Here is a 72,089-nt window from a genome sequence, read left to right as displayed (position 1 = left end):
TATATATAAGATTACTATACTATCCCTTATAAACTAGATTTGATTGATTTATTCGTAAATCACAATTTAGACTATGATTATAAGATCAATGCTTTTATCGGTTTTCTTAATAAACTGAGTTTTCTTACGAAGTTCCTCAAACGCGCGCGCGCGCGCGCGCGCCCACACACACACACACACACACATATATATATATATATATATATATATATATATATATATATATATATCATATTCAAGCTAAACTTGATATTGTTCATGGTAAACTGAATAAAAACAACGTTGCTGAAAGTGCTCTTTGCTCTGTTTTAGATCGACTTTTTCAAAATTGAAGATAATCAAAAAGTATCTTGCTTCAACTATGTCACAGTCAAGACTAATTAAGTGGTTTAGTAATTTTATCCATTGAAAGAGATCTAATCTAAAGTTTTCATTTCCAGACTTTAATGAATGAGTTTGCATCTAGAAATGCATATAGAGCTATTTGTAAGAAATAAATTTCGCTCTTTGATATAGAGGGGCCTATTTCATTATGTGTGCATAGGACTTTCTATTTGTAGGAGCCGGCCCGCAAGACGTCAATATAACTAGGAAAATCAGTTGCAAATTTCATTTACAAAGTAATATTTAATTATGCGCCGGTGTGTATTCATTTATATAAGTTATTTTACATACTAATAATACTCAAGATGAAAAGAAAAGTCGAGCCCAAATAAACATTGATCTTATAGAATTTGCAGATACAGACTCATTGCACTAGCATAGATATCTACATTTACATGTGTGCGCGTCCAGACAGAAAGCGCCGAGATAGTGTTGAAGGTGTTGGATTCTACACCGGCCCGTACATATAACTTCTAAGCAAGGTGGGTTTAACGCTATTGTATTGAAACATATTGGAACAGATTTTATGTTCTGTGAATTCTCTCCCAACTTGCTTAGCCGGTCACCTGTACATCGAAAATGTCATTTGATTAATTATGAAATTGATGATGCACATATATATATATATATATATATATATATATATATATATTAGTTTTGTGCACATTATATGATACATTTTACAAACGTCGGGATGAAAGAATGAAATAATTACCGTTATTTCTGTTAGCGCAAAGGGCATTTGGGAAATAAATACTATTTACCAATACTGTGAGAAGAAATAATGAAAGAAATTTGGCCATTTTAGTTTTTTTGTAAATGCAGTTGTGTGTACAAGGAACCAGGACCATCCTTGCTTTTATAATATACTCACATAGTGTTTGGTAGTTATGGGCTGGGTTGACATTAATTATATGTTAATTTGAGATTTAATTAGTGAGACTTTTGTAACTAGTTGACATTAATGATATGTTAGGTTAGGATTTAATTTTTGGGATTATTATAATTATAGGATTCCGTTAGAATTAATAGAATATAGTCAAATTCTACGAGTCCCCATTATTTTTGAATTTTTGTAATCCATTTATATTTTACCAAAAAATAAATCTGATAAAACTTGTTATCTTTCAAAACATGTTTCACATATACCATTATTTCAATAAAATCATACAAATCTCATAAATTTACAAGTATGATATATATGTAATGCAACATGAACACGTGTTCTACAAACTAAGCATATTTAATAAAATAATATATTTTACAATGTTTAGTTGATTTTATTGTATTCTAATGGCCCCGCCCGGGGCACCCATACATTAGTTGTAACTTACACTTTTCCATTGCATATGAGGTTGCATGCAACATCATATGCAACCTCATATGCAACTAAATACAACTGAAAACCGTAAGTTACAACTGATGTATGGGTGCCCCTGGCGGGGCCATTAGATTGCAATATAGAATCAACTAAATGCAACCTCATATGCAACTAAATGCAACCTCATATGCAACTGAATGCAACTGAAAACCGTAAGTTGCAACGGATGTATGGTGTGCCCCTGGCGGGGCCATTAGATTACAATAGAATTAACTGAATGCAACTATATGCAACTGAATACAACAATATACAACCATATATTTTAGAGAATGTAGTATTTTTGAAAATAAGATTGGAGAAGGTAGTATTTTTGAAAATAAGATTGAAAACTTGGTTATGAATAAAAAAAGCCCATCTTTTTATAAAATTGTTTTATGTGTTGAACCTAGTAGACATGGGAGAAAACTAATCAATGAATTATTAATAGAAGATATATTAGGATTTTAATATTATTTGATCTTTTTACGTGTTTACTGAGTGATTTTGTAAGAAAATTTTTTAAATCATTATTATCGATATAAAATAATGTAATGATTTCACACATTAGTCTTTTACAAAAAATTAATAAATCTTATCACATATATATAAAAAAGGCTTGATTATATATTTTTTTATTTTCAAACTATTGGTTTATTAGGATTCCCTTAAATATTATAATATAAATTCTACATTTTTTTTCTATTATAATTTAAATAATGTTAAATAATTTTTATTCTATAAATTTGATTTTGTATTAACATGTATTGTATTTAGCTATAATCTTAGTTTTTATTAAATTATTGTTTTTGTTGAATAAGTATAGACATCGCCCAGAACTAGTTAATAAATTACTTATAGAATAGACCGTAGGATTTTATAATTATAAATCTTATCAAATATTTATAAAAAAGCTTTATTATATGTAATTACTCTTTTGAAACTACTGTTTACTAATATTTTCATTAGTATTTTAACATAAATTCTACATATTTTTCTATAATAATTTCAAAATAACTAAATAATTTTTACCTAGAGATTTTTTTTTCATTAACATGTATTATATTATGATTCTACTCATTATTATTTATTTAACTAGAATCTTTGTTTTTATTAATTTCTTATATTTGTTGGACCAAGTAGACATCGCTGAAAACTAATCAATCAATCACTTATAGAAAATATATTAGGATTTTCAGATTATTTTATTTTCTTAAGTGTTTAGGAAGTGATTTTGTAAAGAATTTCTCTTAAATCTTTGTTATCGAAATAAATAGCTTATAGGGGAAATTTAAAATTTAAAATCTTTTGAAATTTAAAATTCAAATTTAATATACACTAAATGCTCTGACTGATTGATTCAGATATGAATTATATAAAAAAGAAAATCAATTAATCTCATATCTTATTAATTACGTTAATCAAATAATGTGTATATTTTAATATTTTAATTAGTATATGAAAGATTGATTGCTCAAGTATGGATTATGCGTGAATGATCTTTTACGAATCTTTTTGGAATAGGAAATGTATTGATTGAAAGCATTAAATATATGTACAATGCATTAAATATATATATAAGATTACTATACTATCCCTTATAAACTAGATTTGATTGATTTATTCGTAAATCACAATTTAGACTATGATTATAAGATCAATGCTTTTATCGGTTTTCTTAATAAACTGAGTTTTCTTACGAAGTTCCTCAAACACGCGCGCGCGCGCGCACACACACACACACACATATATATATATATATCATATTCAAGCTAAACTTGATTTTGTTCGTGGTAAACTGAATAAAAACAACGTTGCTGAAAGTGCTCTTTGCTCTGTTTTAGATCAACTTTTTCAAAATTGAAGATAATCAAAAAGTATCTTGCTTCAACTATGCCACAGTCAAGACTAATTAAGTGGTTTAGTAATGTTATCCATTGAAAGAGATCTAATCTAAAGTTAAGTTTTCATTTCCAAACTTTAATGAATGAGTTTGCATCTAGAAATGCATATAGAGCTATTTGTAAGAAATAAATTTCGCTCTTTGATATAGAGGGGCCTATTTCATTATGTGTGCATAGGACTTTCTATTTGTAGGAGCCGGCCCGCAAGACGTCAATATAACTAGGAAAATCAGTTGCAAATTTCATTTACTAAGTAATATTTAATTATGCGCCGGTGTGTATTCATTTATATAAGTTATTTTACATGCTAATAATACTCAAGATGAAAAGAAAAGTCGAGCCCAAATAAACATTGATCTTATAGAATTTGCAGATACAGACTCATTGCACTAGCATAGATATCTACATTTACATGTGTGCGCGTCCAGACAGAAAGCGCCGAGATAGTGTTGAAGGTGTAGGATTCTACACCGGCCCGTACATATAACTTCTAAGCAAGGTGGGTTTAACGCTATTGTATTGAAACATATTGGAACAGATTTTATGTTCTGTGAATTCTCTCCCAACTTGCTTAGCCGGTCACCTGTACATCGAAAATGTCATTTGATTAATTATGAAATTGATGATGCATATATATATATATATATATATATATATATATATATATATATATATATATATATATTAGTTTTGTGCACATTATATGATACATTTTACAAACGTCGGGATGAAAGAATGAAATAATTACCGTTATTTCTGTTAGCGCAAAGGGCATTTGGGAAATAAATACTATTTACCAATACTGTGAGAAGAAATAATGAAAGAAATTTGGCCATTTTAGTTTTTTTGTAAATGCAGTTGTGTGTACAAGGAACCAGGACCATCCTTGCTTTTATAATATACTCACATAGTGTTTGGTAGTTATGGGCTGGGTTGACATTAATTATATGTTAATTTGAGATTTAATTAGTGAGACTTTTGTAACTAGTTGACATTAATGATATGTTAGGTTAGGATTTAATTTTTGGGATTATTATAATTGTAGGATTCCGTTAGAATTAATAGAATATAGTCAAATTCTACGAGTCCCCATTATTTTTGAATTTTTGTAATCCATTTATATTTTACCAAAAAATAAATCTGATAAAACTTGTTATCTTTCAAAACATGTTTCACATATACCATTATTTCAATAAAATCATACAAATCTCATAAATTTACAAGTATGATATATATGTAATGCAACATGAACACGTGTTCTACAAACTAAGCATATTTAATAAAATAATATATTTTACAATGTTTAGTTGATTTTATTGTATTCTAATGGTCCCGCCAGAGGCACACCATACACGCGTTGTACAGTTTTCAGTTGCATTTAGTTGCATATGAGGTTGTATTGAGTTGTATAGGAGGTTGCATTCAGTTGTTTCTATTGCAATCTAATGGCCCCGTCAGGGGCACCGATACATCAGTTGTAATTTACAGTTTTCAGTTGCATATGAGGGTGCATGCAACCTCATGTGCAACGGAAAATTATAAGTTATAAGTGATGTATGGGTGCCCCTGGCGGGACCATCAGATTACAATAGAATCAACTGAATGCAACCATATATGCAACTGAATTCCTGATTTCAAGTTCCAGTTTTCAAATGTCATTTTCGACCTCATATTTGGAATCCATATATATATATATATGTATATATATATATATATATATATATATATATATATATATATGAAACTAGGAATTGAGTTGCATATATGGTTGCATATGAGGTTGTATTCAGTTGATTCTATTGTAATCTAATGGCCCCGCCCGGGCACCCATACATTAGTTGTAACTTACACTTTTCCGTTGCATATGAGGTTGCATGCAACCTCATATGCAACCTCATATGCAACTAAATACAACTGAAAACCGTAAGTTACAACTGATGTATGGGTGCCCCTGGCGGGGCCATTAGATTGCAATATAGAATCAACTAAATGCAACCTCATATGCAACTAAATGCAACCTCATATGCAACTGAATGCAACTGAAAACCGTAAGTTGCAACGGATGTATGGTGTGCCCCTGGCGGGGCCATTAGATTACAATAGAATCAACTGAATGCAACTATATGCAACTGAATACAACAATATACAACCATATATGCAACTACAAATCCTGGTTTTAGATTTCAGTTTTCAAATGTCATTTTCGACCTCATATTTGAAATCCGATTTCAAATATGAGGTCAAAAATGACATTTGAAAACTGAAATCTGAAATCAGGAATTGTAGTTGCATATATGGTTGCAGATGCAACCACGGTATTTTTGAAAATATTTTAGAGAATGTAGTATTTTTGAAAATAAGATTGGAGAAGGTAGTATTTTTGAAAATAAGATTGAAAACTTGGTTATGAATAAAAAAAGCCCATCTTTTTATAAAATTGTTTTATGTGTTGAACCTAGTAGACATGGGAGAAAACTAATCAATGAATTATTAATAGAAGATATATTAGGATTTTAATATTATTTGATCTTTTTACGTGTTTACTGAGTGATTTTGTAAGAAAATTTTTTAAATCATTATTATCGATATAAAATAATGTAATGATTTCACACATTAGTCTTTTACAAAAAATTAATAAATCTTATCACATATATATAAAAAAGGCTTGATTATATATTTTTTTTATTTTCAAACTATTGGTTTATTAGGATTCCCTTAAATATTATAATATAAATTCTACATTTTTTTTCTATTATAATTTAAATAATGTTAAATAATTTTTATTCTATAAATTTGATTTTGTATTAACATGTATTGTATTTAGCTATAATCTTAGTTTTTATTAAATTATTGTTTTTGTTGAATAAGTATAGACATCGCCCAGAACTAGTTAATAAATTACTTATAGAATAGACCGTAGGATTTTATAATTATAAATCTTATCAAATATTTATAAAAAAGCTTTATTATATGTAATTACTCTTTTGAAACTACTGTTTACTAATATTCTCATTAGTATTTTAACATAAATTCTACATATTTTTCTATTATAATTTCAAAATAACTAAATAATTTTTACCCAGAGATTTTTTTTTCATTAACATGTATTATATTATGATTCTACTCATTATTATTTATTTAACTAGAATCTTTGTTTTTATTAATTTCTTATATTTGTTGGACCAAGTAGACATCGCTGAAAACTAATCAATGAATCACTTATAGAAAATATATTAGGATTTTCAGATTATTTTATTTTCTTAAGTGTTTAGGAAGTGATTTTGTAAAGAATTTCTCTTAAATCTTTGTTATCGAAATAAATAGCTTATAGGGGAAATTTAAAATTTAAAATCTTTTGAAATTTAAAATTCAAATTTAATATACACTAAATGCTCTGACTGATTGATTCAGATATGAATTATATAAAAAAGAAAATCAATTAATCTCATATCTTATTAATTACGTTAATCAAATAATGTGTATATTTTAATATTTTAATTAGTATATGAAAGATTGATTGCTCAAGTATGGATTATGCGTGAATGATCTTTTACGAATCTTTTTGGAATAGGAAATGTATTGATTGAAAGCATTAAATATATGTACAATGCATTAAATATATATATAAGATTACTATACTATCCCTTATAAACTAGATTTGATTGATTTATTCGTAAATCACAATTTAGACTATGATTATAAGATCAATGCTTTTATCGGTTTTCTTAATAAACTGAGTTTTCTTACGAAGTTCCTCAAACACGCGCGCGCGCACACACACACACATATATATATATATATATATATATATATATATATATATATATATATATATATATATATCATATTCAAGCTAAACTTGATTTTGTTCGTGGTAAACTGAATAAAAACAACGTTGCTGAAAGTGCTCTTTGCTCTGTTTTAGATCAACTTTTTCAAAATTGAAGATAATCAAAAAGTATCTTGCTTCAACTATGTCACAGTCAAGACTAATTAAGTGGTTTAGTAATGTTATCCATTGAAAGAGATCTAATCTAAAGTTAAGTTTTCATTTCCAGACTTTAATGAATGAGTTTGCATCTAGAAATGCATATAGAGCTATTTGTAAGAAATAAATTTCGCTCTTTGATATAGAGGGGCCTATTTCATTATGTGTGCATAGTACTTTCTATTTGTAGGAGCCGACCCGCAAGACGTCAATATAACTAGGAAAATCAGTTGCGAATTTTATTTACAAAGTAATAATTAATTATGCGCCGGTGTGTATTCATTTATATAAGTTATTTTACATACTAATAATACTCAAGATGAAAATAAAAGTCGAGCCCAAATAAACATTGATCTTATAGAATTTGCAGATACGGACTCATTGCACTAGCATAGATATCTACATTTACATGTGTGCGCGTCCAGACAGAAAGCGCCGAGATAGTGTTGAAGGTGTTGGATTCTACACCGGCCCGTACATATAACTTCTAAGCAAGGTGGGTTTAACGCTATTGTATTGAAACATATTGGAACAGATTTTATGTTCTGTGAATTCTCTCCCAACTTGCTTAGCCGGTCACCTGTACATCAAAAATGTCATTTGATTAATTATAAAATTGATGATACATACATACATACATATACATATACATATATATATATATATATATATATATATATATATATATATATATATATATATATAGAGGGTTACTACAGTGAGAACTTCTTAAAATCAGAACCGTGAGAACTTCCTTAATTTGTCATATTTTGGCTAATCTAAACATCAAACTAGTGGGTACCCTATATAAAAAATGCATATAAAACTAGTCTCTTCCTAGCTAGTAAAAAAAAATTCAAAAAAAAAAGTCCACTGCCACGTCATCAGTGATTTTTTTTGATTTTTTTTAATTTTTTTTCGGGTAGCTAGGTGGAGACCTTAATGATATACATTTTTTGTGAAGGTGCCCCTGGCGGGGCCCTTCAAATGAATGAGATTTTGATAAATTAAAAAAGTTCTCACGGTTCTCATTTTAAGAAAGTTCTCATTTGAGCAAGTGCCTATATATATATATATGTTACACATTTAATGATGTCACAGGTATCTAACTTGTTTAGTGTGCAGAATCGAATATCAGAGTTTATCTGGAAATCAGAGTTTAATGACTGCCAGCTGGATCAGAGTTTAGCGAAGATCAGAGTTTGCAGGCGGCTGATTTCTAGGACATAAACACGGAAGATAAAGATCAAGGAAGATTGTGCAGATCAGGATAACAGAAGGATAGCTACTGATTAGATTATTTTAGGAAGCAGATAATTTTAAATCAATCAGTAAATATCATATAATTGTGTATATAAACACAGCTTAGGGTTTACTCTATATGAGTGAGAATATCGAGTATATTATTCTTGTAACCCAACAGCTCTTAGTGATAAGTTATAAATCACTAAGAGAGTATTTGTAACCTACTGTGTTTTGTGAATAAGAGTTTACTTGGATTATTCTCATATTTGAGTGTTCTGTTATTGAGTGTGTTTACTATATTTGTTAATATAGTGAGTTAAATCGGCCTAACAAGTGGTATCAGGATGCATAGTAATATATGAATAAATAAGTTTTTAATAAATAATTATCTCATTAAATTAAAATATATTTCCGGTATAATATATCACAGAGTATATTTTGATGTTGATAAATAAGTGACCGGTTTGTTAAATGACTTAGATTTGTGAGAAAATAATTAATATATTCAACCAACTTTAGGGTAGACCGAGATTATTGGATAATAATTAAACTAACGTTGATAATATAATATGTTATCATATTTGATTATTTGGAATTAATATACACATTAATTTTAATAATTATATCTACCAAAATTTAATAATCATCCATAACTGGTTAAGTGCCTATCTAGTGAAGTATGCTCATCTTGCTCCACTCTGTAAACCCACCTATTTTTCAAAGCTGGTTTCCCCTTAGGTCGCTTTACCAACTCAAAAGTATTATTCTCATACAAGGATTTCATCTCATCTTGCACGGTATAAACCCACTCCTTCTTGTGCTCATCTTCCATAGCTTCTGCATAAGATTCAGGTTCACCACTATCAGTCAATTAAACATACTCATTAGCAGAATACCTGTTGGAAGGATGACGATCTCTATTAGAGCGCCTGAGTTGAATGAATGGTGGAATATTTTGTACCGGTGACTCCTCATGGGACTCATCATCCATGTCACTATTGTCGGGAGTATCGGTATTAGTGTCATGTTGGTCATTATCATGAGCATCGTCTCCAACCTGCGAGTCCACATGTCTTGGAGGAACTGGATCCAAATCAACCAGATCATTGTTATTTTGAGGCACTAACTCTCCGTTCCCAACATCTTTCAAACTCAGATCTTCAATAAAGATAACATCTCGGCTTTTCACAATCTTCTTTGAAATTGAATCATAGAGCCTATAACCGAACTCATCTTGGCTATAACCACGGAATATACATTCTTTAGTCTTCACATCTAGTTTAGACCTTTCATCTTTGGGAATATGCACAAAAGCCTTGCATCCAAAGACACGCAAATGATCATAAGAAACATCTTTACTACTCCAAACTTTATGGGGAATATCAAACTGTAAAGGAACACAAGGTGTGAGATTTAATACATTTACCGCAGTATTCAGTGCCTCACCCCAGAAAAACATCGGCAACTCAGCATGTGAAAGTAAATATCTGACCCGCTCCACTAGTGTTCTGTTCATCCTCTTTGCCAAACCATTAAGCTGAGGTGTCTTTGGTGGAGTCTTTTGATTCCGAATACCCTGCAGTCTGCAATACACATCAAAGGGACCTATATACTCCCCTCCATTATCTGTCCGGATACACTTCAGTTTCTTCTCAGTCTGTCTCTCAACTAGAGCCTGGGAATGCTTAAACACATCTAATACTTGATCTTTAGTCTTCAAGGTATAAACTCGCAACTTCCTTGAATGAAAATCGATGAATGTAACTATATAATGAACCACCATTGGTTCAGGTTTTCATGGGACCACAAACATCGGAAAGCACCAAGTCATGTATATGCTCTCTACGAGAGGGAGGACGACTCTTAAAAGAAACTTTGTTTTGCTTGCCAGCAACACAGTTAGAACACCTCTTCAAATGTATATCATTCTGATCAGATAGTACCTTTTTCTTCGACAGCATATTCATTCCTTTTTCAGTCATGTGAGCAAGTCTCTTATGCCATAAATCAATCATATCAACATTCTCCACCGCGTTAAAAATGCCAGAAGAGACTTTAGGTTGTGTCATATATAATTTCGGACACCTCTTTCTTCTCGCAACAATTAAAGAACCCCGAGTGAGCTTCCATTGACCATTACCAAAAGCTGCTAACATACCCTTCATCATCAAGAAGGCCTATCGAAATTAAATTCATTCACATATTTGGAACGTGCTTCACATCATGAAGAAATAACTCCATGCCCATTTCAAACTTCAGACATACCTCACCTACGCCAAGAACTTTTGATATGTCACTGTTACCCATTTTTACATCTCCAAAATCACCAGAAGTATAAGATGTAAAGAAGTCCCTTCGTGACGTAACATGACATGAAACACCACTATCAATAGCCCAACTCATATCATCTTTGTGCATGGTTAACAATATCTCCATCACAACAGATCAGGTGCTCATCAGTAGTAGCAATCACCACAGAATTATCATTACTACTGTCAGTTTTCGTCTGATCGTTGTCTGAGCTCTTTTTATTTTCTCGCTTCAACTTTCTGCAGAACTTTTTCGTATGTCCCTTCTTACCACAATGATAACACTCAACATTAGAATACTTACCTCTAGAAATACTCCGTTGATTACCTCTATTGGTCGAACCTCTGCTTTGAGCTCTCCCCTTCCTTTCGGTGACTAGGACTTCTGACTGTGAAGAGGAACCCTATGACTTTTTTATCATCTCTTCATTCAGAATACTGCTCTTAGCTAGTTCCATACTGATAATACCATCCGGAGCTGAGTTCGACAAAGACATCCTGAATGTCTCCCAAGAATCTGGTAAAGTACCCAAAAGACACAATCCCTGTATCTCATCTTCAAACTTGATACCCATTCCAGCAAACTGATTCATAATTCCTTGGAATGCATTCAAGTGATCAGAAATTGTAGTGCCATCCTGATATCGTAGAGACATCAACTGTTTAATCAGATTCAACTTATTATTGCTCGTCTTTCGAGTATAGAGTTGCTCGAGCTTGTTCCACAAAGTAAGCGCATGTGTCTCTCCACTAATATGGTTCAAAACATTATCATCCACCCATTGTCGTATATACCCATAAACCTGTCGATGCAAAATAGTCCATTTTTGCTCGGTTTTATTTGCAGGCTTCTCCGTTGTCAACACGGGTAGATAATATTCCTTCACATAAAGAAGATCCTCCATCTTCCCTTTCCAGACATGATAATTAGAACCATTCAGATTAACCATTCTACTCGTATTCGTTTCCATCGTTCAAACAAGTTCAAAAACACAACCTGGTTCTGATGCCAATCTGATGGAAAAAAGTGACCACAACGGCAACAACTAAGTGCTGAATTAACCTTCGTTGGAAAATACTTATCTCTACTTGTATGAACCTTCGATGAAACAAACAAGTAAATTAAACAACAATAAACAATAAACAAGACACCAAGAATTATACGTGGAAAACCCACTTAATGAAAGGAGTAAAAACCACGGGACCGTAGTCCACCCAAACAATTAACTATGATAAATTATATGGGTAATACACCAAGTTCTTCTCTAGATAGAACGATAGGAATACAATCACCTTCACACTCTTGGAATTCTCTCTAAAGACCTCTCCTCTCTATTTTACCTAGAGGATCAGTAGGCAAAGCATAGTTCATGGCATACAGCATATTAACTAATTGAATATCAGAAGGCCATGTTGTAACAGTATTTTCAGGAATCTTATAACATGCATTCATGACATCATAGTTAATAGTATGAACATTATTCTTAAGAGTGAAAGAGATAGTATCATCCTCACTATTGAATTCAGTAGTTGTCCAAATCTCCTCTATCACTTCATGACAGATTATCGGAGTAGAGAGCATGGCATGAGACAACTGACTTGCCTTTATGAACTCCATCATCTTATGAAATTCCTTTTCTTCAACAAACTCTTTGTCCACAAATGATGCGAAATTGTTCTTCTCATAAATGAAGTTAATAGGAGATGTGGATTTCTTCATTGGAGCCATTGTAGTTACAGAAAAAGCTTGAAGAAAGTAAGAGCTTTTTTTTGCACAGATAGAGAAGAGGGCTTTGTGAATTCGAAAGAGTGTGATGAAAAGAAATGAAAATAAACTAAAATACTTATATACTTTCTCAGAAAATTGCTGTGATTGGCTGAGAAATTACCGTTGAGAAGAAATAACTTTTATTTAACTCTACAAAGATTACACACACGATTGTATGTATAAAGTGGAGGAGAGATAAAAGAAATTTCAACTACTCAGATCTGATGATAGTTTCAACGGATGAAATAGGCGCCTCTTTAAACTTCTTATTCAACTGATGAAGATCAGTTGAAAGCGTTTTCAGCTAATGTCATCAGTTGGAAGAAAAATAAGGCAATAGAGTATTGTTTCAAACATCAGTTGAAACAATTTCACTATTTCATCAGTTGAAATACTACACATTTTATCCAGAGTCATAACTAATTTAATTTTGAGAAATTAAATTTAGTCAAACTCTGGCTGCCAAATTACAGACAAATTCACTATAAATTAGGAGAAATTTAACATACCTAATTTACTTACTAATTTTGTGAATGTGGATTCATCAAGAGGCTTTGTGAAAATATCTGCAATTTGTTCTTCACTTGGAACAAAATGTATTCCAACTGTACCAGCCATCACATGTTCTCTTATGAAGTGATATTTGATGTCAATATGCTTGGTTCTTGAATACTGCACTGGATTTTCAGTTATAGCAATAGAAATGGTGTTGTCACAGAATATTTGGATTTTTGAAAGATTTAAACCATAATCAAGTAATTGATTTTTGAAAGATTGACATGTGCCTGTTGTACTTTTTCTATCAATTTTGCATCCTGGAAAATCAGCATCTGAATATCCAATTAGATCAAATCCAGAGTCTTTAGGGTACCAAATACCAAGGTTTGGTGTTCCCTTAAGATATCTGAATATTCTTTTGATAGCAATAAGATGTGATTCTTTAGGATCAGCTTGAAATCTAGCACAGAGGCATGTAGAAAACATAATATCTGGTCTACTAGCTGTCAAGTATAAAAGAGAACCAACCATGCCTCTATAATTAGAGATATCCACAGATTTCTCATTAGGACTTAATTCCAATTTAGTGGCAGATGGCATAGGAGTTTTAGTTTCTTTGCAATCCATTAAATCAAACTTTTTAAGTAAGTTATAGATATACTTAGTTTGATTTATGAATATACCTTCCTTTAGTTGTTTAACTTGTAAACCAAGAAAGTAGGTGAACTCTCCCATCATGCTCATTTCATACTGACTTTTCATTAGATTAACAAACTTTTTGCAAAGTTTCTCATCTGTAGAACCAAAAATTATATCATCTACATAAATTTGAACTAAAATAAAAGCACCATTTACATTTCTCTAAAATAGTGTTTTATCCACAGTTCCTCTAGAAAAATGATTATCTAATAAGAATTGAGATAAAGTGTCATACCAGGCCCTTGGTGCTTGCTTTAAACCATAAAGTGCTTTCAATAAAAAGCAAACATACTCTGGAAATTCTGGATCTTCAAAGCCAGGAGGCTGACTCACATACACCTCCTCTTCCACTTCACCATTTAAAAAAGCACTTTTGACAAGAAGATTCTTATGGCTTCCAATCTTGCAACTGGTGCAAATGTCTCATCAAAATCAATTCCTTCAGATTGAGAGTACCTTTTAGCCACAAGCCTTGCTTTGTTCCTGGTGACAACTCCATTTTCATCCATTTTGTTTCTGAATACCCACTTTGTGCCTACAATTGTTCTATTCTTAGGCTTGGGTACCAGCTTCCATACTTTGTTTCTCTCAAATTGATTTAATTCTTCTTGCATAGCAAGAACCCAATCAGCATCTTTGAGAGCATCTTCTATTACTTTTGGTTCATCCTGTGAAAGAAATGCACTGTATAAACACTCATCTTGAGTAGCTCTTCTGGTTTGTATAGATGCATTTGCATCTCCAATAATTAATTCAAAAGGATGATCCCTTGTCCACTTTCTCTGAGGTGGAAGTGATTGTCTTGATGATGTAGCTTCATTGTTATAGTTCAGTTTTCCATGTTGAAAAGTTCCCCCTAAATTTGACATCTCATTATTCCTAGATTGATTGGAATTTTGAGACATTCTTTCAACTGATGATTCTTGAAGAGTTTCAACTGATGCTTCCAAAGTAGTTTCAACTGATGCTTCAGCTAAGTTTTCAATGGTTGTTGTCTCATGTGCCAAGTTCTCATCAGTTGGAATATTAATTCCAGGATTAATTCCAGTATTCTGAACAGAATCATCACATTCATCATCACTGTCATATAGATCACCCTCACCTTCATTCTTAAATCTGAGATTGTCATGAAATCCTTCATCTGACAAACCTTGAATCTTTTTATCATCAAAAAACTACATGAATTGATTCCATAACAATGTTGGTTCTCAGATTGTATACTCTATATGATTTTCCATTAGAGTATCCAACAAAAATAGCTTTATCTGCTTTGGCTTCAAATTTTCCAACATTTTCACCTTGATTCCTTAGAACATAGCACTTGCATCCAAATACATGAAGAAAGCTAATTGTTGGCTTCTTTCCCTTGAAGAGTTGAAAAGGAGTTAGATTGTGAGGTTTGGTAATTAGAAAAATGTTTTGAGTGAAGCAAGCAGTGTTCACAGCTTCAGCACAAAAATAGGTTGGAAGTTGAGCTTCATTAATCATGGTTCTTGCAGCCTCAATGAGAGTTCTGTTTTTCCTTTCTACCACTCCATTTTGTTGTGGAGTTCTTGGTGCAGAGAACTCATGAATAATTCCCTTATCTTCACAAAATCCTTTCATCGCTGAATTCTTGAATTCAGTCCCATTATCACTTCTTATTCTTTCAACTTTGACATCTGGATTGTTGTTTAATGTCTTGATGTGATTGATAATGATTTTCCCAGCTTCATCCTTAGAATGCAGGAAGAAAGTCTAGGTAAATTTTGAAGAATCATCAACAATCACTAGACAATATTTCTTCTTTGAAATGGACATTATGTTGACTGGACCAAACAAATCCATATGCAAGAGCTGAAGAGGTTTCACAATTGATGAAAGAGGTTTGCTTTTGAAAGAGCTTCTCTTTTGCTTTCCTTGCTGACATGCTCCACATAGACCATCTTTGGAAAATTTCATCTTTGGAATTCCTCTAACTAAATCCTTCTTGACTAACTCACTTAATGTCTTGAAATTTAAATGAGACAATCTTTTGTGCCATAGCCAACTATCATCTTAGCTTGCTTTGCTGAGAAAACAAGTGATAGATTCAGACTCGACAGAGTTGAAGTCAGCTACATACACATTCCCTTTTCTTTGTCCAATTAGTACCACATTGCTGTCATCTCCTTTGGTGACAACACAGGCTGCACGAGTGAAATCGACCTTGTATCCTTTGTCACAAAGTTGACTAATGCTAAGCAAATTATGCTTAAGACCAGACACCAATGCAACTTCATCTATGATGACATTCTCTTTTGCTATCAAGCCATATCCCATAATATATCATTTGCTGTCATCTCCAAATTTTGTGAGCAGGGAAGAATCACCAGTCATGTGCCTGGAGCATCCACTATCTAAGTACCACAAATTCTTCTTATGGTTTCCCTGCACACATTTTCAAAAACAGATCAAGTTGATTTTGGTACACAAATTGCTTTGGGTCCAGATTTGTTAGTCTTAACAGCTTTTCCTTCATTCTCAACTTTTCCCTTGGATTGAAGTGGTTCAACCTTTGGTTTTTGTTGAGAAATTGGAATATCAACATTGCTTTTAAACACAGGCATTTGAGGCATGCATACATTGTTTATACCATGCAAGTTTGAATGGAATTGAGGCAAGCATTGAAATATGGATTGAACATATATGGCATGCCAGTCTGAGAATATGAATTATGAGGCAATAAACCAGGCATCATGTTTAAAGCATAAAAGTTCATGTGAGGAATATATGGCATAGAAATAGGCAAATATAAATTAGGAGCAATCACAGTTTTACAATTAAAAGATAAATGATTGACACTACCACATTTACTGCAAGTTTTCCTAGGAGCACTAGCATTGGGTGTGTAATTAGTGTGCTTATTGACTCCAATATTACCATTCCTATTCCCCTTTTTCTTTTTAGTCTCTTCTGATTTAGACTCACTAGCATCCAATTTCTTCTTAGTCTTATTACTGGAATTATGAGCGTTGTTTACACTCTCACTAGTTTCAGAAGAGTTATTCTCATCTTTGACAAAGTTATTCTTAACAGGACCATATTTCTTGTTAAGTTTCTTGAGAGCTTTCTTGTCAACTGATGATTTTTTGTTCAACTGATGACTTTCATCAGTTGAAGCTTTGGTTTTCAACTGATGATCATCATCAGTATTTTCATCACTAGAACTGACCTCTGAGATCTCAAGAGCTTTCTTGTCTCTTTTCCATTCATTCACAACAAAGGTTTCTCTACCTTGTAGGTTGATGATATTAGTAGAAACATCTCTTCCAGATTTCCATTTGGCAATTATTTCTTGTTCCTTATCAACCTGTTTTCTTATGATCTCTTCTCTTTTTAAGACAACCAAAAGATCATCTTTGGCTGTCTGACATTCAATTTTCAGTTTTTCAAACTCAATGAACTGAGTTTCCAGAGCACTGTTTCTATCACTAAGAAAGATGTTAGCTTCCTTAATTCTACAGTTTTCCTTAGTGAGAGACTTTAAAGAGACATGCAAATGATATAATTCAGTAGACATTTCATTGATAGTAGCATTGCATTCATCTTTAGTTAACTCAACTAAGTTTGTAGTAAATACCTGACTAGTGCTTCTAGTGTTTTCTTCTTGATCTGTGGAGTTAGCCATTAGAGCAAGATTGACAAACTCCTCCTCTTCATCAGAATCATCTCCAGCTGCCCAATCATCCTTTGTAATGAATGCTCTTTCTTTTTGCTTGAGAAGTTCATAATATTTCTTTTTGTAGTCCATATTTTCACTGGACCTCTTCTCAGCTTTTGGCTTTCTGCATTCATTTGCAAAGTGACCTGCATTTCCACAGTTGAAGCACTTGAATATGGATCTATCCACCATGCTTCTGTCAGACTTGGGATTGCCTTTAAATGATTTTGCAGGGTTAAAATTCTTCTTGAATTTCAGTTTGGAGAATCTTCTTGACAAAAAGGCCAAGTGCTCATCAATCCCATCACTTTCTTCACCAGAATCAGCTACATCTTTTCCTTTTCCTTTGCTTGATTTTGAGCTCTCTTCTTTGACCAATTTCTCAGTTTCTTCAACTTGAGATTTTCCCTTATCCTTGACAGTATCATCAAGAGATGCAATTAGAGCCACAGATGAATACCCTTTCTTTTGGCTTTTCTCTATCTCTTCATCTTGTTCCATCTCAAGCTCATAAGTTTTCAAAGTTCCATACAGTCTCTCAAGAGTGTAGTCTTTGAATTCTTTAGTGTTTATGAGAGAGACTGTCATGGGTTTCCATTCTTTGGGAAGAGCTCTCAAGAATTTCAAATTTGAATCCTTAACTTGATATATTTTTCCAAAAAGTTTCAGACCATTTAACAGTTTTTGAAATCTGTTAAATGTGTCACTTAAACTTTCACCAGCCTTGAAATGGAATGACTCATATTGTTGAATCAGCAACTGCATTTTGTTTTCTCTCACTTGCTCATTCCCTTCACAGATGGTCCTGATGGTGTCCCGAACTTCTTTGGCACTTGTGCAGCTGATAACACTATCAATCATTTCCTGATCCAAACCAATAAACAGAAGGTTAATGGTTTTCTTATCCTTGTGCACTTCTTCAGTATCTTCTTGAGAGTATTCATGGATAGGTTTTGGAATCATCTTGCCTACCATGTCTTCACCATCAGCTCCAATACTGGTGCAGACCTTCATGGGGACATGAGGTCCTTTTTCAATGCAGTTCACATAACTTTCATCAATAGACAACAAATGCAGGTGCATTCTCACTTTCCAGTGAAAGTAGTTATCTTTGCAAGAACATGAATCTTCACTCCAGCATCCTTCTTTCCCATCTTTCTCTAGCAGTGTTGATCTTTTTCCCTGTTTGTTGGAACCTCTGATAAGTGGTATTTATACGCACTTATAGGCCTTCATTTCCACTTAAATTGGTTGGTTGTACTTAAGTGTTTAGTGTCTTTTGATGTGTTTTTAGTGTTTTTCTGTGCAGGTCACGAGTTGAGGTGATGAAGTGATTTTCTATCATTTTAGGTTGTTTTTGGTGCATTAATTGCAAGAATAGAGAATTGTGGATTCATCACGACTTGGGATTTTGTGGGTACATCTTCTACAAACCCTCACGAGAACACACTCGTCCACTAGAGCTATCTAGGGGTTTAAAGGGCTTGTTGCATGTGCTAAATGCAACCGTGATCACCTACGGAAGTGGTACTAGGAGCGAGGAAGGACGTGCACGCGAGAACGAGCTGAAAACGAAGAAACAGGGCTGCCATGACAGACAGTAGCGCGCCCGCGCTAACTTCTAGCGCGCCCGCGCTACTTACTGCTGCCACTAGCGCGCCTGCGCTAGTTTAGCGCGGCCGCGCCCAGCAGAAGTTCCCCGGGCCGATTTTTACAGCTTTTCTGACGGATTTTAGCAGCGGTCGAGGCCCGGTTGACTTGGTCAATTTATTTTAAATTCTCATGTGTAAAACCCTAGCCTCGTAGAAGTAGTTTAGTAGAGAACAATATCGTAGTTTTCAGTTAATCATTCAAGCACATTATCAGTTTGTATTAGATCGTTCTTCGCGAGGAAGTGACAGTTCGAGCGAGATCGTGAACATCAAATCTGTAACGTGTGATCTTTATTATTAATTCAAGCATTTTTATTCCGTTAATTCTTGTCGTTTATTTATCATGTTTTCATTAGAACCCATGATGTCGATTAGTTCGATTATGAACTAACCGCCTTCATGGGATTCTAATGGATTTATCGATGTAGTCTAGTAACGAATATTAATTATGTGATTTTGTGACGTATGTTGATTTCTTTGCATGAGCCGTGCTTATTCTTCTTAGGAGCGTAGCTAACTTCTAAGTTGTTTGTTAATTCTTTCTGAAGCGAGAGTGGATGATTGAATTTAGAACTATGCCATGTAAACATAGGATTATGTGAATGAAGCATAATTTGTGGTAGACTTGAACTATTTTTATCACCCTGTGTAATCACGATAGACGACTTGTTATTAAACCTCTCTGCTTACACTACCGCTATAGAGATATAGGGTCTGAGCTTTGTTGGTGTCCATGAGATTTCTGTCTTAATTATGGATTTTGAGTGGTATGATATGTGTGCAACGAGAGTTGGCATGTATTACTTTCGTGTTGTCTGATTAGGATCAACAGTCGCATGTTAATCAGTAATTCCAATTCTAGATGAATTCGATAATGAAGTTAGAATCCCATGTGTTTTCCTATTCTGAATTTGATTAGTAATTTTAGTTATTAGTATAAAAGAAAAACATCCTTGTTAATTGTCTTGGCAGTGATAATTGATCATACATTGTTGCATAGGTGCGTATTCTTAATTCACCAGTCTCTGTGGGAACGAACTTAATATATTACTTGTGATCACGTGCGCTTGCGTGTAGATTTTTGCGAACAAGTTTTTGGCGCCGCTGCCGGGGACTCGGTGTTAATTAATTAGTTTATGTACTTGTCATCAGTGTGCATTAAAATTCACTGACTAGGATTCTATTCTCTTCTCACTTTTCTTCTTTTCTTTATTTCAGGTACTGGGGTCGCGTTTATACAAACACGTTCTCAGACCCGTAAGAAAGCAATTGATTCATCTTCTACTTCTTCTTCTGATTCTGAAACAATGACAGAACCTGAAGCACAACCAGACAGTAAGGCATTGAAGGATTTCTCTATGCCAAAGATCGATGATATCCAATCAAGCATTGTCAGGCCTGCAATCGCAGCCAAAGCCTTTGAAATCAAACCAGGAACTATTCAAATGGTCCAGAACTCGGTACAGTATGGGGGTTCTCCTACTGAAGATCCCAATATGCATATACGAAATTTTATAGAGATCTGTGACACTTTCAAATTTAATGACGTCTCTGATGAAGCTGTGAAGCTAAGGCTTTTCCCATTTTCACTGAGAGATAAGGCTAAGGGATGGTTACATTCTTTACCATCTGGTTCGATTACTACATGGGAAGATCTAGCTCAGAAATTTCTTACTAAATTCTTCCCCATGGCAAAGACTGCTGCACTACGAAATGCTCTATCTCAATTCTCTCAACAATCAGGAGAAACATTCTGTGAAGCCTGGGAGCGATATAAGGAGATGCTAAGGAAGTGTCCCCATCATGGCATGCCGGATTGGATGCAAATAAACAGTTTCTATAATGGTCTTGGACCTCAATCCAGACCTATGCTTGATGCTGCTTCTGGAGGTGCGCTATGGGCTAAGAGTTATGAAGAAGCTTATGATCTTATTGAAATGATGGCTGCTAATGAATATCAAAACCCTACTCAAAGACTTACTCAAGGGAAGGTAGCCGGAATTCTTGATCTTGACACATCTACAGCTATAGCAGCTCAACTTAAAGCTCTCACGATGAAAGTTGATTCTCTGGCTCACCAAGGAATTCAACAGCCAATCTCTATTTGCGAATTATGTGCTGGTACTCATGCTACTGATCAGTGTGCCATTTCTAGTGAATCAGCACAATTTGTGAGCAACTTTCAGAGAGGTCAACAGCCTGCTCCAGCTACTTATCATCCTAACAACCGAAATCATCCTAATTTCAGCTGGAGTAATAATCAGGGGTATAATCAACCTCAACACGGATTTCAACAGGGACCTAAACAGTACAGTCAGGCTGGGACTTCACAACAGTATGCACCTAAACAGCCATATCACCCTCCGGGATTTCAGAATCATGGGCATTCAGCTAACGAAAGGTCTGACATGGAAGAACTAAGGCTCATGTACAAGAGTCCGGCAGTAACTTTAAAAGCTTTAGAGACACAAGTCGGTCAGTTAGCTAATGCTTTACTGAGCAGACCACAGGGGAATCTCCCTAGTGATACAGAGGTACCAGGTAAGAGGGACCCTAAAGAGCAAGTCCAATCCATTACGCTGAGATCTGGAAAAACTACAACAGGGCCTACCTCAACATTAGTACAAGATCAGGGTGATGAACCGCAAGAAATTCCAGCAGAACTTCCTTCAAACACAATTGGAATCAACCCTACTGTTGAAAAAGATAAGGCTATCCCTGCAGCTGCTCCGGTGTCAAAACCATTATATCCACCACCTCCATTTCCTAGGAGGTTAAAAAAACAGCAGCTGGATAAGCAATTTGGTAAATTCCTTGAAGTGTTCAAAAAGCTTCACATCAACATCCCGTTTGCTGAAGCACTCGAGCAAATGCCTAGCTATGCCAAGTTTATGAAGAGTATTCTTTCAAAAAAGCTAAAGCTCGAGGAGTTAGAGACAGTGGCTTTAACGGAGGAATGTAGTGCTGTGCTTCAACAGAAATTACCACCTAAGCTTAAAGATCCGGGAAGCTTCACTATCCCTTGCACTATTGGGAAGTTCTCTTTTGATAAGTGTCTGTGCGACTTGGGAGCTAGCATCAATCTGATGCCTTTATCTATCTTCACACAACTTGGCCTGCCAGAGCTCAAGCCGACAAACATGTCCTTACAACTGGCTGATCGTTCGATCACATATCCAAGGGGTATAATTGAAGATGTGCTAGTCAAGGTTGATCAATTAATATTTCCAGCCGACTTCGTGATTCTTGACTTTGAAGAAGACAAAAGGATTCCTATCATCTTGGGTAGACCCTTTTTAGCTACCGGGCAAACATTGATCGATGTCCAAAAAGGGGAACTTACAATGAGAATACAAGATCAGACGGTCACGTTCAACGTATTCAATGCAATGAAATTACCAACTGATGAGGAATCTTGTTTCAGTATGGATGTGCTTGATACTACGGCAGAAGCTAATAGCCAGCGGGTTTTACAGAATGATGCATTGGAAGCAATCCTTACCAATGATGAGGAATTGGACAGTGAAGAAGAATTGGAAGAAATCCATCATCTTAACTCATCACCTTGGAGAAGGAATTTTGAACCACCTGTCGAATCTCTTGGCTTGGAGGAACAAAAGGAAGATCACAAACCTTTACAACCATCAGTAATCGAAGCACCTAAACTTGAACTTAAACCGCTACCGGATCACTTGAGGTATGCTTTTCTTGGTGAAGGTTCTACAATTCCTGTTATTATTGCATCTAACTTGTCAGGTGAGGAAGAAGAAAAACTTTTGAGGGTGCTAAGGGAATTCAAAACAGCAATTGGTTGGACCATAGCTGATATCAAGGGAATCAGTCCATCCTTTTGTCAACACAAAATTCTCATTGAAGAAGGAAGCAAACCTTCAGTGGAACAACAAAGAAGGCTAAATCCTATCATGAAGGAGGTTGTAAAGAAAGAGATTCTTAAATGGCTTGATGCAGGTATCATATATCCAATTTCAGATAGCTCATGGGTGAGCCCAGTACAATGTGTGCCTAAGAAAGGAGGCATGACAGTAGTAGCCAACGAAAAAGGGGAACTCATCTCAACTAGAACTGTCACTGGTTGGAGGATTTGCATGGACTACAGAAAGCTAAATAAAGCTACAAGAAAAGATCACTTCCCTCTGCCTTTTATTGATCAGATGCTTGACAGGTTGGCTGGCCATGAGTTCTATTGTCTGTTAGATGGGTATTCTGGCTATAATCAGATTGCTATTTCTCCGGAGGATCAAGAAAAGACAACCTTTACATGCCCTTATGGTACTTTCGCATTCCGAAGAGTACCTTTTGGCTTATGTGGTGCACCAGCCACCTTTCAAAGGTGCATGATGGCAATATTCTCAGAGATGATCGGCATCAATGTGGAGGTATTCATGGACGACTTTTCTGTATTTGGAACATCTTATGACGAATGCCTCACGAATCTTAGAATGGTTCTTAAGCGCTGTGTGGAAACTAATCTGATTCTCAATTGGGAAAAATGTCATTTCATGGTGCAAGAAGGAATCATATTGGGGCATAAGGTATCTGCCAAAGGACTAGAAGTCGATAAAGCGAAGGTGGAAACAATTAAAAATCTTCCTCCACCACTTTCAGTCAAAGGCATCCGAAGCTTCCTTGGTCATGCAGGTTTCTATCGGAGGTTCATCAAGGATTTCTCAAAAATTTCTAAACCTCTTTGCAATCTGTTAGAGAAAGACATTCCATTCAAATTTGATGAGGAGTGCTTGGAAGCATTTGAAATCTTGAAAAAGAAGTTGACATCAGCACCTATCATCACTGCACCTGATTGGAGTAAACCATTCGAATTAATGTGTGATGCCAGTGATTATGCTGTAGGAGCTGTACTGGGCCAGAGAACAAGTAATGTGTTTCATGTTATCTACTATGCCAGCAAAACATTAAATGATGCACAATTGAACTACACTACTACTGAAAAAGAACTTCTAGCTATTGTCTTTAGCTTTGAGAAGTTCAGGTCTTATCTTCTTGGAACAAAGGTAGTGGTATATACTGATCATGCAGCCATTCGGTATCTCATCTCAAAGAAGGATTCTAAACCAAGACTAATTCGCTGGGTTTTATTACTCCAAGAATTTGATGTGGAAATTAAAGATCGGAAGGGCACAGAAAATCAGGTAGCGGATCATTTATCCAGACTAGAAGATCACAGCAAACAAACTACCGACAACACTCTAATCAATGAATTCTTCCCAGACGAACAGTTGTTTGGAGTTGAGGCAGAAGAGCCATGGTTTGCTGACATTGTAAATTATCTGGTGAGTAAGGTCATTCCTCCAGAATTCTCTTATGCTCAACGCAAGAAATTCCTTCACGATGTAAAATGGTATATTTGGGATGAACCCTTTTTGTTTAAACAAGGAGTCGATCAAATTCTCAGACGGTGTATCCCTAATAATGAAGTTGAGGGAGTTTTGCGCGAGTGCCATTCCACTGGTTATGGAGGCCATTATAGCGGAGAGAAGACAGCAAAGAGGGTACTTCAAGCAGGTTTTTACTGGCCAACTCTGTTTAAAGATGCTCATCAGTTCGTGTTGGGTTGCGATCGTTGTCAGCGTACAGGTAATATTTCTAGGAGGAATGAAATGCCTCTTAAAATGCTTTTGGAAGTCGAAATATTTGATGTTTGGGGTATTGACTTTATGGGACCGTTCATTTCGTCTTGCAACAACCAGTATATTCTATTAGCAGTTGATTATGTGTCTAAATGGGTGGAGGTGAAAGCTTTACCTACAAATGATGCTAAGGTGGTCTTGCAATTTCTTCAAAAACAAATCTTTACCCGTTTCGGAGTCCCTAGAGTCATTATCAGTGATGAAGGCTCTCATTTTTGCAATCGGAAATTCACAACCTTGATGTCGAGATATAATATCAATCACCGGGTTGCTACTGCTTATCATCCTCAAACGAATGGTCAAGCTGAAGTGTCTAACAGAGAGATCAAACGCATATTAGAGAAGGTGGTTAACCCTTCTAGGAAAGACTGGTCCTTACGATTAGATGAGGCTGCTTGGGCTTATCGAACAGCTTATAAAACACCGTTGGGTACTTCGCCATTTCAGTTAGTGTTTGGGAAGGCTTGTCACTTACCAGTTGAGTTGGAACATAAAGCTTACTGGGCATTAAAGAAGTTGAATTTCGACTTACAATTAGCTGGAGAGAAACGAATGATGCAACTCAATGAGTTAGAGGAGTTCCGTCTCTGTGCTTATGAAAATAACAAACTCTACAAAGAGAAGGTGAAAAGACTGCATGATCAGCGGTTGATACAAAAATCTTTTGTAGTAGGTCAATTGGTTCTATTGTATAACTCTCGGTTGAAGCTGTTTCCAGGGAAACTCAAGTCACGCTGGTCAGGGCCATTTACAGTCAAAACGGTATTTCCCCACGGTGCGGTAGAAATCTATGCAAAATCACCGGATGAATCATTTAAGGTTAATGGTCAAAGGTTGAAGCCTTACTTTGGCGGAAATGTGAATCGTGAGGTACAAACCACGATTCTTCAGTCGGAATCGGATTAATTCTGGACTTCACGTCGAGCTAACGACGTTAAACAAGCGCTTCGTGGGAGGCAACCCACGCATTGGAACCACATTGTACCATTGTAAACCTCAAAAACACAAAAATCGAGAAAATCAGCCTCCGGTGTCAGACACTAGCGCGCCCGCGCTAGTGTCCAGCGCGCCCGCGCTAAAGTGCACAGCGCGCCCGCGCTACACTTAGCGCGGCCGCGCTACTGACTGCCGGGACTGGCGATTTTTCTCCCAAAAATATTTTCTTTTCGTTTTTAAAAGCCCACAATCCTAATTTTGCATGCCTAGCCCGAAATACATCCCATAAAACCCTAACTCAGCTCTCCAATCCTTATATAAACACAAAACCCATCTCCAAATCCCATTATAATTCTCTAAACCCTAATTATATATACACATCCATACACACAACTACCTCCAATTCTCTCAAACCCACTACACACAAATCTCTTGCAACTCTAAATCTCTACCAATGGCACCCAAAAGAGCCCGAAGATCACAAGGACCAAGCACCCAAGCCCCTACATCTAGCGATTCTTCCTCGATGGGTGAGGTTGAGTTCACTTCCGATGGTGCACGAACCGAATTTCAACGGCTTATGAATAAGTCGATAGTTAAGGAGAGAGGATTCTTACCCACGGCGGAAGATGGTGAGCTCTTGAACATGATTCAAGAACGGGGTTGGGAGTCTTTTTGCGAGGCTCCGGAGGCGGTTCCCTTGGCTATTATTCGAGAGTTTTATGCTAATGCCAAGGAGAATCGCGATGGATTCACGGTGGTGCGGGGAATCCGTGTTGATTATAGTGCGGAGGCGATCCGTAGAGTTATTGGGGGGCGTGCCAAGCGCCGTAATGAAGAAGATTGGGTCGTGGAGAGGATCGGGCGTGCTAAACGCCGGTTTGATGATGATCCGATAGATTTTGAGCGGTTGGTGTATGATATGTGTGTGCCGGACACGACTTGGAAGATGACTGCACCTCCTTTGCCGGCACATGTTTCGTTTCCAGCAGCCGCGTTGAACCGGTATGCGAAGGCGTGGAACGCCTTCATCTGTGCTAACATCATGCCATCTTCACATGGGCATGAGGTGACAGTGGATAGAGCTATTCTGCTCTTTGGGATTGTCTCGGGCAAGTATATTGATCTGGGACATGTTATTCATCAGGGGATTCTGCGGTTCTTACAGGGAGGAACCACTGGTGCCATTCCATATGGCACAATTGTTACGAAGCTCTGTCGATCGAGTGGTGTGCGTTGGCCAGCCAACGAGCAATTACAGTTGCCGGCAACACCTATTGATCATTCGGCGATCAGTCGGATGACAGAGTGGGAAGGAGGAGTTCCCCACCCTCGAGGCCTAGGATACATATATGATGAGATGCCAGGGGGACGTCCAGCATTTGTGAGGAGGGAGCAGACTAGAGCTTCTGGAGCTGGTACTTCTCAGACGGAGCGGAGCTCCGAACCGATGGGAGATGTTCATTATCGCCGACTAGCGAGACGGATGGACACGATGCATGACATCCACCAGAGGTTTGCGTTTGATTTGACACAGGCTCTAGGTAGTGCTTTTCAGGCACAGGGGGTCACAGTTCAGTGGCCAGTATTCGGAGCAGGGATGCAGTATCCTCCACCTGATTCACCTCCAGCAGAGGAGGGGGAGGACTCGGACTCCGAGTAGGTATGTGGGTGCTCTAGCCTTTTTATCACTTTCAATGGGGACATTGAAAATTTTAAGTTTGGGGGTGGTAATCTAAGGAAGAGCATATTATTATAATGTAGTTTATTATTGCATGGGTTATTAGTGCATGTGTTAGTTAGTTCATGTAGTTCACGTTTATTTTATTTTTCTCATGTTTTCTATGTTTTCTCATGTTTTTTTTTCTTATTTTTATTTTTCTCATTTTTTTTTATTGTCGTAGTTAGTATCACGAGCATTTGCATGAATTATGAAGTTAAGCCAAGCTAATTGCCTATGATGAGTTATGTGCGTAGTTCTTGATTAGTAGTTTCAATTGCAATGCTAGGTTAGTACTTGAAAATTGCTTGTGTTGGAAATTGTAATTCACATATGTTCTTGAGATAGGATTTAGACGAAATTCCATGAATTCTAGGATTGAATTGAACACCCTTCAGCTTAGATCTGTAAATCTTAAGTTTGGGGGAACTGAGGAGTAGATATACCTTTCTAGAAAAAAAAAAGAAAGAAAAAGAAAAAAATAAAAAATAGTAGTAAATAAATTCACTAGAAAAAATAAGTGGTAGAATTAACTAGGTTGAGCTCATTAGTACTCGAGTAATTAAGCCTGAGGGGACTTTGTGCCTAACAACCTAAAGCCCTTCGTGGTTTGGGATTGTTGACCCAACGCTCGCTACATGGGTACTAGTGCATAAATCTTTAGGGATCTCAACCATTGCACGGTTAAATAAACCACTAGAATAGAGTGAATAATTGGTGTGTGAAGTCTTGTGGTGTTCGTAACGCATTTACACTGCGAAGCGCTCTAACCTTAGACCGAGCAATTAATCAATATGGAATAAAATAGAAGGGTGTGGATATTCTTTGGGACCTTGGCTTTTAGTTGGACGGGAGTGACGGGGTGTTAGTTTTAAACTTTTACGATTCTTGATTGGGACTCTGTGGGAGTAGTAGTTTTTGTCTTGTCTCAATAAAAGAGCATGCTTGCACACACTGGCACTCCACACTTGTAAATAGAAGAGTAATTGACTTGGTAGCGAGAGAGATGAAACTCGAGAACATTAGCACAATCTGAGGTATTATAATTGGCACGGCAATTACTTCATAGTTCACTCATTCATCAAGTAGTTGCATTCATGCATTGCATTGTATTATTGTATAGTGTCGTTGACGCTTGAGGACAAGCATCAGTTTAAGTTTGGGGGTGTGATAAGTGGTATTTATACGCACTTATAAGCCTTCATTTCCACTTAAATTGGTTGGTTGTACTTAAGTGTTTAGTGTCTTTTGATGTGTTTTTAGTGTTTTTCTGTGCAGGTCACGAGTTGAGGTGATGAAGTGATTTTCTATCATTTTAGGTTGTTTTTGGTGCATTAATTGCAAGAATAGAGAATTGTGGATTCATCACGACTTGGGATTTTGTGGGTACATCTTCTACAAACCCTCACGAGAACACACTCGTCCACTAGAGCTATCTAGGGGTTTAAAGGGCTTGTTGCATGTGCTAAATGCAACCGTGATCACCTACGGAAGTAGTACTAGGAGCGAGGAAGGACGTGCACGCGAGAACGAGCTGAAAACGAAGAAATAGGGCTGCCATGATAGACAGTAGCGCGCCCGCGCTACTTACTGCTGCCACTAGCGCGCCTGCGCTAGTTTAGCGCGGCCGCGCCCAGCAGAAGTTCCCCGGGCCGATTTTTACAGCTTTTCTGACGGATTTTAGCAGCGGTCGAGGCCCGGTTGACTTGGTCAATTTATTTTAAATTCTCATGTGTAAAACCCTAGCCTCGTAGAAGTAGTTTAGTAGAGAACAATATCGTAGTTTTCAGTTAATCATTCAAGCACATTATCAGTTTGTATTAGATCGTTCTTCGCGAGGAAGTGACAGTTCGAGCGAGATCGTGAACATCAAATCTGTAACGTGTGATCTTTATTATTAATTCAAGCATTTTTATTCCGTTAATTCTTGTCGTTTATTTATCATGTTTTCATTAGAACCCATGATGTCGATTAGTTCGATTATGAACTAACCGCCTTCATGGGATTCTAATGGATTTATCGATGTAGTCTAGTAACGAATATTAATTATGTGATTTTGTGACGTATGTTGATTTCTTTGCATGAGCCGTGCTTATTCTTCTTAGGAGCGTAGCTAACTTCTAAGTTGTTTGTTAATTCTTTCTGAAGCGAGAGTGGATGATTGAATTTAGAACTATGCCATGTAAACATAGGATTATGTGAATGAAGCATAATTTGTGGTAGACTTGAACTATTTTTATCACCCTGTGTAATCACGATAGACGACTTGTTATTAAACCTCTCTGCTTACACTACCGCTATAGAGATATAGGGTCTGAGCTTTGTTGGTGTCCATGAGATTTCTGTCTTAATTATGGATTTTGAGTGGTATGATATGTGTGCAACGAGAGTTGGCATGTATTACTTTCGTGTTGTCTGATTAGGATCAACAGTCGCATGTTAATCAGTAATTCCAATTCTAGATGAATTCGATAATGAAGTTAGAATCCCATGTGTTTTCCTATTCTGAATTTGATTAGTAATTTTAGTTATTAGTATAAAAGAAAAACATCCTTGTTAATTGTCTTGGCAGTGATAATTGATCATACATTGTTGCATAGGTGCGTATTCTTAATTCACCAGTCTCTGTGGGAACGAACTTAATATATTACTTGTGATCACGTGCGCTTGCGTGTAGATTTTTGCGAACAAGTTTTTGGCGCCGCTGCCGGGGACTCGGTGTTAATTAATTAGTTTATGTACTTGTCATCAGTGTGCATTAAAATTCACTGACTAGGATTCTATTCTCTTCTCACTTTTCTTCTTTTCTTTATTTCAGGTACTGGGGTCGCGTTTATACAAACACGTTCTCAGACCCGTAAGAAAGCAATTGATTCATCTTCTACTTCTTCTTCTGATTCTGAAACAATGACAGAACCTGAAGCACAACCAGACAGTAAGGCATTGAAGGATTTCTCTATGCCAAAGATCGATGATATCCAATCAAGCATTGTCAGGCCTGCAATCGCAGCCAAAGCCTTTGAAATCAAACCAGGAACTATTCAAATGGTCCAGAACTCGGTACAGTATGGGGGTTCTCCTACTGAAGATCCCAATATGCATATACGAAATTTTATAGAGATCTGTGACACTTTCAAATTTAATGACGTCTCTGATGAAGCTGTGAAGCTAAGGCTTTTCCCATTTTCACTGAGAGATAAGGCTAAGGGATGGTTACATTCTTTACCATCTGGTTCGATTACTACATGGGAAGATCTAGCTCAGAAATTTCTTACTAAATTCTTCCCCATGGCAAAGACTGCTGCACTACGAAATGCTCTATCTCAATTCTCTCAACAATCAGGAGAAACATTCTGTGAAGCCTGGGAGCGATATAAGGAGATGCTAAGGAAGTGTCCCCATCATGGCATGCCGGATTGGATGCAAATAAACAGTTTCTATAATGGTCTTGGACCTCAATCCAGACCTATGCTTGATGCTGCTTCTGGAGGTGCGCTATGGGCTAAGAGTTATGAAGAAGCTTATGATCTTATTGAAATGATGGCTGCTAATGAATATCAAAACCCTACTCAAAGACTTACTCAAGGGAAGGTAGCCGGAATTCTTGATCTTGACACATCTACAGCTATAGCAGCTCAACTTAAAGCTCTCACGATGAAAGTTGATTCTCTGGCTCACCAAGGAATTCAACAGCCAATCTCTATTTGCGAATTATGTGCTGGTACTCATGCTACTGATCAGTGTGCCATTTCTAGTGAATCAGCACAATTTGTGAGCAACTTTCAGAGAGGTCAACAGCCTGCTCCAGCTACTTATCATCCTAACAACCGAAATCATCCTAATTTCAGCTGGAGTAATAATCAGGGGTATAATCAACCTCAACACGGATTTCAACAGGGACCTAAACAGTACAGTCAGGCTGGGACTTCACAACAGTATGCACCTAAACAGCCATATCACCCTCCGGGATTTCAGAATCATGGGCATTCAGCTAACGAAAGGTCTGACATGGAAGAACTAAGGCTCATGTACAAGAGTCCGGCATTAACTTTAAAAGCTTTAGAGACACAAGTCGGTCAGTTAGCTAATGCTTTACTGAGCAGACCACAGGGGAATCTCCCTAGTGATACAGAGGTACCAGGTAAGAGGGACCCTAAAGAGCAAGTCCAATCCATTACGCTGAGATCTGGAAAAACTACAACAGGGCCTACCTCAACATTAGTACAAGATCAGGGTGATGAACCGCAAGAAATTCTAGCAGAACTTCCTTCAAACACAATTGGAATCAACCCTACTGTTGAAAAAGATAAGGCTATCCCTGCAGCTGCTCCGGTGTCAAAACCATTATATCCACCACCTCCATTTCCTAGGAGGTTAAAAAAACAGCAGCTGGATAAGCAATTTGGTAAATTCCTTGAAGTGTTCAAAAAGCTTCACATCAACATCCCGTTTGCTGAAGCACTCGAGCAAATGCCTAGCTATGCCAAGTTTATGAAGAGTATTCTTTCAAAAAAGCTAAAGCTCGAGGAGTTAGAGACAGTGGCTTTAACGGAGGAATGTAGTGCTGTGCTTCAACAGAAATTACCACCTAAGCTTAAAGATCCGGGAAGCTTCACTATCCCTTGCACTATTGGGAAGTTCTCTTTTGATAAGTGTCTGTGCGACTTGGGAGCTAGCATCAATCTGATGCCTTTATCTATCTTCACACAACTTGGCCTGCCAGAGCTCAAGCCGACAAACATGTCCTTACAACTGGCTGATCGTTCGATCACATATCCAAGGGGTATAATTGAAGATGTGCTAGTCAAGGTTGATCAATTAATATTTCCAGCCGACTTCGTGATTCTTGACTTTGAAGAAGACAAAAGGATTCCTATCATCTTGGGTAGACCCTTTTTAGCTACCGGGCAAACATTGATCGATGTCCAAAAAGGGGAACTTACAATGAGAATACAAGATCAGACGGTCACGTTCAACGTATTCAATGCAATGAAATTACCAACTGATGAGGAATCTTGTTTCAGTATGGATGTGCTTGATACTACGGCAGAAGCTAATAGCCAGCGGGTTTTACAGAATGATGCATTGGAAGCAATCCTTACCAATGATGAGGAATTGGACAGTGAAGAAGAATTGGAAGAAATCCATCATCTTAACTCATCACCTTGGAGAAGGAATTTTGAACCACCTGTCGAATCTCTTGGCTTGGAGGAACAAAAGGAAGATCACAAACCTTTACAACCATCAGTAATCGAAGCACCTAAACTTGAACTTAAACCGCTACCGGATCACTTGAGGTATGCTTTTCTTGGTGAAGGTTCTACAATTCCTGTTATTATTGCATCTAACTTGTCAGGTGAGGAAGAAGAAAAACTTTTGAGGGTGCTAAGGGAATTCAAAACAGCAATTGGTTGGACCATAGCTGATATCAAGGGAATCAGTCCATCCTTTTGTCAACACAAAATTCTCATTGAAGAAGGAAGCAAACCTTCAGTGGAACAACAAAGAAGGCTAAATCCTATCATGAAGGAGGTTGTAAAGAAAGAGATTCTTAAATGGCTTGATGCAGGTATCATATATCCAATTTCAGATAGCTCATGGGTGAGCCCAGTACAATGTGTGCCTAAGAAAGGAGGCATGACAGTAGTAGCCAACGAAAAAGGGGAACTCATCTCAACTAGAACTGTCACTGGTTGGAGGATTTGCATGGACTACAGAAAGCTAAATAAAGCTACAAGAAAAGATCACTTCCCTCTGCCTTTTATTGATCAGATGCTTGACAGGTTGGCTGGCCATGAGTTCTATTGTCTGTTAGATGGGTATTCTGGCTATAATCAGATTGCTATTTCTCCGGAGGATCAAGAAAAGACAACCTTTACATGCCCTTATGGTACTTTCGCATTCCGAAGAGTACCTTTTGGCTTATGTGGTGCACCAGCCACCTTTCAAAGGTGCATGATGGCAATATTCTCAGAGATGATCGGCATCAATGTGGAGGTATTCATGGACGACTTTTCTGTATTTGGAACATCTTATGACGAATGCCTCACGAATCTTAGAATGGTTCTTAAGCGCTGTGTGGAAACTAATCTGATTCTCAATTGGGAAAAATGTCATTTCATGGTGCAAGAAGGAATCATATTGGGGCATAAGGTATCTGCCAAAGGACTAGAAGTCGATAAAGCGAAGGTGGAAACAATTAAAAATCTTCCTCCACCACTTTCAGTCAAAGGCATCCGAAGCTTCCTTGGTCATGCAGGTTTCTATCGGAGGTTCATCAAGGATTTCTCAAAAATTTCTAAACCTCTTTGCAATCTGTTAGAGAAAGACATTCCATTCAAATTTGATGAGGAGTGCTTGGAAGCATTTGAAATCTTGAAAAAGAAGTTGACATCAGCACCTATCATCACTGCACCTGATTGGAGTAAACCATTCGAATTAATGTGTGATGCCAGTGATTATGCTGTAGGAGCTGTACTGGGCCAGAGAACAAGTAATGTGTTTCATGTTATCTACTATGCCAGCAAAACATTAAATGATGCACAATTGAACTACACTACTACTGAAAAAGAACTTCTAGCTATTGTCTTTAGCTTTGAGAAGTTCAGGTCTTATCTTCTTGGAACAAAGGTAGTGGTATATACTGATCATGCAGCCATTCGGTATCTCATCTCAAAGAAGGATTCTAAACCAAGACTAATTCGCTGGGTTTTATTACTCCAAGAATTTGATGTGGAAATTAAAGATCGGAAGGGCACAGAAAATCAGGTAGCGGATCATTTATCCAGACTAGAAGATCACAGCAAACAAACTACCGACAACACTCTAATCAATGAATTCTTCCCAGACGAACAGTTGTTTGGAGTTGAGGCAGAAGAGCCATGGTTTGCTGACATTGTAAATTATCTGGTGAGTAAGGTCATTCCTCCAGAATTCTCTTATGCTCAACGCAAGAAATTCCTTCACGATGTAAAATGGTATATTTGGGATGAACCCTTTTTGTTTAAACAAGGAGTCGATCAAATTCTCAGACGGTGTATCCCTAATAATGAAGTTGAGGGAGTTTTGCGCGAGTGCCATTCCACTGGTTATGGAGGCCATTATAGCGGAGAGAAGACAGCAAAGAGGGTACTTCAAGCAGGTTTTTACTGGCCAACTCTGTTTAAAGATGCTCATCAGTTCGTGTTGGGTTGCGATCGTTGTCAGCGTACAGGTAATATTTCTAGGAGGAATGAAATGCCTCTTAAAATGCTTTTGGAAGTCGAAATATTTGATGTTTGGGGTATTGACTTTATGGGACCGTTCATTTCGTCTTGCAACAACCAGTATATTCTATTAGCAGTTGATTATGTGTCTAAATGGGTGGAGGTGAAAGCTTTACCTACAAATGATGCTAAGGTGGTCTTGCAATTTCTTCAAAAACAAATCTTTACCCGTTTCGGAGTCCCTAGAGTCATTATCAGTGATGAAGGCTCTCATTTTTGCAATCGGAAATTCACAACCTTGATGTCGAGATATAATATCAATCACCGGGTTGCTACTGCTTATCATCCTCAAACGAATGGTCAAGCTGAAGTGTCTAACAGAGAGATCAAACGCATATTAGAGAAGGTGGTTAACCCTTCTAGGAAAGACTGGTCCTTACGATTAGATGAGGCTGCTTGGGCTTATCGAACAGCTTATAAAACACCGTTGGGTACTTCGCCATTTCAGTTAGTGTTTGGGAAGGCTTGTCACTTACCAGTTGAGTTGGAACATAAAGCTTACTGGGCATTAAAGAAGTTGAATTTCGACTTACAATTAGCTGGAGAGAAACGAATGATGCAACTCAATGAGTTAGAGGAGTTCCGTCTCTGTGCTTATGAAAATAACAAACTCTACAAAGAGAAGGTGAAAAGACTGCATGATCAGCGGTTGATACAAAAATCTTTTGTAGTAGGTCAATTGGTTCTATTGTATAACTCTCGGTTGAAGCTGTTTCCAGGGAAACTCAAGTCACGCTGGTCAGGGCCATTTACAGTCAAAACGGTATTTCCCCACGGTGCGGTAGAAATCTATGCAAAATCACCGGATGAATCATTTAAGGTTAATGGTCAAAGGTTGAAGCCTTACTTTGGCGGAAATGTGAATCGTGAGGTACAAACCACGATTCTTCAGTCGGAATCGGATTAATTCTGGACTTCACGTCGAGCTAACGACGTTAAACAAGCGCTTCGTGGGAGGCAACCCACGCATTGGAACCACATTGTACCATTGTAAACCTCAAAAACACAAAAATCGAGAAAATCAGCCTCCGGTGTCAGACACTAGCGCGCCCGCGCTAGTGTCCAGCGCGCCCGCGCTAAAGTGCACAGCGCGCCCGCGCTACACTTAGCGCGGCCGCGCTACTGACTGCCGGGACTGGCGATTTTTCTCCCAAAAATATTTTCTTTTCGTTTTTAAAAGCCCACAATCCTAATTTTGCATGCCTAGCCCGAAATACATCCCATAAAACCCTAACTCAGCTCTCCAATCCTTATATAAACACAAAACCCATCTCCAAATCCCATTATAATTCTCTAAACCCTAATTATATATACACATCCATACACACAACTACCTCCAATTCTCTCAAACCCACTACACACAAATCTCTTGCAACTCTAAATCTCTACCAATGGCACCCAAAAGAGCCCGAAGATCACAAGGACCAAGCACCCAAGCCCCTACATCTAGCGATTCTTCCTCGATGGGTGAGGTTGAGTTCACTTCCGATGGTGCACGAACCGAATTTCAACGGCTTATGAATAAGTCGATAGTTAAGGAGAGAGGATTCTTACCCACGGCGGAAGATGGTGAGCTCTTGAACATGATTCAAGAACGGGGTTGGGAGTCTTTTTGCGAGGCTCCGGAGGCGGTTCCCTTGGCTATTATTCGAGAGTTTTATGCTAATGCCAAGGAGAATCGCGATGGATTCACGGTGGTGCGGGGAATCCGTGTTGATTATAGTGCGGAGGCGATCCGTAGAGTTATTGGGGGGCGTGCCAAGCGCCGTAATGAAGAAGATTGGGTCGTGGAGAGGATCGGGCGTGCTAAACGCCGGTTTGATGATGATCCGATAGATTTTGAGCGGTTGGTGTATGATATGTGTGTGCCGGACACGACTTGGAAGATGACTGCACCTCCTTTGCCGGCACATGTTTCGTTTCCAGCAGCCGCGTTGAACCGGTATGCGAAGGCGTGGAACGCCTTCATCTGTGCTAACATCATGCCATCTTCACATGGGCATGAGGTGACAGTGGATAGAGCTATTCTGCTCTTTGGGATTGTCTCGGGCAAGTATATTGATCTGGGACATGTTATTCATCAGGGGATTCTGCGGTTCTTACAGGGAGGAACCACTGGTGCCATTCCATATGGCACAATTGTTACGAAGCTCTGTCGATCGAGTGGTGTGCGTTGGCCAGCCAACGAGCAATTACAGTTGCCGGCAACACCTATTGATCATTCGGCGATCAGTCGGATGACAGAGTGGGAAGGAGGAGTTCCCCACCCTCGAGGCCTAGGATACATATATGATGAGATGCCAGGGGGACGTCCAGCATTTGTGAGGAGGGAGCAGACTAGAGCTTCTGGAGCTGGTACTTCTCAGACGGAGCGGAGCTCCGAACCGATGGGAGATGTTCATTATCGCCGACTAGCGAGACGGATGGACACGATGCATGACATCCACCAGAGGTTTGCGTTTGATTTGACACAGGCTCTAGGTAGTGCTTTTCAGGCACAGGGGGTCACAGTTCAGTGGCCAGTATTCGGAGCAGGGATGCAGTATCCTCCACCTGATTCACCTCCAGCAGAGGAGGGGGAGGACTCGGACTCCGAGTAGGTATGTGGGTGCTCTAGCCTTTTTATCACTTTCAATGGGGACATTGAAAATTTTAAGTTTGGGGGTGGTAATCTAAGGAAGAGCATATTATTATAATGTAGTTTATTATTGCATGGGTTATTAGTGCATGTGTTAGTTAGTTCATGTAGTTCACGTTTATTTTATTTTTCTCATGTTTTCTATGTTTTCTCATGTTTTTTTTTCTTATTTTTATTTTTCTCATTTTTTTTTATTGTCGTAGTTAGTATCACGAGCATTTGCATGAATTATGAAGTTAAGCCAAGCTAATTGCCTATGATGAGTTATGTGCGTAGTTCTTGATTAGTAGTTTCAATTGCAATGCTAGGTTAGTACTTGAAAATTGCTTGTGTTGGAAATTGTAATTCACATATGTTCTTGAGATAGGATTTAGACGAAATTCCATGAATTCTAGGATTGAATTGAACACCCTTCAGCTTAGATCTGTAAATCTTAAGTTTGGGGGAACTGAGGAGTAGATATACCTTTCTAGAAAAAAAAAAGAAAGAAAAAGAAAAAAATAAAAAATAGTAGTAAATAAATTCACTAGAAAAAATAAGTGGTAGAATTAACTAGGTTGAGCTCATTAGTACTCGAGTAATTAAGCCTGAGGGGACTTTGTGCCTAACAACCTAAAGCCCTTCGTGGTTTGGGATTGTTGACCCAACGCTCGCTACATGGGTACTAGTGCATAAATCTTTAGGGATCTCAACCATTGCACGGTTAAATAAACCACTAGAATAGAGTGAATAATTGGTGTGTGAAGTCTTGTGGTGTTCGTAACGCATTTACACTGCGAAGCGCTCTAACCTTAGACCGAGCAATTAATCAATATGGAATAAAATAGAAGGGTGTGGATATTCTTTGGGACCTTGGCTTTTAGTTGGACGGGAGTGACGGGGTGTTAGTTTTAAACTTTTACGATTCTTGATTGGGACTCTGTGGGAGTAGTAGTTTTTGTCTTGTCTCAATAAAAGAGCATGCTTGCACACACTGGCACTCCACACTTGTAAATAGAAGAGTAATTGACTTGGTAGCGAGAGAGATGAAACTCGAGAACATTAGCACAATCTGAGGTATTATAATTGGCACGGCAATTACTTCATAGTTCACTCATTCATCAAGTAGTTGCATTCATGCATTGCATTGTATTATTGTATAGTGTCGTTGACGCTTGAGGACAAGCATCAGTTTAAGTTTGGGGGTGTGATAAGTGGTATTTATACGCACTTATAAGCCTTCATTTCCACTTAAATTGGTTGGTTGTACTTAAGTGTTTAGTGTCTTTTGATGTGTTTTTAGTGTTTTTCTGTGCAGGTCACGAGTTGAGGTGATGAAGTGATTTTCTATCATTTTAGGTTGTTTTTGGTGCATTAATTGCAAGAATAGAGAATTGTGGATTCATCACGACTTGGGATTTTGTGGGTACATCTTCTACAAACCCTCACGAGAACACACTCGTCCACTAGAGCTATCTAGGGGTTTAAAGGGCTTGTTGCATGTGCTAAATGCAACCGTGATCACCTACGGAAGTAGTACTAGGAGCGAGGAAGGACGTGCACGCGAGAACGAGCTGAAAACGAAGAAATAGGGCTGCCATGATAGACAGTAGCGCGCCCGCGCTAACTTCTAGCGCGCCCGCGCTACTTACTGCTGCCACTAGCGCGCCTGCGCTAGTTTAGCGCGGCCGCGCCCAGCAGAAGTTCCCCGGGCCGATTTTTACAGCTTTTCTGACGGATTTTAGCAGCGGTCGAGGCCCGGTTGACTTGGTCAATTTATTTTAAATTCTCATGTGTAAAACCCTAGCCTCGTAGAAGTAGTTTAGTAGAGAACAATATCGTAGTTTTCAGTTAATCATTCAAGCACATTATCAGTTTGTATTAGATCGTTCTTCGCGAGGAAGTGACAGTTCGAGCGAGATCGTGAACATCAAATCTGTAACGTGTGATCTTTATTATTAATTCAAGCATTTTTATTCCGTTAATTCTTGTCGTTTATTTATCATGTTTTCATTAGAACCCATGATGTCGATTAGTTCGATTATGAACTAACCGCCTTCATGGGATTCTAATGGATTTATCGATGTAGTCTAGTAACGAATATTAATTATGTGATTTTATGACGTATGTTGATTTCTTTGCATGAGCCGTGCTTATTCTTCTTAGGAGCGTAGCTAACTTCTAAGTTGTTTGTTAATTCTTTCTGAAGCGAGAGTGGATGATTGAATTTAGAACTATGCCATGTAAACATAGGATTATGTGAATGAAGCATAATTTGTGGTAGACTTGAACTATTTTTATCACCCTGTGTAATCACGATAGACGACTTGTTATTAAACCTCTCTGCTTACACTACCGCTATAGAGATATAGGGTCTGAGCTTTGTTGGTGTCCATGAGATTTCTGTCTTAATTGTGGATTTTGAGTGGTATGATATTTGTGCAACGAGAGTTGGCATGTATTACTTTCGTGTTGTCTGATTAGGATCAACAGTCGCATGTTAGTCAGTAATTCCAATTCTAGATGAATTCGATAATGAAGTTAGAATCCCATGTGTTTTCCTATTCTGAATTTGATTAGTAATTTTAGTTATTAGTATAAAAGAAAAACATCCTTGTTAATTGTCTTGGCAGTGATAATTGATCATACATTGTTGCATAGGTGCGTATTCTTAATTCACCAGTCTCTGTGGGAACGAACTTAATATATTACTTGTGATCACGTGCGCTTGCGTGTAGATTTTTGCGAACAACCTCGCTCTGATACCAATTGTTATTTTACACTAACTATGAGAAAGATTGTAGAAGGGGGGTTGAATACAATCTTTTTCAAATTAAAAGATTCAAGAACAAGAACACTTAAAACAATAAAGCACAAAAACACCAAGTATTAAAAATACGGGTGGATTGAATGATCCACCCGTGATATTTTATATTGAAGAATCTGTGGATTGATTACAATTCGCACAGCTGCAGGTTCACCACTTGAATAGTTTCTAACTCTCAGATTTTCTCTCAAGTTTTTCAAACTCTTTCAACTGATGCTTCTAACTTGGTTATATACTCCAAGTTTTACAAAGCTTTTAACTAGAATACAAATTGTGCACTCTAATCTAAACAATGCTGCACATCTTTGTCTTATGCATGCTTTCTATGATGTCTTCATCTTTGACCATCATCTTGATTTGATCCAGGTTGCATTGCATAAGATAAGAATGTTTCTGCTTCTACTTTGTTGTCCTAATCAGGCTTCCATGTCTATTTTAGTATAATTTGATCCATGTGATTTGTCAGGCTTAAGCTCTAGTCACTTTCAACTGCTCTTTGCTACATCAGTTGAAAGCTCCTTCATCTGTTGAACGAATTACAGACTTCATCAGTTGAATGCTGTTCCAATCTCATCAGTTGAATTCCTTAGCATCATCAGTTGAACACTTTGTCTTCAGTTGAATGCTTGGTTTCCATCAGTTGACACATGATCCAGTCTTTATCAGTTGAATAGTTACATCTCATCAGTTGAATATCCTTCACTTAGATAGAATTACATGGCATTGGATATTTACAATTAGCCACCCTATTCTATTCATCCGTTGATAATTCTCAAGGACAAGAAATATAACAATTACAACTGAAATTTTGATAAAGATTCTAAATAAAACATGTTACAGAGTGTTTATGTTATCATCAAAAATTATTGATTCCTAACCATTTCTTCCTTCATAGAAGGTGAATCCTTTTAAGTTAACTTAAAGTTGGTTGTAAGAGTAGGACTAACAACTTTAGATTTATCCATGCTGAACCTGCCAATCACCTTCTCAATATATTGCTCTTGTTATATATGGAACTTCTTGGCCACTCTATCTCGATGAATACGAATGCCAAGAATCTGTTTCGCTGGCCCCAAGTCTTTCATGGCAAAGGACTTACTCACACTACACCAAATCTGGCCTATTGCAACCCTAACATACATTTGTGTTGCATAAAATGTTGCAATAGATAAAAAATTTGCTACTCTATTGCAATATTTTGCAAAGTGTTGTATAAAATAGATAAGTGTTACGAACGAACTTGTCAAAAACAAAATTTAGACCAAACGCAATACTTTTAAAAGCGTTACAATACATAGTTTACATTTTGGCTGAAAAATAGGCGGGGGCTTCAAGTTTAATTGGCGAGATACAAAAATTTGGTACCAAAATTTTATTACACAAAAATTTTATTACAGTACCCTCAACTCTCTCTCACACTATCTCTCTCCACCACTCACTCACCTCTCCCGCGCGCATCTCTCTCTCTCGCTCATCGCTCTCACTCACCTCTCTCACTCATCTCTTTGGCTCAACTCTGTGGCTCATCTCTCTCGCTCACCTCTGTGGCTCATCTCTCTTTCTCGTCTCTGCTTTGAAAACGTCTAGAGGAGTAAATTAGAGCTTCGATTTGAGGTAAAACCCCCAAATCTTTTTATATGTATATGTATGTTAGAAGGTAGATTCTGTTTGCATGTTGAAATTTTAGAGCAAATTAGGGCTTTTTTGTATATTTATATATATGTCTGTATAGGATTAGTAGTGAATTTGTTGGTATTGTGACTTAATTAGGTCTCATATTGTGGGTAAGGACTGCTATGGCCTAACAAGAGTGAACTTTAACCAGCTATGTCAAAAAGAAGATCCTTTCGTTCTCGCTACACAAGTCCAACAGGTCTTCTATATAGAAGATCCTACTGACAAAAACTTACATTTTGTTATCAAGAAATCTCCAAAGGATCATTATTCTGATGTGGAAGATGGGATGGGTTCAGTTGAACATGTTGCTGACATAAATTATGAGTCACGAGGACAAGTACATGACGTTGATCATGTTATTAATTGGTGCAGAGATGACATTCCGACAAAGCAAATACATGTTACACCTGACGATCCAGAGGAGGATAATGCTGAAATATTCTAAAAAATAGAGAACTTAGTTCCTAGATTATTGTTGCACTTGCTTTTGTTGTAATCTTAATTGCTTGAAGACCTGCTTAATTATTATTGTTACTCATTTAGTATGTAATCACTACTGGAAAATGAATTATTTCTCGCTTGTTTTTCATTAATTGTTTTCTTGTAAGTTTGTATGCAATTAGTTATTTCTCGCTTTAAGTTTACAAGATTGGTTTTATATATTATTTTTCCAATAACATCTGTCTAGTAGTGTTTATAATATCAACTGTTTGTTGTTAACCAGTTTTGTGTTTATATTTTCAAAATGGCGGAAAAAGATTATATTCTCAAGTTACACCACAAGGGACAGTTCACGAAAACTACATACATAGGTGGGACGGTTCACGAGGTTCTAGAGTATATTGATTCTGATAAATTTTCATACATAGTTGTTATGGAGTACGTGAAGGATGATCTAAAATATAACGAAATTGGTGGAATTTATGTGCGCAAAAACCGCCTGGTGGTTGGAAACTAATTGCTAATGATGGGGATTTGATTTAGTTTACAACTGCTGTCGAAGGAGAGGAAATAAATTTATATCTTGATGTTGTGGTTGACAATTTCATCACGCCTATGTCACAAATGCAGCCACATGTGATTGTGAGACCAAGGACTAGCTTTTTTGAAGGTAACACTTCACGCACTCAACACTAATTATTTGTTATTACTTGACGTTGATTTAAACAAAAATGAGATATCCTTGTTGATTAACAAGTTTAGTTGCTAAGCACAATTTTGTGACAATTGAAGGGCTAAAAAAACAGAGAGGAAATCCTAAAAAGCCACGGTCTGAAAAGTCAACTTTTCAACCAGCATATACTGCTCAAGAGGTGAAATACATCTTACTATTTTTTTGAATTATCTATAGTGTTATTATTCCTATCAATTATGTTATGGATTCTTATATAATATACATATATATATATATATACACACTACCATTTCAGTTATGTGAATATGAAAAAAAGAGGATGGATTTGATTTTAGGAAACAAAAAGAAGGTCGACCAGCTTGGATTAAAAACACTGGCAGATGGTCTTAATCTCAAGGTTGTAAAAGCAAAGGTTCAAGATGATGATGAACATTGTTCTAATAAGGAGTATGTTCCTGATGAACAAGAAAATGAAGAGATCATGGAAAAGGAAGCTGCCAAAAAAAACAAATGAAGACAAAAAAACAAAAGGTGGTGACTAATCCAATTCGCAGGCCAAGAACACGTTCAGTCATCACTGCTTCTAATCAGGTACAAAAACTGCAATTCACATTATTTTAATTGATGTGAATTAATATATTTGTTCTAATGAATTTTTTGTTTGGATGATTAGATGGAAAGTACTGCCCAATCTTCACCACTAGCTGAGAACTTACCACCTCCCCCACCCCTGCTTGAAAATCTTCCACCTCCCCCTCCCCTGCCTGAAAATCTTCCACCTCCCCCTCCCCTGCCTGAAAATTTTCCACCACCCCCTCCCCTGCGTGAAGAACTTCAACCTCCCCTCCCATCGAAAAAGATGCCTGTGAAAAAAAAGTTCCAAGCGAGGTGTAGGTACAATGGAGGATTATGTATTGTTGAGAAAACAAGAAAAGATCCGAGAAGAAGAAAAAAATAAAATGGTCAATGATGGTGCTGATTAGCCAGTTCAAACAGAATCTCAAGATGAGGCACTTGAAAGAAAAAAGGGTAGGGGACCAACATTGATGAATAATGTGTACACAAGGAGGCCTGATGAGAAGAAGATTATTAAGTTAAACTTCGAGCTTCAGGCCATTGCTGATGATGACAAGGTCTTGTCTGAGTTCAAAAACTTTTTGGGGACTTTGAGTAGACAGAGTGTGCCACTTGATTGCATTAATTGGCGTAGATTTCCTGAAAAACGGAAGGATGAGCTATGGAGTTTTGTCAAGGTAAATATGAAAACTACTTTAGTTTCTTTTTGTATATTCTCCTTTCATCGTGTTGAGTTTGTAAAATATTATAATACTCTAGATATATTTTATGTTGTGTATACATCCCTAATGTTCAAACACAAAAATTATTGTAGACCAAATATGACATTCCTGAAGAAGGAAGAACATATACATTACGCACTATTGGTTCTTTGTGGAGGCTGCACAAGACCAGAATTAAGAAGGATCATTATTTCAAATATGATAATGATGATGATAGACTAAAAAATAAGCCTGAGGTCATTCCAGTCGAAGAATTAAAGGTGCTACTTAATTACTGGGCAGATGAAGAAGTGCAGGTATATATCGATAAGTTGGACTTTAAATACTGAATATAATATATATAATTTGCACTTTAAATGATGATTTTAAAGTATACTGAATATTATAAATGATTTAATATATATGATTTGCACTTTAAGTACTGAATTTGATAAATATAATTTGCACTTAATTCCTGAATGGTCATAGACGGTCTAGGGAAAATGCTGAAAATCGTCAAAAATTGTGGAAACTCATACTGCTGGTCACATAAGCTTTGCGCAAATTGGAGAGAAAATAGTATGTATTGGTTTTAAATTTTTCTGTAATTTCCGTGAGTTTATGAAATGCACACTATTTTATTCCTTTATAACGTATTACTTGTATTATCTCTGCAGAAAACAGAGAAGAAGATCCCACCTGAACAATTAGCTCCAAAGGGTAATATTTATGAGATAACACATAAACGGGACCCTAAACGCAAATACAAGGTAATGATCATTTTAATCTTTTTAATAATATCCAATTTCTAATAAAAGGGTGTTACAGACTTTGAGTACTAATGTGTTTGTATTTATGTTTATTTGGTAGACAAATCCTGATGCCGAAGATGAAAATGAGGAGCCAGTCAAAAAAACCAAGCCATGGACCGAATTGGCTTTTGGGCAGATCAGGTAGATGTAGGAAAACAAACAAAGCTCAGGAGGAAAAACTTCTCACGACTAGTACTGCTAATGTGGATGAGCTGAGAAAGACCATTACGAAGGAAGTTATGGCTGAAATAGACAGAAAGATGTGTGAAAAATGAAAAGGGTAATGGCAAAATTGGGAGATATCAATCCTGATTTCAAAAACCTTGATGTTGAAGATTTGTGGGCTGGTGATGCAAGTGAAGAAGATGAAGAGGACAATGGTGAGGATGATAACAACAGTGAAGAAGATGACATTGGCGAGGAAGGTCACGAAGACGAGGATGACAACAATTAATATCTTCGTTATTAATTATCTATATAACTTATATAACTTTTGGTAAGGTGGTTGTTTTGGCATATCATGAAAGACTAATTATTCATGTAAGATTGTGTATGTCTACTATGCGTATCGACTTTAAACTAAAGTTATAGAAGTAACTGATGTAGTAGATGACTTATTTTGTACTATATGTTTTTGTTGGATTTGCAATGAAGCAAGTTTGGTATGTTGTTGGTTTGCTACATTTGTGTGGCATGGCTTGAAGAAAATGCAGGCCTGGTATATTCAATCTGAATTAGTTTAATGTGTTGCATCTATGTGTTGCAAATGTTATGTCAAAGTATTATAATAGGATCAAATGTGTTACATTAAAATGTTACAAAAAACTAAAATACATTACAAAAAGGGAACAAATGTTGCACACATATGTTGCTAAAAAACCAAAATAAAATGTTACAATATGGATAAAATGTTGCAATTTAACGTTGCAAGGACTGAGACCAACTAAACGTAGAAACAATGTTATAATAGGTTCAAAAACGTTGCAAATTTGTAACATATCTACCTTAAATAGTGTTACAAAATTGTGTTACAATATACTATTGCAACACAATAATTGTGTTACCATAACATTCCAAAGTGTTACAATAAATTTGCTATTGCAATACCATATATGTGTTGCAAAAAGTATCCAAAACGTTACTATAGGGGTCTATTGCAACGGCAGTAAACGCAACGCTGATTTTTGACAAAAATGTTACAATAGAGTATATTGTAACACTTTTGGGGCCTAATATTACGTTTTCTTGGCGTTGCAATAGGCCATATTTGGTGTAGTGGGATCAACTGTTGCTTCAGTCGGGAAATTCTTTCAGTATTTTTGCCAACAATAAGCATGTCATCCACATAAAGCAATAATATGATAAAATCATCATCTGAAAATCTCTGAACAAAAACACAATGATCATAAATAGTCTTATGGTAGCCTTGCTTCTTCATTAATGCCTCGAACTTCTTGTACCACCGCCTTGGTGCTTGCTTCAAACCATATAGAATTTTTAGAAGTCTACAAACATACCCCTCTTTACCTTTAACCTGAAAACCTTCAGGCTGCTCCATATAGATTTCTTTGTCCAAGTCACCATGTAGAAAATCTGTCTTGACATCCATTTGTTGAACCTCCAAATCAAGACTAGCTGTGAAACCAATCACCGTACGAATTGATGTCATCTTAACAACGGGAATAAAAATCTTATCAAAATCAATATCCTTTTTTTGACTGAATCCCTTGACGACCAACCTAGCTTTGTACCGTGGTTGTGAAGTATGCTCATCTTGCTTCACTCTGTAAACCCACCTGTTTTTCAAAGCTCGTTTCCCCATAGCTAGCTTCACCAACTCAAAAGTATTATTCTCATACAAGGATTTCATCTCATCTTGCATAGCATAAACCCACTCCTTCTTGTGCTCATCTACCATAGCTTATGCATAAGATTCAGATTCACCACTATCAGTCAATAGAATATACTCATCAGCAGAATACCTGTTGGAAGGATGACGATCTCTATTAGACCGCCTGAGTGGAACGAATGGTGGAATATTTTGTACAGGTGACTCCTCATGGGCATCATCATCCATGTCACTATTGTCGGGAGTATCAGTATTAGTGTCATGTTGGTCATTATCATAAGCATCGTCTTCAACCTGTGAGTCCACATGTCTTGGAGGAACTGGATCCAAATCAACCAGATAATTGTTATGTTGAGGAACTAACTCTGCCTTCCAAACATCTTTCAAACTCTGATCTTCAATAAAGATAACATCTTGGCTTCTCACAATCTGCTTTGAAACTAGATCATAGAGCCTATAACCAAACTCATCTTGGCTATAACCAAGGGATATACACTCTTTAGTCTTCACATCTAGTTTAGACCTTTCATCTTTGGGAATATGCACAACCCTGCATCCAAAGACACGCAAATGATCATAATAAACATCTTTACCACTCCAAACTTTATCGGGAATATCAAACTGTAAAGGAACACAAGGTGAGAGATTTAATACATTTACCGCAGTATTCAGTGCCTCACCCCAGAAAGACATCAGCAACTCAGCATGTGAAAGTAAACATCTGACCCGCTCCACTAGTGAACCATTAAGCTGAAGTGTCTTTGGTGGAGTCTTTTGATGCTGAATACCCTACTGTCTACAATACACATCAAAGGGACCTATATATTCCCCTCCATTATCTGTCCGGATACACTTCAGTTTCTTCCCAGTCTGTCTCTCAACTAGAGCCTGAAAATGCTTAAACACATCTAATACTTGTACTTTAGTCTTCAAGGTATAAACCCACAACTGATACTCTCAAGGTTTTGATGATGACACTAACAGCAAGCTAATAACATGAAACTGATATGTGTAAGCATGCTATCAAAGGTTGTTTATGCGGACTAACAGTATTTCAGGATGTTAGCATGATTATAGCTGTCATCAAGCTTACAAGGATATTTACAAGCTATCAGCAGGCTAACAGCGTGAACAGAGAAACAATTGGATAAAGATCAAACTCTATTTTCATGGAGATTTAATAGGAAACGACTTTGTAAGGATTCTAATATTTGTATATATCTTATATAAATATTAGAGCTCGGTTTTATAAAGAGTTTTCATTCAAAAAAACGTTTTCCTAACTAATAGGAGATTTTCTCTCAAAGAAATCTTATCTTTTGAACAACTCCTATTTTGTTTCAAACGGATATTATTTAAATACTTTACTGAGATGATTTCAAACGTGAATTATCTTTTACTCAGTAAACTTATGTCATCCAAACGTTCATTATTCAAATCAAATTTAAACGTGAGGTTGTTACCAAGATCGTTGGAAATTTGTTGGATTGTGACCGTTAGTATGATGTATAAATACTTGAGTGTGATTTCGGGTTTTAAAAACAAGGAGAACACACCAAGCTTTCTGAAATACAACTCTTTACATTGCTAAATCGTTTCTTGAGCTCTAGTGCTTATCTTTGCATATATATCTATACTAAGAGTTCATAGTTTCGGTTGTATTACACTTATTCATTGTATTGTTTAAGGTGTAATGTTTTGTTGCTGTGTATCCAGCTTGTGAAACAAGGGAACAAGGGGACTAGTTAGCTAGAAGAATATACTTGGGAAGTATAGGTCTTGGTAGGCTTTTGGTTCGTGGTTCAGGGGTTTCAGCAGGCTGATAACAGGAACAAGGGAGAAAGGGAGTTATATTATTGAATCTTGTAATTGTTGATATTATTGATTAATAATATAATCTCTTACCAGTTGGTAGGGGACCAGGATGTAGACCATTAGGGTTAGGGGTCGAACCTGGCTAAAATTCTTGGTGTTGCTAGCATACTGCTTTATATTCACTGCATTGCATTTATCTTGTTAGCAAGCTAACTGTTTACTCTGAAACTTAACAGCAGGCTGTCATTGACAGATTAATTATTCGGTAACTTATAAAAATCGGGTATATTAGCCATAACACCTATTCACCCCCCCTCTAGGTGTGTAATTTCATTTGGTATCAGAGCTGTGTTTGTACTAATACTTCTGTAACAGGAATAGTATCGATCGATATGGTTGATAACTTTCAGGGAAAGTCCGATTTTAGAGCTCCTCTCCTCACGGGTTCTGACAATTACAATTGGTGGAAATGCCAAATGGAGGCTCATCTGTCTAGAGATCCCCTAATGCAAAGAGTTGTGCAAAGAGGTCCTTATGAATATCTTGATAAAGATGGAAAAGTCAAGGACGTCGATGTTCTCACAGTGGACGAGCTATCAAAGGTTGCTGCCAATGGAAAAGCAAGGAGTACATTGATCAATGGGCTGAATCAAGCTGAATATGACAAGGCCTCTTCTCTCAAAACAGCAAAGGAAATTTGGGATGCATTGGAGATGTATCATGAAGGCTCACAAGGTCTAAAGAAGGTCAAGCTCGGAAAGCTCATGAAAGAATTTGGAAGCTTCGCTATCAAGAAGGGAGAATCCATTCGTGAAAGCCAAGCTAGATTCCAAGTTACTCTTAACAGCCTTGAAAGACTTGGCAAAAAGATTCCTCAATCGGAAATCAACATGAATATTCTAAATGCAGCTCCATTCGAATATGGTGCCAAGGTCACAGCATTGGAGTTAGCTCTCAACATTGATACTATGGATCACCTAGCTATATTTGCTGAGTTGGAACAATTTGAAGCTAAAATTGAAGCTAACAGCTCAGAAAGCAGCAAGCTACCTACTGAGAAAATGAAGAATCTTGCACTTCACTCTACTGCCAGCAGGCTGGAATCAGATGAGGAAACAGAATCAGATGAGGATCTAGCTCTCATGTCCAGAAAAATCAAAAGAATGATCGAAAAGAAGAATAAGATGAAAAGAGAAAAGGGCAAAGCTTTTGGTGCAAAGAAAGATCCAAAAGATGATGCATGTTTCGAATGTTGCAAGAAATGACATTTCAAAAGGGATTGCTACAAGCTGAAAAACAAGTCTAAGACGCCTAAACAGCAAGCTGATTACAAGGACAAAAAGAAATCAAAGGCACTTCTCACATGGAGTGATGATGAAGATAAATCAGCTTTTGATGTTTCAAGTGATGAGTTGGTTAACTTGGCTCTTGTTGGTCTCGATGGCTCAATAGAGACAACTGATTCAGATTTAGAGACTAATAGTGAGGTACATTCTATTAATTCTGAATTACATTCTATTGATACAACATCTTGTGAACTAACCATGCAGGATAAGAGTTGTCTATCAATTATGGAACTCATTGATCTAAAGAATGAGAACTATGAGGTCGAGAAAGAAAATGTTCATTTGAAGAAAGTCATAGGTGATTTATTGAATGAAAAGAATGCCAAGGCAAGCAGTGGAATCATTGCTACTCTCAAGGAACAAATCTCACAACTTGAAGGGAACAACATACAAATCCAAAGAAGGAATGATACACTCATGAAGGAACTCAGCTCGCTGAGAGCAGATCTTAAAGCTAAGGATGCAAGCTTGGAGGCATTCGAGTTAAGCAAAACCCAAAGCTTAGCCGAAATCTCTATTCAAGCTGAAAAGATCAAATCATTGGAGCAAGAAGTCAAAGATCTTCAGAAAGCCATGGGAAAGTTTGTTCAAGGAGAAGAAAGTCTCAAATCTGTGATGAAACAAGCTAAAGGTTCTCATGACAAAGGAGGCATTGGTGCAGCTTCTACATCCACATCTTCAATGAGATATGAAGGGAAAAATGGCATTCCATATAATTATGCCATGCCTTGGGTGACTTGTCAAAAGTGTGGAAAGAAGGGCCATCTTGCTAATAATTGTCCAATGAAGAATACTCAATCAGCAAGCTGGAGAAGGAAGTCAGCTCACAGACAGTATGCTGACAACAGAAACAGACAGAAGACAGCTCCGGGGAAGTATGCTGATAAGACCAGCAGAACATGGAAGAAGGCTTCTAAAGTGATCCAAATGTGGATCAAGAAATCTGATCTTAATGTTCTATATGTTTTATCATCTAACACTGATGGACCCAACAAAATATGGGTACCAAAACGTTGAGTGTTTTGTGTTTGTTTTGTAGGTTTGTCTCGTGTCTAAAGTAAAGCCAAATCAATGGATATTGGATAGTGGATGCACTAGGCACATGATTTGAGACAAATCTCAGTTTCTAAGCTTGAAGATGAAGAAGGGTGGTCGTGTCACAATTGGTGATAGTAAAACTCTTCCTATTCTTGGCAAGGGAACTATAGGTAATAGTATCATTTCTATTAACAAGGTACAATATGTTAAAGGTCTTACTTATAACTTGCTTAGTATAAGTCAGTTATTTGATGATGGTCATATCGTTAACTTTGGTAAGGATAAATGTACTATACTTGTTGGTGCTAACAAAACTCCTCTAGTTGCAAAACGAGAAGGAAATATATATGTTTTGAACTTTGAAGAACAGGAGGCAGGTGTTTGTTTAGCAACTGTGGATAATAATCCAGAAATTTGGCATAGAAGGCTTGGACATGCTCATATGGATCATCTCAGCAAGCTGTCAGCAAAGAAGCTTGTTCGAGGATTACCAAAGCTTAAGTATGTCAAGATGGAGACATGTTCTGCTTGTCAATTGGGAAAGCAAACAAGGACTCCACATAAGGCAAAGAAAATGGTATCTACTTTTAAACCTTTAGAGCTTCTTCACTTGGATCTTTTTGGTCCCGAAGCTTATAAGAGTATGGGAGGTAAATAATATGCCTTTGTTATTGTTGATGATTATTCTAGATTCACTTGGGTATTATTCTTGCGTACTAAAGATTGTGCTTTTAGTGAATTTGAGAAGCTAATCAAGTTGCTTGAGAACAAACTAGATACAAGACTTGTAGGTATTCGAAGTGATCATGGTGGGGAATTCCAAAAAGACTTCATTACTTATTGTGAAGAAAGAGGAATCTCACATGAGTTCTCAGCACCTCGTACACCTCAGCAAAATGGAGTTGTAGAGCGTAAGAACAGGTCCTTACAAGAAACAGCTAGGACATTGCTACAGGAGAGCAAGCTGCTAAGAAGCTTTTGGGCAGAAGCTGTCAACACAGCAAGCTATGTTCTTAACAGAGTGCTTATCAGGCCAATTCTCAGCAAGACTCCTTATGAATTGCTAAGGAAAAAGAAGCCTAACATCAGCTACTTCAAGGTTTTTGGATCTAAGTGCTTCGTACTCAAAACCATTGGTAGGGATGGTAAATTCGACTCTAAATCTTATGAAGCTATATTTTTGGGTTATTCTTTAACAAGTCGTGCTTATAGAGTGTATAATCTTGCTAAACATACTGTTGAAGAGTCTATTGATGTTTCATTTCAAGAGTCTACTGATGATTTTGCAAGAGACGAGGAAGAATGTGCAGGTACAGGTACTAGCAGCAAGCTGACAGTAAAGGAAACTGGAAATCAGCAAGCTGACAAGTCAACTGCCACAACTTCAGAAGGCAATAAAGCTACTGAATCCACTCCATCTCTTGAAGAAACTTTGGATAAGATGTCTAAGCTCACATTGGATGAATCCAGAGGTCAAACTTCATCAGCAATCCAAAATGTTGTTGATGAGACTCCTCCTAGGCAGATTACAAGGAATGAAGAGGTCATAGCTCAACATAATCTACCAAAATCAACTAGAACAGTGAAGAATCATCCTCCTCAGTTGATCATTGGAGATAAATCAGCTGGAATCAAGACAAGGAAAGCTCAAGCCAACATTTGTGCTTATGCTGCCTTCATAGCTCAAGAGGAACCAAAGAATGTTCAAGAAGCTTTACAAGATGAAAATTGGATCATGGCAATGCAAGAAGAACTCAACCAATTCGAAAGATGTGATGTTTGGGAACTTGTAGATCCACCAAAGGATGCCTCAATTGTTGGAACCAAATGGGTGTTTAAGAATAAAGTTGATGAATTTGGTACTATCACTCGGAACAAAGCTAGACTTGTTGCACAAGGATACAATCAACAAGAAGGAATTGATTTTGATCAAACATATGCTCCGGTTGCAAGATTGGAATCTATTAGGATGCTCTTATCATTTGCATGCTTCAAGAAGTTCAAGCTACATCAAATGGACGTGAAGAGTGCATTTTTAAATGGATATCTCAAGGAAGAAGTCTATGTCAAGCAACCACCAGGATTCGAGGATGAAAAATATCCCAACCGTGTCTACAAGCTCAAGAAGGCACTATATGGATTAAGGCAAGCACCTCGATCATGATATGAAAGGTTAAGTGAATTTTTCATGAAAAATGGTTTTATTAGAGGTAAAATTGATCCTACTTTGTTTACTATCTTTAAAGGTCAAGATATATTAGTTGTTCAAATATATGTAGATGATATTATATTTGGATCTACTAATGATTCTTTGTGTAAGTGGTTTTCAAAGTGCATGCATAGTGAGTTTGACATGAGCATGATGGGAGAGCTCAATTATTTCTTAGGACTCCAAATTAAGCAAACTCCAGAAGGAATTTATGTGCATCAATCCAAGTATATCAAGAATCTACTCAAAAGATTTGGATATGAGAATATCAAGGCGAAATCAACACCAATGAGCGTTGTCAGCAAGCTGACAGCAGATGAAAATGGTAAAGATGTTGATATTCGAATGTATAGAGGTATGATTGGTAGTTTACTTTATCTTACAGCCTCTAGACCTGATATTATGTATAGTGTGTGTGTTTGTGCTAGATTTCAAGCAAAACCAAAGGATTCTCACTTACAAGCTGTTAAAAGAATATTTAAATATTTAAGTGGAACCATAACTTTGGGTTTATTCTATCCTATCACAAATGCTTTTGATCTTTTTGGGTATAGTGATGCAGATTATGCAGGTAGTAAAACTGATAGAAAAAGTACAAGTTGTGTTTGTGCATTTTTGGGTCAAAGGTTAGTTTCTTGGTTAAGCAAGAAGCAAACTTCAGTTGCTCTATCTACAGCTGAGGGGGAGTATTTAGCAGCTGGTAGCTGTTGCTCTAAAATATTATGGATGAGACAACAATTGAAGGACTTTGGAATCAAATGCAAGCAAACTCCTATCTTTTGTGACAACACAAGTACAATCAACATCTCAGAAAATCCAGTCAATCCTTCAAGGACAAAGCATATTGATGTTCGACATCATTTTCTGAGAGACAATGTTGCAAAGGGTGATGTCAAGTTAATTTTTGTGGCTACAGCAGACCAACTAGCTGATATCTTCACAAAACCTCTTCTTGAAGAACGATATGTTGTGCTGAGAAGGGAGTTGGGTATGTGTGATGTGCAGTCAGCAGGCTCTTAAACATAGTCCGGGTACTATCAGCTTACTTCTAGCATTTTCAATAATTTTATTTATTTTGCATGCCGGTTAGTTTAAGTGTTTATTTGCAATTTGTGTTCTTAAATGACATTACCGTTGTATACTTAGAAAGCTGTATTTTCGTGTTGAATTTTGATACGTGATTATGTGCTTATCTGTGCAATTTATGATAAGTTTAAAATTCAAATTTGTTCCAGGGATATATATATGTGATAAGTGATAAGTGTTGTTAACATTTTTCAATTATTCGGAATCTACTAGATTAACATGAATTATTTTAGGAATATCACTTCGTTTAATTTTATTCCTAAAACTACTCCCCTGATAATCGTTAAAAGAGTTTTGAAATATATACTCTCTCCACGCCTTTTCAACTACATATATTCTCCTCCCCGAGATGCTAGGGTTTTATCTCTCCTCCTCCGAAAGCTTTTTGTTTTCACAATAGCATCGATCGGTCTCCGAGTCGCAATGAGGAAGAAGACAAGAGCTAACGTCAAAGCCCACACTCCTCAGCCTACTTCTACTTCTCAGAAGCGCAAGCTCATTGATGAGGACGATGACGAGCTCGTGACTGTTGAAAGCGGTGATGAAATTTCTGGGGTTAATAGAGATGAGATCGGAATGCAGTCAACTCAGAAAAAGCCCAAATCAGAGATGCTAGCTGTTCGAGGTCTTGCAGGCCGAAAGGTCATCTTGGGTAAGCCTCTCTCAGGAAAAGCTTTTTACTCCTGTGGTGTTGTTAAGCTTTTTGAGGATTTAGGGTTTCAGTCTTTCTTGGTCGATTTGCCTAAAACTTGCTACCCTGCTTTAGTTAGAGAGTTTTATGCGAATTTACAGTGATTGGGTCGGATCAGTATGTCTCTTTTGTTTCGGATGTTAAGATTTGCCTATCTTCGATGTTTTTGGGTGCTATTTTAAAAATCCCTCCATCCACTGTATCGATTCACACTAAGAGAGGTCCGAAGAGTGTTGAGGGTTTTTCTCATCAGGATCAGTTGAAACTAATCACTGGTCTTGAGACTATTTCTGAGGGTGTATTTCCATCTACTGTTCAATTACTCCCACTAGCACAAGCTCTGTTTAAGTTGTCCATTGAAAATGTCAGTCCTAGGCTCTTGGAACTAGGTCCAATCTGTCTTCTCAAGATATTGTGGTTGTTTCTATGATAATGGCTGGTAGGAAGTTTGATTTACCAGAATTGATTCTTAAGAACATGTTAGATTCAGTTGAGGGTAAGTCTTCTGGAGGATTGCCATATGGATTGCTGTTAACAAGGGTGTTTGAGTGGTTTGGCGTTTCGTTTGCTGGTGAGGATAGTGTGTCTGCCAAAGAATTTCTTGATATGAAATTCTTAACACAGTCAAATTTGAAGCTGGATAAGGAAGGACAGTTGGTTGTTGTTGAAGTTTCTCCACCTCCTGCACAGTCTGTCAATGTTGTTGATCTGGGAATCTCTACACAAGAGATTCATGATTATATGGAAGAGCTCCGGGCAAATCATCGTCAGCTGGTGGACGGTCAAAAGCAGTTATCTGAACAGATGGAAGAGCTTTCTAACCAGTTCCAATTCTGGAAAGATATTGTTTTTGGAGGAAAAACTGGGAACTCTCCTGAAAAGTGTAGCTCTGGGAGCATTGCTTATGAGCTTCGTAAGCAGATGTTTAGTTCTGGTGGATCTTCTGAGATGAAGTTTGCTTTTACTTCAGAAGATGATGCAACGGACAGTCCAAGGCCTAGAACAGCTCTTGATGCGCTTAAGGAGGCTGCTGGAACGGTTACCATGGATGCTGCTGGTAATGTGAACGTTGCGGAGGCTCTAGCTGCTGTGGCTGCGAAGGAGAAGCTTGAGAAGGACTCTGCAGAAGATTGATTTTCTCACCTTTTTAATGATTAAGGGGGAGGAAATTAGGAAAATAAGACTTTACTTAAGTTATGTGTTATCTGCTTAAGTACTATGGCACTAAGTTTATTTGATCTTTAATCTGTTTAAGACTAAGTTGTTGGTTGGTTTGAATTTGGTTGGTTAATCAGGTGGTTTATCCTGATTTTAATTTGTTTGGATAATATTTTTGGATACCAGGTGGTTTATCCTGTTTAGGATTATTTGAACTTATTATCTATGTTATGCAAGTTGCTTTGGTTAATTGTTTTCTGTGTTAGTTAAATTTTGCATATCTGTGAATATCTGTGAATTAGATATATCTGCTAGATTTTATTCTGTTGATATGTGTGAAAGTTTAGTGATATTAGATTGCTATATTTAGGGGGAGTTTACTACTTTTCCTAATATAGTGTAATCATCAAAAAGGGCGAGACTGATACTCTCAAGGTTTTGATGATGACACTAACAGCAAGCTAATAACATGAGACTGATATGTGTAAGCATGCTATCAAAGGTTGTTTATGCGGACTAACATTATTTCAGGATGTTAGCATGATTATAGCTGTCAGCAAGCTTACAGGGATATTTACAAGCTATCAGCAGGCTAACAGCGTGAACAGAGAAACAATCGGATAAAGATCAAAGTCTATTTTCATGGAGATTTAATAGGAAACGACTTTGTAAGGATTCTAATATTTGTATATATCTTATATAAATATTAGAGCTCGGTTTTATAAAGAGTTTTCATTCAGAAAAACGTTTTCCTAACTAATAGGAGATTTTCTCTCAAAGAAATCTTATCTTTTGAACAACTCCTATTTTGTTTCAAACGGATATTATTTAAATACTTTACTGAGATGATTTCAAACGTGAATTATCTTTTACTCAGTAAACTTATGTCATCCAAACGTTCATTATTCAAATCAAATTTAAACGTGAGGTTGTTACCAAGATCGTTGGAAATTTGTTGGATTGTGACCGTTAGTATGATGTATAAATACTTGAGTGTGATTTCGGGTTTTAAAAACAAGGAGAACACACCAAGCTTTGTGAAATACAACTCTTTACATTGCTAAATCGTTTCTTGAGCTCTAGTGCTTATCTTTGCATATATATCTATATTAAGAGTTCATAGTTTCGGTTGTATTACACTTATTCATTGTATTGTTCAAGTTGTAATGTTTTGTTGCTGTGTATCCAGCTTGTGAAACAAGGGAACAAGGGGACTAGTTAGCTAGAAGAATATACTTGGGAAGTATAGGTCTTGGTAGGTTTTTGGTTCGTGGTTCAGGGGTTTCAGCAGGCTGATAACAGGAACAAGGGATAAAGGGAGTTATATTATTGAATCTTGTAATTGTTGATATTATTGATTAATAATATAATCTCTTACCAGTTGGTAGGGGACAGGATGTAGACCATTAGGGTTAGAGGTCGAACCTGGCTAAAATTCTTGGTGTTGCTAGCATACTGCTTTATATTCACTGCATTGCATTTATCTTGTTAGCAAGCTAACTATTTACTCTGAAACTTAACAGCAGGCTGTCATTGACAGATTAATTATTCGGTAACTTATAAAAATCGGGTATATTAGCCATAACACCTATTCACCCCCCTCTAGGTGTGTAATTATAAGAACTAGTGTATCGAAATCATTTTTCAATTATAAATTTTAAATATATTTTTTGAACTTTGAAAAATAATGAGAACTTCAAATATTTAGTATAGGGCCTTTTCATGATTGAGTGGGCACGAGCAGTATTCTTAATTTTCTAAATGGTTCTGGTTGATAACAGTCCGTATTTTGAGTTCCCATCTGACTAATTACGTCAAACAACGGGAATAGCTAAAATTTATAATTTTTCTGTCACCCATACTCCGTCGGTCCCAGCATCTTCCATACATTCACTAATTACACATATTTTAAAATTTCTATGTAGTATAATTTCATAATGATTTTTAAATATTTTTTTTAATAAAAATTTAAATGTCAAACTTTTATTTAAAGATTTATCTTAAAAAAATAATTATGGAACTATAATTCATATAGGAGTCTCAAATACATCCAAAAATAACGTAAAGAACTTGTTCGGATGAAGAAGTATATAATTGAGTGGAAAATAAATGAGAAATCATATATTTTTTTTTTTTTGAATTCCATCGTAAGTATTCCGTCAGAATTTAATATTTTACATAAATATAATTATTTCAGAGCGAAAAATAAATGGGAAACATATGTTTTCGAATTCCATCGTAAGTTAAGTAATTTAGATAAATATTAGCCTTTCAGAGCCGAAAATAAATTTAAAAAAATATGTTAAATTCCGTCATAAGTATTTCATGGGAAGTTAAGTACTTTAGATAAATATATGTATTTGTGAATGGAAAATAAATAAAAAATAATATGTTAGTATGAACTTGCCATGATTTCCCTCCTAAGTTAACCTACCCGCTTTAATTGTCACCTCCCCCATTTATGTTAAACGGTAAAATAACATACTCCCTCCGTTCCTAAATAATAGTCGCTTTGACTTTTTGCACGTATTTTGAGATGCAATAAAAACGTATTTCTACACGTTATTTTTTTAATTTTCTTTTTTTGAATAAAAATATAGATGTCAAACTTTTATTCAGAAAAAGAAAATTTGAAAAATAATAAGTAGAAGTATATTTTTTGCACACCTCAAATTACGTGCACAAAGTCAAAGCGACTATTATTTAGGAACGGAGGGAGTATATCTTAAGCAAGCTCACACTAAGTTAGCATTAATGCCAACCAGCCTACTGGTTCTGCCTCTCATTCTCTGCAAAATCATTTTCTAACTCTCATAAAAGATATGTCCTAACAAATCCGGTCATCACTTCCATCAATCATCAATGTAAGTATGTACTAAGATCTTCTCTATTTTAATTATATAATAATTATCATCTATATTTTAGTTACATTAATATAATATTCAATTTTTATATGAGTGTTTGTGTACATATTTGAAATTGTAATTTTATTATTTATTATATGTAGATATCTTATAGTCGTAGTTGATTGACTCGACTTATGAAACTCGGTGCTTATGATTTTATGAATGAATATAATGAGGTGGTTAGATAAGTTTTGACATTTGCGCGAAGTAATTCAAGAGAACCAAATGATCTGAATATTTCAACCAATTGTCCTTGGAATATATATAGGAATCAATTGTCCTTATTATGTTGACCCAATTTTAAAGTTATGACCTATTACCTTGACACCAAAGAAGAGTTCGACCCAATGCTTTATTTATTTCCTAGTTCCAGATTCGACATTAGAAGTATATTGATTTTTTCCCAATAACCGAATACTTTTGTCTGTAAATACTACATATTTGATTCCATCATTAAATATATTTTCTACCCTATGAGTTCTACCAAAATTTGAACCTAAGACGCGTTCATAACGATAGAAATTTTCGGTCGTAATTACCCTCATTTATGACGTACGGATGTAGTGTTAAAAATCCGTCTTAAAAACTCGGTTTTGTCATAGTATTTAGAAGATATACTCATTCTTTTATTCTTTACAAAATTACTCTTAGTTTTTTAAAAAATACAAATACAAGATCTTTTAAATTTTTTACAAATTTACTTTGATACAACCATATTTAGCTAAATTTAACATACACTACAAATAAATTTACTTTGTTGAACTACTATGAGATTTAATTATTTTTTGAACTTTTAAAAATTTAATATATTTAATACTGGAATCAGGTTCCCCAATGTAACTGAGGGGGCAGGCCAGTAGTGTTCTTGAATTTCAAAGTGTTTTGGTTAATAAACATCATTCAACTACTGCAATATAAATTGCGAATACCATTTTCTTTGAAACTTTTAACGTTACCGATAATCATGGTGTCCGAAAGTTAAAAAATTTAGACATTCATGTTTAAGCCGCTCTTCTATCCTTAGAAATATTTTATAGTTACGATGTTTCGTGGAGTCTATATTTAATAGCAGGAAAATCAATTGCAGGTTCCCTTTAGAAAGTTATGTAAATCCCAAGTTATGATGATCACACAATTCACCAATCTATTTTTATATTCTAGCTTGCTTTAATATGTTTTGTTGATAATAGCCTGCGGAGTTCTAACTTAGATTTGCAGGTTGATAGATTCATCAGCATAACAACAAGTTGTTATGTCATAATAGCAAGCTGAACAGAGTCTGAACAGAAGCTGTGTTCTACCTAGATTTTGTACTCGAGATTTCTACAAAGGTTAGGACTGATATATTGTAAATTCTCTATTTAGTATATAATTTTAGTAAACGTTTAAGCTCATTTAAAATCAATAAAACTTTTTCTAAAATATAGGAAAAAGTTGAGAAGGATTCAAACTCTTTCTCTCTTAACAACTTCTACCTCATCCCTTAATTTAGGAGATGACTTTACGAACGTTTTTCTCGAACCTAAACTCCTATAGTTAAGCATCTGGTTCTCCCTAATGTTCAGAGCAACGTTCACAAGAACGTTAATGGAGAATTTTAGATTTCTAGCCGTTATATTATTCCAATATATATATGGCTCATGTGCTTTTCATAAAGGCTATCAACTCACTTTGAAAAGCATTAATCTTTCTCTAAAATTCGAGCTTAAGTGCACTTCTATTATATATTATTTAGAAAATACCTTTGAGTTGTAATCATTATTCTTGTAATAGATTATTGTGATTAGTCACTGGAACTAGAAAGGGTTCTTAGTGGTTAGAACGCGAAGAACTAGGTAATTAGTTACATTGGTTCTCAAGTGCAAAGGGTTCAGGCACGAAGGAATTTAAGGAGAGGAATTTAGAGGTTCAAGGAATGGATTGCTTGAAGAAGTCAGTGGGAAGCTAGTTACAGGTTGCTCAAGGTTAAGGGGATAACAACAAGCTGTTTCAGTGGCTGGATAAAGGGAAGATATATTATTATTCTGTAATTGTTTAATTTTCAGTAATAATGTATTCTCTTATCAAGTTGGTAAGGGACAAGGACGTAGACCATTAGATATAGCGGTCGAACTTGGCTAAAATCGCTTGTGTCTGATTTACTTTTCTGCATTCTATTGTTTTGCTTCTGCTCTCATAATAGCCTGCTATAATTATAAAACAGTAAACTAAAATATCTGGTTAAAGTTTCAAACTGACATTGTTAGCTATGAAAAGACCAATCGAGCCAAAACAACCATAACGTCAATATCTTTACACAATTTGCAAATACAGACTCATTGCACTAGCAAAAATATTTACACACATATGTGTGAATGTTCGGACAATAGGCGCCCAATAGGCGTGCATGGTGTTCCAAGACACATCAGCTCCTACACATGACAAGTGAGCAACCTTCTACCGGTATTGAATTGTAACATATTGGAACAGACTTTGATGTTCTGCGAATTCTGTCCCAGCTCACCTGTATATCAAAAAAAGTCTTTACAAGATGGATGCGTAAGTATGTCGGGTTATCTATGAAAAAGATGATGTGTGTATTTTTCATTTTGTGCGCATAGTATATATGATACATTTTATGGATGCTGGACATTTTGAAAGATAAAATAAGAACCTTGGTCTTGGTTTGGAGAGAGGGTAGCTGAGTTATAAATACTATTTAGTAATATGGTGAGCTGAAATAATGTAACAAATTTGGCCATTTTAGTTTGACTTATTTTTGCCACTAACTTGGGAGATGTAGTTGTATACGTAAGGACCAGGACCCTCGTGTCTTTTATACTCTCTCCGTTCCTTTTTATTAGTCGCTTTGACTTTTTGCACGTATTTTGAGGTGGAATAAAAACGTATTTCTACACGTTATTTTTTAAATTTTCTTTTTCTGAATAAAATTTTGATATTAAACTCTTATTCAGAAAAATAAAATTTGAAAAATAATACGTAGAAGTATATTTTTTTGTACACCTCAAATTACGTGCACAAAGTCAAAGCGATTATTATTTAGAAACGGAGGGAGTAATACTTAGGGATGGGGTCGTTATAGTTGCTGTGGTGGGTGACATTAATGATTTCTTGGTGTGGTTGTAGTGTTTGATTTCTTGTTTAGAGTTATTGTTAGATTTTGTGGATTTAGTTGGTATTATTTAGTATTTGTTGGTTTGTGATTTAAATTTTCAGTGAATCTTGAAGTTTAGTAGGTGTTAGTAGTTTCATATAGTTGCATTTGCATGAATCTTGAAGTTTTGTTCCAAGTTGATTTCCTATGATGAGTTTATGTGCATAATTTCTTGGCTAGTTGTCTTGATCATATGTGATGCTTTGTTGCTTGGAAACTGCTTGTGTGAAAATTGTAATTACACTTATGCTCTAGAGATAAGACTTAGACTAACTCATTTCTTGAGTCCTCACATTGAGTCGGGCGTAGAATTTGGATTATTCCCTTTTTGAACATTAGAGTGTGTAAATATTAAGTTTGGGGGAGTTAAGGGATGAATATGCCTTTCTAAAAAAAAGACAAAGAATAAAAAAGAGAATAAAAATTATCAGGTACTCCTCTGAGATCAATGGGTAAAATGCAATGTCATGTGAAAGGGACGATCCATGTACTTGTGTTGGTATTAAGTACAAATGTATTAGAATAAGAAAATTCTTGGTGACTTTTCACAACCCTTGATTACCAGAGAATTACTTGATTAAAAAAAAAGAGAGAATAAAAAAAATTAGCAAAGTCGAATGGAGGTCGTGACTCACTTACACTGAGAAGCGTCCCAACCTTAGACTTACAAAGAAAAAAAAGAAAAAAAATAGAAAAGTAGGAGAGGCATAGAATTCCTTTGGCGACCCAAAATTGTAGTTGACTCTTTAGTAAAGAAGTGTTTAAGTCTTATTCTTATAAATGACTCATAGTGAGGACTCTGTTGAAGTTTGATAGTCTTTGTTGTGTTTCACTAGAGAGCACACTATCACACACGATGCACTTCACACTTGTAGAGGAAGAGAACATGGCTAATATGTGAAAGAGATGAATGCCGAGAATGTTGCATATTCTAAGAAATTTATGTTAACAAGGATTACACTTCATGATTCGATTAGATGTAGGCATTTAGTTGCATTCATGAATTGCATTAGTAGTATTTGTGTGTGTGTCTATGCTTGAGGACAAGCATCGGTTTAAGTTTGGGGGTATGATAAGTGGATTTTATATCCACTTGGAAGCCTTCATTTTGGCTTAAATCGATGATCTAGCCTCAAGCTTTTGATGTTTTTGATATGTTTTAGTGTTGAGTTGTGTAGGTTTCTTGGAAGGAGGATGAAGAGGAGATTTATAGCTTCAAGTGAAAAAAAACGGCGAAGCAAACAGATGCACGAGGAGAAAGTTACGGACGTGCAAAGGTTGGCTGTCCAGGCTGCTGAGTTGGCGCACCCGTGCCACTTTTGGCGAGCCCGCGCCAAACCGTCAGGGAAGCCTAGCAAAAATTGCCCAAAGTCCTGCCCTTTCCGCGCACCCGCACCGCTGTGGCGCACCCGCCCCACTAGCGCACGCGCCCCACTGGCGCACCCGCGCCACTATGGCGCACCTGCCCCACCATCTGTGCGCGATTTCAGGCCCGTTTTGCCCGTTTTTGATCCGTTTGAAGGCCCGTTCTCTGGGGAAGTTAAAGAAAAGCATGGGGGACTTAAACCATAACCTAGAAACATTCCAAGTAGCACATGACGGCTACGGAGAAGATCGAGATCGAGTTTCATAGTTTTTACTTTTCTAATTTGGATGCTCATTCAGATTTGTTTCGTAACTCTTGTTTTACTCTTTTGATATTGTTTACACTATTCCGTACCATGTTTACTCTTATTCCCATGATGATGAGAAGTTCGATTATGAATTAATCATTATTATGGGATTCTAGCGGATTTATATATGGATTTCAGTAGTTGATTTGCGTTAACTATTTATGTGATGGTCTTAATTTCCTCGTAGTGGTTGTGCTTATTCGTCTTGGATGCGTAGCTAACATCTTAGATTGTTTGTTAATCTTTATTGAAGCGACAGTGGATATATTGATTTAGAACTTGACATTCGAGCATAGGTTTATGTGTTCAATATGCATAATTGTGATGTGATATTACCCATCTTGCATCGCCCTATGTAATCTTCACAGATAACTTGATCTTCAACCGTTATGTTTTCAAATCTTATAGACATATAGGGTCTAAGCATAATTGGTGTATGTATACCTTCTATCTTAATTGTGGATGTGAAACAGTATGGTGCGCGTATAACGACAGTTAGCGTGTATCAGTCTCGTGTTATCTGATTAGTTATCAACCATCACATATTGATAAGGCATAACTCTGAATGAAGTATATAATGAAGTTAGAATCCCATGTTTTTTTCTCATTAGTAATTCGATTTTAATTCTCTTAGTTATAATTCGACTTGATTTAGTTAATTTAGATAAAACCAACCAAATTCTTATTTGTCCAAGCATTGAATAATAACCATACAGTGGTGCATAAGTGCATATTTCTGAGTAACTAGTCTCTGTGGGAACGAACTGAATTTATTCTATACTACTTGTGACCACGTACGCTTGCGTGATTTTGTGCGAATAACAATCTGTTTTTTACGATTAAAATTAAGTCAATGGTCATACAATATAAGAGAGGGAGGGAGTATATTTTCGTACATGATTGTGACCGGTTTAAGCTGTACATCGAATATGCACTCGATGTCCCAATGTATTTTGTCTATCGAAAGCAGAAGTATATTGATTGTACTCGACTATCATCATTTGCTGATGGAGGACCTTGGAGGAGTTCATGTGCATTGCATGCGTTTTGGATGATATATAACAGCTCTCCTGTTATTATCATTTGCATAATTCTGTTTTACAAACCATTAGGTAAACAAGAAACTTCTACTCTATTGATTAACCTGTAACAGTTAAGTAACCTTCTACTGTTGCAGAAGCTATGATTCTGTTGTTAATTTTATACAGCTAAATAGGAATAAGGTGTTGGTGCATAGTCATATACCATTGAGGGTGATTTTAACCAAAAAAAACACTAGCCTAGTAGACTCATGTGTTGATACTACAAAGGGAGCAACTATAGCAGATGAGTTGGTGCTTATGTCGTAAAATGAAAACATATTAGATGAAGACTAAATTGATCATGCTTTTTATTCGAAGACCAGATCAATTCAACGTTGGCCTCATTAAGCCTTGTCGAGACATATAGTTTTTAATGAAATAAATGATTGTGTAATATTTTTTATTAATAAGATTAAATTGATGGTTTTTTTTTATTGTGTAATTTGAGCATAGTCTTATGATCACGGTGAATTGCTAGATGCTTAAAAGAAAATAAAAAAAATATATTTTTACAAGAAAATAAAAAAAATACTTTTTATAATAAAATACTTTAGGCGTCGGTTATGCTTACAGCCGATGCTGTTGGGCAGAACTATGGTGTCAGCATTTAATATAGCCGACGTTATTGGGTAGGACTATAACATTGGCATTTCATATAGCCGACGCTATTGGTCAGTACTATAGCATCGACATTCCAGATAACCGACGCTATTGGACAATACTAAAGCGTCGGTTGTTTGAAAGCCGATGCTAATCAGTTAAAAATTTTCTGACCGGTGATTATTTTAAATGACATAAATATATATGAGCCGCTCTTCTATCCTTAGAATTTTTTTATAGTGACAAGTTTTCGTCGATCGAGTCAAGAATTTGAAGCATGAAAATCAGTTGCAAGTTCCATTTAGAAAGTTATTTAAACAATAATGATATCCAAGATGAAAGAGCACTTAAGCCGAAACAAACATAAAATCAATATCTTTATAGAATTTGCAAATACAGACTCGTTGCACTAGCAAAGATATTGACACACACATGTATGAGTGTTCAGACAGTAGGCGTCCAATAGGCGTGCATGGTGTTGCAAGAAACATCGGTTCCTACACATTATAGGTAAGCAACCTTCTACCGGTATTGAATTGAAACATATTGGAACAGATTTGATGTTCTGCGAATTCTCTCCCAACTGACCTGTATATCAAAAAATGTCGTAGTTATAAGATGGATATGCAATTATGTCGGGTTATCTATGAAAAAGATGATGTGTGTGTATTTTTCATTTTGTACGCATTGTATGATACATTTTATGGACGCTAGACATGATGAAAAATGAAATAATAACCTTCATTTTGATTAGCGGAGTGGGCAGCTGAGAAATAAATACTATTTACCAATACGGTGAGAACAAATAATGTGAGAAATTTCACCATTTTAGTTATTTATTTATGTTGGATATGCAGTTGTCCAAGGACCATCCTGTCTTTTATACAGCTTATGGATAGAGTCTTTGTAGTTACTGTGTGCCGGGTGACATTAATGATATGTTAGTTTGGATTTCACTTGTACTTATTGTGAGATTTTTTGATTGAGTTGACCCTAATGATATACTCCCTCCTTCCCATTTTAATTGTCCACTTTGCACAAATCACACAAATTAAGAAGTATTAAATGTGATATGTTGTTATCATTGCCATGCATTGGTTATACAAATATACTACTAAGTTTTCATTCATTTTGGTTAAAAGTCAACATAGTTTGCATTATACTCCCTCCGTCCCATTTTAGTTGTCACATTTGGGAAATTTTTTTGTCCCAAAATAGTTGTCTCACATCAAGTCCAATGCATATTTGTGTAGACTTTTCCATGGCTACCCCCTGCTTGGTTGATTCCAATGTTTGACTATTGAAGAGTTTTATGGTTAAATCATGGTCCATGTGTATATATATCTACATTTTTCATGTACAGTAATTAATGATATAGAATCAAGCACCAAAATATTGATGAAAACAAAACCAACAAAGTGTAAAATTAAATTTTTCTTAATATGTGTGTTTTTGTCAAATGTGACAACTAAAATGGGACGGAGGGAGTAAATAATGAAAATTGTGTGAACTAGTAAATGTTAACATTGAAACTTGTTATAATTTGTATTGGACAAAGAAAATGGACAAATAATATGAGAAATTTTTTCTTGACAAAGTGGACTATTAATATGGGAAGGAGGGAGTATTAGTTTAAAATTTAGTTTTTGGTTGATGAATTTATTATAGGTAGGAATCGTGAAAATTAAATGAATTATAATCAATTTTAGTTACTTTGTACTTTCTTTATTCAAAATAATAGTCATTTTATCTTTTTACACCCAATTTCAGTTGTCAAAAAAATATTCCTGTACTTATTATTTTTTCAACTTTTTATTTTACTCAATTAAAATATAGGTATTAAATGTTATTTAGAAAAAATTCTTAAAATAATATATAATATACTTTTTTATCTTAAATTATGTATAAAATATCGAAATCACTACTGTATTATTTTGTGATAGATGAGTATATATGTGTGCAGAGGACCATGCATCCTGTGTAGTGTTTGTATTTATTGTGAGATGTTGTGGATTTAGTTGACATTAACCATATGTTGGTTTGTGATTTTAATTTTCGATTAATAAGATTATTATAAATATAGATGTTTATAACAATTAATAGAATAGTAACAAAATAAGTTGTTGAGCAACTCCATCAAAAAATCTTAGTTAAAGAAAGAGTTGTCACATCAAAAACGAAAAATAGAGATAATCTCATGAAAATATTATACTACAACATGTCAACCATTATCTATAATTTTCTATAATTTTAGTCAAGCTCTTAACACTTTAACAATTATGGGTATTTAACATCTTACGATGGAAAAGGCGAAGCTCTAAATTTATGACGGAAAACCAATATTCGTCATATGGTCTGGTCAGTTCTTACAACATATTCATCTTCCGTCATATTTACTTTGTTCATTAGCTACCATTCAGGCGCAAACTAGTAAAATATAATTTTTCCGGTGAAAAAAACATCATAAAGAATCGTCGTAGGTTAACATATATAGCAAATTAAAAACGGAAAAAATGAAAATAAAATAGTTTTCGATTTCATCGTAACTACGTCAACGTAATTAAGTTCACATAATTATATAATTATAGTTGTTTAAAAAATGATAAATAAATGAGAATGATATGTTGTATTTTACCTTTGTAACTAAATCATCGCAAGTTAACATATTTAGCTAATAAAAAACAAGAAAAATGAAAATAAAATAGTTTCTGATTCTGTCGTAACTACGTGGTCGTAAGTTCACATAATTATATAATTATAACTATTTAAAAATAGAAAATATATGAGAATGATATGTTTTATTTTTTCACCTAACTAAAATGTCGTAAGTTAACATATTTAGCTAAATAAAAATAAAACAAGAAATGAAAATAAAATAGTTTCCGTTTCCGTGATAACTAAAGTCGTCGTAAGTTCACATAATAATATAATTATAGTTGTTTAAAAATGGAAAATAAATGAAAATGATATGTTTTATTTTCTGTCCGGACTAAACCGTCATAAGTTAACATATTTAACTATATTTGTCACATCCTTATGAATTTATAGAAAATGGCATGTCATCCCTTACCATATTAAAAGAATACGTTATATTTAAAACAATTTAAAATAATAATAACATGTCATATGTAAAATATAGACAAATAATATAACCACCCATTGAAACAAAATGTATTACAGATTAACTAAATTTACATATATCTTACAAGTTCATATTAGTAAACGATTGGCATTTGTTGAAAATGACTAGATTAGTACATGTGGATATATGAAAAATTACTACTTTCTTTGAAATTATTTTAATAATCTAATATTTAGCAATTTATTTGAAAGCAATATTTTCATATATTAAAGTAAATTTATGAACACATATAATACGTTTGCTGAAGATAATTTGAAATATCAAATCTATTGTTGTAGACGTTATTGTCTGATTGTTCTTCTTAATGAGAATTTTACTTTCAAAAAAAATTATATTATTTATTTAGAACTTATAATATTGAATATTTAAATAAATATAGTTTCTTAACTCGTGCAAAATTAAAAAGATATTATAATCTATTTTGAGATAACAAAATGTAGTCATAGTAAAATATTAATAAATAAGTATTTAATAACTTAATTTTCTCATTAAATTAGAAAATACTTTTGGTATAATATAATAGAGAGTGGATTTTGATCTTGATATATAAGCAATTGTTTGTTAAATGGATAGGATTTTTGAAAAAATAATTTATATGTTCGCCCAATTTAACATCACCTAAAGTAATTGGATCACAATTAAACTACTGGCGATGATATATGAGATTGACACTATACTATTCATTTTGTCTAATTTTATTGGACTGTTATTTGTGTGAATATCCAAAAAAAATGAACCTTCAATTTATACCATCTATTTAAGATGATTATAATCATCCATTTGTAAACTACTTTTATTTAATACCAACATCTATCTCTTTTTATGTGGTTAAATTAACTGAAGAGCATACAATATAAAACCATGGGAGTATATTTTCATACATGATTATATGAAATCAATACATACATTTAATGATACCATTCATAATTAAATGACTATTCATGTCAACTGATATTAATGGATCTAGTTGTTATCCAATATTAGAGGGTTGTATTCCATTGATATTTTTAGTGATTTTGTTTCATTCATGAAATTTGAGTGATATTGATTTTATGAAATGCGTTGTATTTTTAATTTTCATTAAAATATCTAATGATGTTCACTCAAGATTTTATATTAAGTCTAAAAATCTAATGGTGTTTAATTGAGATTATTTAAAATTCATTATTATAAGATGACATTCAAAAGCTAATAAGAATTTTTGGACTATATTAATAATTGGATTCTTCGTACGGTGGCGTCAAAAAGATTTTTCCCACTAAATATATTCTTTAGCTTATGAGAAGCCCTTCTTCTATAAAAAGGGCATGTTCTCATACACATGAATGGATGTTGCTTGTCTAGTCACTGTATGACAAGACAAATGATAGAGAGTTTATTGTTTTGTTAGGTTTGGGTCTTGTTGCATTGTAGTACAAACATGTCTTTTCTAATTTGAGCATTCACTTATGGTTAATGTGAGTTAGAAATAGATATTTAAAATATGGTAAGTAGAGTGTTAGGTATGCAAAACTGAATGAAAGTGAAATTACACACCTAGAAGGGGGATGAATAGGTGTTATGACTAATATGACTGATTTTTAATTGTTACCGAATAGTTAAACTGTCACAGACAGCTTGCTGTTCATTTCAGACTAAACAGTCAGCTAGCTAACAATGCAGATGCAATACAAAACAGATATAATCAGTAAGCTAGCAACACAGAGAATTTTAGCCAGGTTCGACCCCTAACCCTAATGGTCTACGTCCTGGTCCCTTACCAACTGGTAAGAGATTATATTATTAATCAAGAAATGTCAACGATTACAAGATTCAATAACATAACTCCCTTTAACCGTTGTTCCTGTTATCAGCTTGCTGAAACCCCTGAACCACGAACCAAAAGCTCTCCAAGACCTATACTTCCCAAGTATACTCTTCTAGCTAACTAGTCCCCTTGTTCCCTTGTTTCACAAACTGGATACACAGCAACAAACCTTTACACTTTGAACAATACAATGTATGAGTGTAATACAACCGAAACTACGAACTCAATAAAGATATATAATCAAATATAAGTACTAGAGCTCAAGTAAAGATTTTGCAATGAAAGTATATTGTATTTCAGAAGCTTGAAGTGTGTTCTTGTTGTAGAAAACAGCAACCACACTCAAGTATTTATACCATCATTCCAAACGGTCATAATTCAACAAATCTCCAACGTTCTTGATTTAACAAATCTCACGTTTTATTTGCTTGAAAGATGAACGTTTGAACAACGTATAGTTTACTGAGTAAGAGCAAAAGAACGTTGTAAAATTCTCAGTAAAAACGTTTATAAATTAACCACCTTTTAGAAATCAAATAGGAGTTTAAAAAGATAAGATCGAAATAGAGATTAACTCTCCTCTAAGTTAGGAAATCGTTTTTGTTCAAAACTCTTGTTTAAAACTGAGCTCTAATATTTATATAAGTCATATATAAATATTAAAGTCCTTACAAATTGATTCCTAATAAATCTCCATGCTTTTCGACTTTGATCCTTATCCATTTGTTATTCTGTTCACGCTGTGAGCTTGCTGATAAGCCTGAATGACAACATGTAAGCTTGCTGATAGTTGAACATTATACTGAAACTTATCAAGCTGTTAGCATGTGTATATAACTTTGATAGCTCGCTAACAAGCACCAGTTTTATGCTATTAGCTTGCTGACAGTGTGATCATCAAAACCTTGAGAGTATCAATCTCCTCCTTTTTGATGATTACACCATATTTAGGAAAAGTAATTATACTCCCCCTGAATACAACAATCTAATATCATTAAACTTAATAATAGATATAGCAATTTAACACATAACATCAGACATAGCAGATATTACAGTCTAATATGCAAAGCAGAAGATAAATCAGACACATTATGCGATCAGAATTAATAAAACAA

At 35.8% G+C, this 72,089-nt stretch overlaps 1 protein-coding gene and 2 non-coding genes across 3 annotated transcripts; 1 reads left to right on the top strand and 2 right to left on the bottom strand.

The window, feature by feature from the left end:
* Positions 1-21,189: 21,189 nt before the first annotated feature.
* Positions 21,190-21,296, bottom strand: LOC135152458 (small nucleolar RNA R71). Its single transcript, XR_010291636.1, has one exon. It is a non-coding gene; the product is annotated as a small nucleolar RNA R71 (small nucleolar RNA).
* Positions 21,297-31,111: 9,815 nt separating this feature from the next.
* On the bottom strand, positions 31,112-31,218 carry LOC135152457 (small nucleolar RNA R71). Its single transcript, XR_010291635.1, has one exon. It is a non-coding gene; the product is annotated as a small nucleolar RNA R71 (small nucleolar RNA).
* A 12,621-nt stretch (positions 31,219-43,839) lies between these two features.
* Positions 43,840-45,872, top strand: LOC135152264 (protein PAF1 homolog). Its single transcript, XM_064092122.1, has 7 exons — positions 43,840-43,920; positions 44,003-44,194; positions 44,313-44,582; positions 44,720-44,923; positions 45,284-45,376; positions 45,477-45,559; positions 45,698-45,872. The coding sequence occupies exons 1-7, from the start codon at positions 43,840-43,842 to the stop codon at positions 45,870-45,872; spliced, it is 1,098 nt and encodes a 365-aa protein (XP_063948192.1).
* Positions 45,873-72,089: the final 26,217 nt, after the last annotated feature.

The sequence above is a fragment of the Daucus carota genome, chromosome 4, assembly GCF_001625215.2.
Source record: "Daucus carota subsp. sativus chromosome 4, DH1 v3.0, whole genome shotgun sequence".
NCBI lineage: Eukaryota > Viridiplantae > Streptophyta > Magnoliopsida > Apiales > Apiaceae > Daucus > Daucus carota.
Note: the sequence above shows the minus strand (reverse complement) of the source record. Positions and strands in the feature narration are given on the sequence as shown.

What these genes read in the sequence shown, in the direction of transcription:
- LOC135152264 (XM_064092122.1), top strand. Translation starts at nt 43,840, where the DNA reads ATGAAGACAAAAAAACAAAAGGTGGTGACTAATCCAATTCGCAGGCCA. An exon ending in TCCCATCGAAAAAGATGCCT is followed by an intron (nt 44,195 to 44,312) that starts GTGAAAAAAAAG and finishes GGTGCTGATTAG; the next exon opens with CCAGTTCAAACAGAATCTCA. An exon ending in ACCCTAAACGCAAATACAAG is followed by an intron (nt 45,377 to 45,476) that starts GTAATGATCATT and finishes TTTATTTGGTAG; the next exon opens with ACAAATCCTGATGCCGAAGA.